A 72,089-nucleotide genomic window follows, 5' to 3' on the forward strand; every position below is an offset into this window, starting at 1 on the left:
TTCCTATATGGGATCCGAACCCGCGGCGGGAGAGTCACCGCGCTCCCAGTGCAGCACTCTACCAAGTGCGCCACGGGCTCGGCCCTATGGGATATTTATTTAATATTTCATTTTACCAACTTCAATCAATGTCCAAATATTTGTTGAATATCAACATTGTGAAATAGTTTGATAGAAATGGTGAGCATAAAAAAACAATAAAGTGGAACACCAGATGCCTGTTTTTTTTTTTTTTTAAATTTTTTAATTTTTTAAATTTATTTTTATTTATTTTTTTAAATTTTATTTTGTCGATATACATTGTAGCTGATTATTGCTCCCCATCACCAAAACCTCCCTCCCTTCTCCCTCCCCCCCCAACAATGTCCTTTCTGTTTGCTTGTCGTATCAACTTCAAATAATTGTGGTTGTTATATCTTCTTCCCCCCACCCCTGGTTTGTGTGTGTGTGTGTGTATGTGTGTGTGTGAATTTATATATTAATTTTTAGCTCCCTCCAATAAGTGAGAACATGTGGTATTTCTCTTTCTGTGCCTGACTTGTTTCACTTAATATAATTCTCTCAAGGTCCATCCATGTTGTTGCAAATGGCAGTATTTCATTCGTTTTTATAGCTGAGTAGTATTCCATTGTGTAGATGTACCACATTTTCCGTATTCACTCATCTGATGATGGGCATTTGGGCTGGTTCCAACTCTTGGCTATTGTAAAGCCTGTTTTAATGAGTCTAAGGCTACTTTCTATGAAGCACTTAGAGATACACGAACATCTAATGATTAGTCCTCTCTCTTTTTTCCATTTCTATTGCTAAATACAAGGCCAGGTTACCACAATCACTCTCCTGGCACAAATCACCTAAATGAAATCATGGACTCTGGTACCTACAGCACATGCATTTTCTTATTTCCAAATACTCTATTTCTTCTCATATTTGAATTTTTACACATATGTACTATTTACTTTGAGGAAGCACTTTTAAATTGAAATTACTTATTATAGTCAACTCTTTTAATCATACACTAGATCATACTAGATCCTATTCTCATGTCAAATAAAATTAGAACTGTAAGGATGGAGTTTATAATCGGTGTGTTTTGTAATCTCCTCAGGGTAATTTACAAGTACAACTGGGGGTGAAAAGGATTGCCACAGAGCTAACATTGATTTAGTTTAAAAAGCTTAAAGTACATCTTAAATATCCTAGTATTTCCAAATCTCTAATCTCCCCAGTAAGTATATATTGAATCACAATATTATATTTGCCACATTTTTATACAATTGCTTATTTAATCATCTTCCTACGTACCCTACCAAGCAAACTCTCCTGACTTGCTGATTATTTGCAGGGTCTCAGGGGCGGCAGGCCCCGAACCTCCCAGTAGCCCCTTTTATCCCCCCACCACGGGATGAGCAAGAGAGGGAACCAGTAGGATGACTCCTGCCACCCTAGTGGCCAGGAGAGCCCGGGAGGAAGGTGAGCCTGCCTCCTGCCTATTCAGCCCACAGAGAGACACTCAGACGCGGCAGGGGTTCCATCAAGCAGTTCCGTTTATTTTCACACAAGCACCTGCTTTTATAAGCATATGGCAAGGGGATTTCCTAACTTCAGCCCATCATCTTAAAGGTCATGTGAGCATGCATCTTGCTCTAATGCTTTGCTATTGCAATCACGCGGTGAGCACGAGTGTGAAAATATCTTTTATCCATTTAAATTATGTCTTTCCTTGGCCACTCCCCGGAGGCTTCCGTCAGGCACCATCTTTATCTCTCCTGTCCAGGCCAATGTTTTCAAATGATTACATATGCATATGTGGGTGTGGTCGTAGCTAGTTCTCTGCCCTTGTGTGGCCTCAATGCCCCAACAAATTATTGTATCCCAATGCTTGGCATAAGGGCTGAATCCAAATTGAGGAGTTCCATAATAAATATTTTTGTACCAATTTAATTAATAGATACTAAGTGTTACAAGCAACATACGCTAAATGGTAAGGCAATATAATGCCATGTGATTTGAATGTCATATTCATCTGTTTCTGTTGCTTATAACAGAAATATCTTCAACAAGGTAATTTGTAATGAAACAATATTTATTGCTTACAGTTTCAGAGGATGGGAAGTCCGAAGTCAAGAGAACACATCTGGTGAGGCCCTTGTTGGTGGTGACTCTACATGTGATGCAGTGTCTCACATAGCAGATGGCTGAGCAGAGAGAGAAAGAAGCTCTCCTTTTAAAGCCAAGAGGACCATGCCCATGACCACCACGAAACCACCAAATGAATTTATCCATTCACTATGGCATGGTCCTCACAATCTAGTCACCTCTTCAAGGCCCTACCTTTCAATGATCATCATAGGATCTCCCACCCTTAACAGTTATAGTAGGTATTAAGCTTCAGTGAGTTTAGGGGGCATTCAATCCACAGCAGATGTAGAGCTATAATTAACAGGGCAAAAGAACCAAATATTTAAACACTATAGTAGGCTTCAAATTCAGTATGAATAATTATCAAAACATCTGGTATTCTTATTTTTAATTTTATGGAGAGAAAACCACAGGCTGGAGTTAACAGAGAAGATTTCTTTTAATAAAAGTAATAAAAGCCTTCATTTTAGTGGCAAGAAATTGTTCAAAATTTTTGAAAGGAAATATATTTTATATGTGAATAATTGCATTTTAAAAATACTACAAAAATAAAATAGTGAAGACTTTTGTCTTGATTTTGATTGAATAAACAACCAGAACATACAAGAGATAATCAACATTATGTTATTGTTGCAGAATATTTAACCCATTGTTTATTTACATTATTAAGATATCCTGTGTGATAATTGTGTGCTGTCCAGCCTACAGTAAATAAAAGATGTTAAATAACTATTACATGACATTTATCTGATTTAAAATAAATAAGAAAACATTAAAGTAGTAAATGTCTACATAAATTCATGTGACTAATGTGTTTTTTTAGTAGTATAATTTATTCACTATTATGAATTGTCCAGTTTGTTAAGCATTTTTTAACTAAATTTTAATTCACTTACTATTTCTTATTAATAGAAAGATTAAAAATATTAATTTTACTTACTTAACATTCCAAGTCTGTAGAAAAATATGACCTTAACTATTAAAAACAATTTGATAGTTTGTATAACTTGTGTACATACAATGCATAATGCATATATACTTTGATTAAATTATTGAGATGTATTAATAAATCTGGCTATAATTTTTTCTAATTTGCTCATTATGAGACCACTATGTAATAACTAGATTGGAATAAACTCATACCTGACAATCTTCCACATGCATCAGTTTGAAGCTGCCAAGGTTTATCAGAAATATTTGTTTTATTTCTTTAAAAGGAAAAAAAACTTTATTTTTCTTGGATAGAATATATATCTTTTGTTAGAACTAAGTATCTAAAACTAATTTACTTAAGAATAAAAAAAAATTGTAATATGTCTTGTCTATTGGACCCTGAAAGTCATGTTTGTGGATAACAAAGGGACAATCAACATATCTTGAGTTAAATCATGATGGATAAATCTTAATGGAAAGACAAATAAAACAAATAAATTATAAAAAAATATAAAAAATTCTAATAAGATTTATGCTAATAGTTATGAAAAGTTAAAGTGTGGAAATGGATTATTTTGAATTGATTACCCATGTTTGTAGACAGATAAAGATATAATCATGGAGAAGACAGAGATGAAGTCAATGAGGTAATGTTTATTTGGGGGAGAAATATATTTTGTAAGAAAGCACAAAACTTTTGTCATGAAGACAAAACTAGGTTGTACTCTATAAATTCTTGGAAGGGCTATATTAGCTAATGAATAGGATGATAGATACTGCCTTTAACTGCATTTAGTCTCTTGAAGTACTGCAAATGGGGACAAATAAGCTCACAGGAAAATCTCCTGAAAGAAGTGGCCACATGCTCTGATCAGTTCTTTGTTTCTAATTATAACATAATGGCAGATGCTTGGAGGGGTAGGTGATTAAATTTTAAAAGTTCAATTTCAGTTCAAAAAGAGGAGAATCATTAAGTGGGGATAAGTGAAATGTTTATAACTCAGCTATTATTATTGTTTAAAATCCATAATTTACTTGAAAATTATGGGCTATCTAGGGCTGACTTTGAGTTTTGTTTTATAGGTATGTTCCTGTGACCTATACTGAAAAAATTAGAAGAGAATTTGGAGCTTTAAAAAAAATTCTCTCAAGATGGATACATACAGATGTTTCAAAAAACAGCCCTCAAATTTCACCTATTAGATTTAAAAATCATTCTATCACACAGTCTACAAGTATTTACGCAAATTCCTTTTAATATATGTGATGTAATCTAGTCTCTAGTACAGTGTGGAAGAAGAGAGATGATATCCTGCTTTTAATTAGATTGTGTGCTGGTGGTGGGGCAGAAAATACACAAGTTAAACATACCTTAATTGTACAATGTCAGATAATTATAAATGTTAGAGAAAATAAAGCTGGGTAGCTGTTTCTAGGAACCAGAAGTCAAATTAGATTGGGTGGTTAGGGAAAACTTTGACGTAGAGATGACGTTAGAGCTAAGATCTCTACTGAGAAGGACTCAGTTGTGGGTATAACTGGACACAGGACATGTCCACAACTGGACATTGAACAGCAAGGACAAGGCCCTAATCCAGGAATAAATTTGGAGTATCACTCAGAATTCTAGCAATGGCTTGAACATACGGAGGGAAGGATGACCCCAACTGACACAAAGAGAAATATGAAATATACCCTGAGAGAGAGTAGTTACATAAGGGCTAGAAGAATACATGTGCCTCTATTGGCTGTTATGAACTGTCACTGCAAGGTAAAGTATATTATCCCCTAATCACGAAAGCCATGGCAGCTCCTATGCAAACTTTTCTAGCAATTTGTTCCATGTAAGTGTTTGTATTTTATATCATGATAATAAATTTTGATTTCATAATTTAAATGAAAACATAAAAACAGCATATGTTTCATAATTTATGTAGCTTGTACTCTACAATTTGACAGTTTATGATATTTAGATATTTAGATAGAGACAAAAAACACTTCACTCCACTGAGAAGTTGTGTGGGGTTGAGGAAGACATGCAAACCTTGACCATGAGCCTACACCCTCATAATATGGATTATTTGGGGACTTGTATTTTGGCAAGCCAGAAAAAATGAACTGAAGATGTAACTGGAGTGGCTCCTCTAAAGTTCTTTTAAACCACATGAAGCCTCTAGGAATCCTACATCCTTAGGCAGGGCAATGGGTTGTACTTTAGCTGATTTCCTCTTGCATAAACTGTGATGTTCCAGATGAGTGATAGAAAACGTCTTTTTGATCTGTAATATTTCACAAGTGATTGAAAATTGGTAACGACCCCATTATACATGCTAAGATCTTCAGCATGAACATGCAATTGGAATACAACCATTCTCAGAAGGTAGCACTGAGCTGATAAGGGAAGCTGGAGAGGTGATGATGGTAACACTGTGTGATGAGTGACTCGAAACCCTGCTTTCTGATTCAGGATTTTTTCAGTTCCTGATTTTGCCAGTGCTGCATACTTCTCCACTCAAAACACACTCCAGTATTTTCTGTAGTGCTTCCCTGTGCCACAGAGACTGGAAAAGAAAGGAAAACAGTTTTCAATGTTTTCTCAAAACTAAGTTCCTCTGACTAGACACACAAGATGTGAGTGGAGAATTGAGCAGTGTGAGATAACATTCCTCTGGGAAAAGGCCATCTCAACATATGTTTCTTCCGAGGATGCTGCAGTGCAATTTCTTGTGCACAATCCCCACCAGCATGGAGGCTGTAAGATGGGCAGTGACACAGTAAAATCACTTTGCCAGACTAGTAGACACAAAGTTTTCTCCTCCATCCCATGAATTCCCAAATCTAATAATCTGTTACAAATTCCTGTGTGATTAAACTGGCTAGAGTAGATTATATGTGTCTACAATAGAATAAAACTGTCTGACAAACCAGATTATATGGTTTAAGCAAATAAAAACATAATTGACACACGAAAATTAAAAAGCAAGTTTAAGCTTTCTTCAGATATGCCTGGATCCAGAGGCTCAAACAGTGTTTCAATTTTCTCCTCTACTTCTATACAGCGCAACTCAAATCCACACACCTCACAATCACAATAGAAACAAATTATTTTACCCAAATTCTATCAAATGTCATGGAAATGATTCTCACTAGATCAACTTCAGTCCTAGACTCATTCCCAAGCAAGCACCAGGGCTAGGTTATAAAATAAAGTCATTAACCAGTATGGGACCATGTGCTCACTTCTGCAGCAAGCATGAGCAGGTCTTCAGTCCCATTTAAATCATGTATGAGTATATGAGAGTAAAGAGCTGTTTCCAAAGAAAACAGTTATTGCCAGATGAGTAAAATGGATGCTGGGCAAGAGAAAAACACTCACAATCTCCTCCATTTCTCTGTCTCTGTCTCTGTCTCCTCCCGCTCCCACTCTTCTCCACCCCCCACCACACTGTCTTAGTTCGTTTGTGCTGCTGTAACAAAATACCTGAGACTGGTAATTTACAAAGAACAAAATTTTTATTTTATGCAGTTCTGGCAACTGGGAAGTCTGAGATCAAGATGTTAGCTTTTGGCCTGGTGAGGGTCTTCTTGCTGCGTGCTCTTTTGGCAGGAAGCAGAAGCTCAAGATAGCTAAATTCTGCATGAAGCCTCTTTTATAATCACCTTGATCCCATTAATGAGGGAGCAGCTCTCATGGCCTACTCACTTCTTAAAGGCCCCACCTCTTAATACTATCACATTATTAGCATTTAAATTTTGGAGGGGATGTATTCAAACCATAGAACATACAACCACACTCACACACAGATTTGATTAAAGATCTTAATTTCAGAAGTGAGGAAGAAATTCAAACATTGTTGATGAAATCTAACAAGTTTAAAAGTTAGAGTTGTTACAATGCTTAAAACACAGCATTTTTTTTTAAAGGGGAATGGTAGATCGCTGGTTCATGGTTTTACCTGTAATATTTCAAAAGCTGCAATTCTAAGCAAGTCTTAATATCTGGAAATGCTCTCTATGGCTTACTGATTATATTTGTGGTTTATGGAATCAACTATCTTTAGGTTTAAATCCTAAATGAGACACTTAAAATGTATGTCTTCCAATACTGTAACCTCAAGAAGATTTGGTTTCTTTAGCTCCAAAATATTGGTAATAGCACGGCAAACTTAGAGCTATTGTAAGAAATAACTAAGAAAAAATGCTTAGGACAGATTAATTGAATAATATATTATCTATTGTCAATTATTTATATATGATTGAGGGAGGAAAATAAATGCATTAGTTGTGGAAATAAGAAGTAAAATCTCAGAAAAACTGGAATTTTACAAAATTGTTTTATATGATATGGCTTATATATTGCTAAAATTTTAAATAATTATTCATTAATTGGACCTACACGACACTAATACCTTAAAATTTGCAATGCATGTAGTTGAAACTCAGCATGTACAGATTATGACTACAAAATTTCACACTGTTTTCCCAGCATTTTTGTGGCCAGAAGAGCATTTATACAAATCAAATAAAATGAACAAATATTAGAATGATTCTAAGTAAGGCAATCCCTATGGCATGAGTAGCTTAGAATACATTATACTGTGTCTGTCCCACCGGTATTGTTTAGCAGTAAAATTAAAGCTAAATTAACTATGTGTGACAAATTTGAGTGCCTAAAAGAGTAACTAAATTAATACAAGAGAACTTATTACAATTGCTATTGTCTTGGTAAATTAGTGGGCACAGTCTTGTTTGGATTTTTTATGAACTGTATGCATCTAAATTCTTCATTGTTATCCTACGTGAATATTATCTCTTTGATAATGAATATATGTGATAGTGACAGACATGACTTTAAATCCAGCAATGAGAACAAAAGGAACAAAAATATCACTGGGCAAGGTATGATAACTTTAATGAAAGAAAATGTCAATCCACACATGCCTACAATAAAAGTTGAGTAAAATAATTTCATGGTTAAATGAGAAACCAATATAAATTGGAAAGGAATTAAATCACAAGTAGAAAATATGTGAATACAGAACAGTAATCAAAAGAGGCCCAACCAGTGTCTTTGCCTTCCACTGTCTTTATACTTTACCTGCTGACAGTACTTTGTGTTAACACACCTCACTCTCAGCTTCTAATCCAGGCACAATAAATGAACAAACAATGGAGAGAAAAGGAGAATCAAAAATGGAGGGAAGTCTGGGATGTAGGTACAAAGAAGAGGAGAAAATATTTGTTAAAAAATGTGATTTTTGATTAAAAATTTTAATGCAAAGCCAAACAGTGATAACAAAGAAGTAATCCCGTGTATAGAATACAAAAGTTAGGAATGAAATTGAGCAGAGCTTTAATCCAGAATCTGAAATTTTCTAGGAAATTATTCAGTATATCCGTTAGTCCTAGTCTGAGGCACTCAATATCTTTTGGAAATATTCCTAATATGTCTCAGGGTTTTTTTTTTTTTTTTAATTTACAACTTGTGTTTAATTATTATATTTAATCCTATTTTATACGAGACACTTTGTACTAAGAATAAAGCCTAAGATGATGAATACAGTTGTGTGATTCTTGTAGAATTGGCTTCAGAGTGCGTGAGGGAAGTCCGATCGCTGCCACGGAGTGCACTGCTGTTAGCAGCCTGTGACGGGCAGAAAGATCCCTCTGGAGATTTCCATGCTTTCATTCCCGGAACATGTGAATATGTTACCTTACATAGAAAGGGGGAAATAAGGTTGCAGATGGAATTAATTTTGCTATTCAGCTGACCTATCAGTAGGAATTTTATCCTCGATTATAATGGTGGGTCTAATGTAATCAGACTGATTCTTATAAATAGAAGAGAGAGGCAGGGGAGTCGGTATGATGCAATGTGAGAAAAAGCTCCATGGTCCACTGCTGGCTTTGAAGATGAAACGGGGCCATGAACTGAGGAATGAAGGTAGCCTCTAGAAGCTGAAAAAGCCAAAGAAATAGATTTTTTCCCCCCCAGCACTATTGATCCCCCTATTTTAGCCAAGTTGAAACTGAATCATACATATGGCCTACAGAACTGTGAGATAATACATTTGTATTGTTTCAGTGCACTAAATTTATGGTAATTTGTTACACAGCAATAGAAAATATAGCCCATGGAGTACACTGGGGAGTCACAGAAGCCATCTGAGAGAAAAAGTGTCGTTTTAGCTCTAAAGGTTTCAGGGGTGAACTGAGTAAGCATGTTACAGGAAGAGATTATGAATAATTTGTGCAGATAAACTGAACAGGACAGACAGCACTACACATTTTGCAAAACAAAGGAGTCCAGTGTGGCTGTGGTATATCTGGAGGATTGGATGGCAGCAGGGAGCATTTGGAAATGATAAATCATGACTCCAGGGATTAATTTACCCTGATAATAATGGAGATTTGAAAGCCATGAAAACATATTTAAAACTATTGCTAACAGCACAGAAAAGACACTAAATGTCTTCAAAGCGGTGTGTGCATCAGGGAGGTGGGTAGTATTGATCCAATTTTCATTTTAGAAATATTGCTGACGCTGCCCATGGAAGGGAGACTGGAATGGGCCAAACTAAAGTTAGGAACCCTTTCACTAACCCAGGGGAAAGCACAATCAGAGCGTTGGCTAGGATCCTTAGCCTTAAGAAAGATTCATTCTGGCATAGAAATAGACTACCTGTCTAGAAATTCCCGGGGTATTTTTTTATGTGCGCAAACTAATAGGTATTCACTCCAGTATATGATTTTATAAGCATGTTTTTATTTGACGTTTTGTGGAGTAAGCAAAAGAGTATTGTAATGGAAGTCAGAAAGGTCTTGCTTCCGTTTCCATTCCTGTTATTGAATTACTGTCAATCCCAGGAAAAATTCAAATCCTCTCTGGGCCACTCTTATCCTTATGGGGAGATTAGACAAATTGGATTTGATAGTATAGGTTAAATTAAATAAAACTACCAATATTTGACCAATTTTAGCTTACAAATCTAGCAAATTTGTGTGGCTCCACCTAATGTATTTTTTTCACTTACAAAATCATGCATGTTATTTTTCAGCATGTTAGACCCTATGTACATACTTTTGAGATCAGCAGAAAATAAAGCAAATGTGCTTTGAAATTTACTTCAAATGACTGATGAGACATACATAAAAAACTATAAACTAAAATTCTGTTTTACAAAGAACTGCTAACACCACTTCTTTACTTCCACCATAATTTCAGATGCCTTAGGCACATCTCTGAAGATAGGTTATTTAATAAATATGTACTATACTAATAATTATGGGGAAAAAAGTTAAAATTAATTTATTGGCCACCTATTATTTTTTTCTTTCTTTTAATCTTAACAGTGTGGAGCCCCATGTTAATTATTTTTTACAATAAAACGACTCCAAAATGCCTTAGGTAATTGACCTATAATGATGATAATTTTCTTTGCCTGAGAAAATTACTTTTACTTTTAACTTTCTTCTTAATCTTATGGGGAATGATTCACCTTGTCAATTCATTTGTTTTTGATTTCCCATTTTAATTAGTCTCAATTTAATTACAATTGATTGAGTTGAAATATGAAGCATGAAACTACTTGCATGGCTAGGAAAATTTCATTTTCTCGGTAAGGATCAACTTACATATCAGAGAAAAATATCTAAGTAACTCCTTCATGTGTGCTTGTGTATATGCGCTTCCAAGATTATTTTCTAGATGTTAAGAAAAAAATTGACTTGTTTATCATAACAATAAAATCATCCCCGGAGTCTAAATCATCTTACCCTTTCGCTAAAAGAGAGAAAAACCTACAGGTGATTCTGATAAATAATCAAGGTTAAGAACCAAGGTTGTGAATTCTATATATTTAGTTTCTGTCATTAACTCTCTCTTTCTCCCTGCATTTCTTAGTCTAATTACAATATATTGATACAGTTAAGCACATTTTAAAGGAAATATAATTGCAATTAGACATTGTTAGAAAAGTAGGTTCAATCTGTTTCTCTTTTCCCAATTGGTTATCAGAATAGCTCTCATTTATCCTCATTCTATGTTCATCCATTTTTCCCTGTTGTACAAAAGAGATTTGAGGAATTAGTGCCAAAAGAGTATTTTTAGGAGAAAGTCTTATTAAATATTACATGTGGGAGACATAAATCCAGGACAATTCTTCTAGGACAGCAACTTCTCTTTATTCCCTATCCTCCCTCAATATCAAGTTATCCATTTAATGTTCATTCCCAATTGTGAACAGAGTATTTTAAATTTTATTATTATAGTTTTTACAAGATTCCCAAATGATAAGTATAAAAATATTTGGCAGAATGCAATATATGAGAAGATAAGCATTGAATATCTGGTTAAAACAAAAGTATAATTGCAAAATTTCTATTACAATAGAGATTAATTTTAACACTAGTGGGCAATGAACATTTTTTATATTCTTTTCTTAATTTTCATAAAATATGACTAGTTTAAAATAATCCAAAAATGTTAGGTATGTCACCTAAAATGAAAGGATCATTTGTAAATCAGACAATATGATAAATTAAGATTTTGGTTGAACATTTATTTTTCTATGAACAATTCACTTTATATGAGTATAAAATGAAGGGCTCATTATAAATATTTGATAGAGTTTGGATGTGTTGTCCCAGCCAAAATTCACGTGGAAATCTTATCCCCAATGTGGCACTGTTGAGAGATGTTTGAGTCACGGGGGCGGATCCCTCATCAATGGATTAATGCTCTCCCTGGGGAAGGGGGCCTGAGTGAGATCTCCCTCTATTAGTTCCTGTGAGAGCTGGTTTATAGGACACGGGTACCTCCTCTCTCTCTCTCTTGCTTGCTCTTGCCATGTGATCTGCATGTGCCCGCTGGCTGCTCTGCCACCTTCCGCCACGAGTAGAAGCAGCCTGAGGCCCATGCCAGATGCAGTTGTCCCAAAATTTTAAGCCAAATAAACCTCTGTTCTTTACACATTACCCAGTTTCAGGTATTCTGTTATAGCAACACAAACACAAAATGGACTAATACAATATTCTTTTCCATTTTTATGTATCTAAATGAATTTACACATTTAATAATGTATTCATTAAAAGTATATGTCCTTAGAAGAACTGTGGCCCAATAGCTTTGGAGAACTCTTCAATTGAATGGTCCTTAAATATTTATTTTTATTACCAAACATAAAATTTGAGAAGAGGTTCATTTCTGGAAAGACACACTTATTTTTACATTTATTTGTTGAAACACTTATTTCTGGCATGAAGGATACAGTAATTAATACAATAGATCAAATCCTACCCTACTGAAGACTAAAATTAAATAAGAGTTAGGTTTACAAAATATTCAGCAATAGGTAATTGTTTAAAAATTAATAATAAGACAGGAAGTAGAATAGTGGTTGCCAGGGGAAAGGGAAAGAGAGAAATGGGGAGTTATTACTTAATGGATATAAGATTTTAGTTTTTCAAGATGAAAAGAGGTCTGGAGATTTGTTATACAACAAAATGAATGTACTTAATACTGCTAAACTGCACACTAAAAAATGGTTAAGGTAGTAAATTTTATGTTATATGTATTTTAACACATTAAAATTATAAGATTAATTATAGTATATCTATAAAATGGGCCAGTATGCAATGTTTACAATGAAGACAAAGATATTATAATCAATACAACATCACAGGTACAACTGCCTAAAGCTAACAAAATTATCAAAAAATAGAAAAAATTATATACCAGTAGAATTGAAATTTTACTAGAACATCAAGTAAATTCAAAGAACTAAATGAAAAAGAAAAAAAAAGTCCATACTACACCAGTGACTTCTTCATCATCATAGAAATCTGAATTAAAGGGATGAAGGTGATTGGATAACCTCCTTAACTTAGTCCTTTGAAGTTGATATGACAAAAATACCATGGACTGGGTGACTTAAAGAACACACATTTGTTTCTTACAGTCTTGAGGCTGAGAAATGCAAGATCAAGGTGCGAGTAGATTTGTTGTCTGGTGAGGGACCACTTTCCAGTCATAAACAGCTGTCTTTTTGTAACCTCACACAGCAGAGGTCACTAATCTCATTTATAAAGTCCCCACCTTCATGACATAGTCACCTCCCAAAAGCTCCACTCCTCATATCATTACACTGTGGGTTAAGATTCCAACATATAAATTTTGAGGTGCTACAAACATTCAGTCTATAATATGTCCCGTCTCTCAGTGAAAACAACAAAATGACAAACTAAAAAAAAAAAAAAAAATTAAACAAAAACTTCCTTGATATCCTCTATAGGAGAATCACAATAATGTACTCTTCTTGCATTAATAATAAATTGTAACCTCCTACAAGGTGAAGGAAGCACCCAAATATTAAAATAAAACACATTTAATTTTTTTCTCTGGGAAGAAATCGGAAGAATGTCAGGATGATAATTTTCTGCAATATATTGTTAATAATTTTCTACACTCTATTATCTCCATTAGCATTATCTTTAAAAAAGGAAAAAGGAAAAACAAGAAAACAACGAATGTAGCTCCTTGTGACTCAGAAAGAAAATGCTCATAAAGTTCTCGGTATAGCCCAATACTTCACTGCAGATAACACATACCACTGCCATAGTTGCAAAAACCCCAAATTCAACTTTCTTTCCAGCTTCTCCATCATTAACTGAGGCTAATTTTCTCCAACAGCAAATAGAAACTAACCTAAGTCAACTTAATGGGATTTTCTGATTCAACAGATCAATCTAAAACCAAGGGTACATCCTGTATGATAAAATATTTTCAAAAGGGATTAGAAAGTATCAGTCTGTTGATGTCATTTAACAACATTTAGACAGATAATTGAAGAAAGTGAAGAAAGTCAAAAGCTACCCAATTCAGTGCCTAAATTCTCCACCTGTCTCATTCCTTCTTTCTGGAATTGACAACAAAATAAGTGATCATAGATGCAAATCATCTACAACAAGCATTGAAGCTGAGACTCCACATGGAGTATGTGCACAAAATTTAGATACAGCAAGATGCTATATAATAAGAATTTGGCCTTCCAATATTTGAACAAATAGAAGGGCTGAATGGAGACATTCCCATTGCATATGAAAAAGGTGAGAGGAAACTGCATGACACTTACATATACTATAGAAATATAAATAAAATAAATGAAAAAAATAAATGTATCTTGGAAAAGGAAGATGAAAAATAATCACTATAAATAAACCTTAGAAGATAACCACAACTTTTAAGCACAAAGATTTCACATCATCAAAGAAACTAAAGAGAATTTGATATCTGTGAAAAACCATAAAAGATACAGGAGTCTACAGAATGCCATTAATTAAGAAATTGAAAAATAAATGAAAAGATATTAAGAGAAATAACAGTACATTTATAAAAAATTATAATTATATTTATACAAAATAAATAAAAATAATCATATTATTTTATAAGTGTCACCAGATATGTAAAATGAAGTACAGAAGTGAAAAAATTACATAAACTATAATGGAAGAATGGCATAAATGAAATTAGCAATTGTGATAGATAAAGAAGCTCGAAATAAAGCTAGAACATACATTCTTATACAAATATGAAAGACAAAGCCCACCCAAAATTAATACATTTAAAATATTATGAGAACAACTCTCCTGGCTTGACAGAATAATTAAAATATTAATATGAGATCTCTGAAAAGGATGCATATAAATCATGATTTTATTATTGTAAACTTAAAGAAAAACAGAAGAATCATATAAACATCCAGGAGAAAAAAGAGAAGAGAGAGAGAGACACTGAGAGTGAGACAGAGAAAGAACTTCGTGTGTAGAGTTGGGAGGAACAGAATGAGAATGGTGAAGCTCAGAAAAAAGGGTGAAAATTCTGGCTGCCTGGCATGATTTCATATAAAAAGAAATAGTACATTGTGCATGAAATTCTGAGGACAAAAACATAAACCAAATATTTTGCAGCAAAATAATTTATATTACATGTTGCAATGGTTTGAATGTTTATCCCCTCCCAAACTCATGTTAAAATTTAATGACCATTGTAGCAGTATTAAGAGGTGGGCCTTTAAGAGATGATCAGTCCATGAAGTCTCTGCCCTTCTGAATGCAGTAATGCTGTTATCTTGGGAGTGGGTTCCTTATAAAAGTATGTGTTTGGCCCACTTTTCTTTCTTTCTCACCCCTTCTTGCCTTTCCACCATGAGATGACACAGTAAGAAGGCCCTTACCAGATCCTGGTACCTGTATCTTAGACTTCTCATTCTCCAGAAGCATAAGCCAATACATTTTTTGTTCATTATAAATTACCCAGTTTGTGGTATTCTGTTATTGCAGCTAAAAACTAAGACATCTATAAGGTGCCATGTACATAGCACCAAACCTTCACAGACTGATATAACTCATATTAATCCTTTAAATACACTTAGATACTAAAAACTGTACTAAATTCTAAAATTCAGTTACTACAGATATCAATATAAACAAAAGACTCAGCAATAGGATGAGTTCTTTTTACTTTTTTTTTTTTTTAAGTGCTGTTTACTATGGGGCTAAGGTATTCAACTGTGATTAAAAGATTAAAACAAAATAAATGAAAACAAATATAAATTTTTGTAAAAATTGTGTAATTAACAAAAAGAACTAAAGCCAAAACCCAAAAATGATAATAAAAGTTGTTTCGGTGATATCAGGAGGAAATTTAATTGAACTGATTTTATCACTCAAGAATAATTGATAGCGAGCATTATTTTACTCCCCATTTCAAAAGCAAAATAAGGGTAAAATATATTCTTTAAATTTATGTTAACAACAGGAAAAGCAATATATTCCTGTTTTACAAATGGCCAGAATTAAAAAAAAGTACATCTTATAAAGGAAAAAATAAAAAAGAACAGGAAAAACAGCAGGACGAATTAAAAAGGTAAAAGAGCACGTCAAAATACAGAAATACGCTACATTTTCTGTATCAGCAATACCGTTCAATAAGATGAATATATCTATGAAAAATAAATCCTTAATGTTGGTTTACAAGTCTGAAATCTTGTGTATATTGGAGACAGCATGACCTAGAAAGTTTTAACATAAAACAATGGAGAAAGATCAACAAAATTAGCATAAATGGAAGTCAAAAAGTGGTCTTTAAAAGAAATCCAAGTAGAAGTGATGTTAAAACACATTTAATAGCTTAAATAGTATTACTTGTAATAGTGAAAGGCATGATAAAAATGAAAATGTAACAATTATGAATGTTTTGGCACCAAGTAATATAGAATTAAAACATTTATAACAGACAGTGGGAAATGCAGATACAGATCAAAAGGAAAACAAAAATATTCAGAGAAATTAACTCCTCTCAGTTTGTGACAGGCAAAGTGGACAAAAGAAGTTTATGCAAGTGTTCATAAAGCTGATGTGATCATTACATACCTAAATCAACTCCATGAAATCACTATTATAATCCTTTGAAAGTTATCAAATGTTCCTACATATTAAGTCAAATAAATCATCAAAAAGTTCACTGATATTAGAAATATCACACTTATTCCTTGAACAAAACAGAATAAATTTGAAAATTAAGATGAAACAGAAAAATCTCTTAGCTATTTTGATATTTTAAAAATTACCTCCATCACACACACAGACGTACACACAAAACAATTTGAACATTTTTGTTAAATAAGAATTAAAGGCTAAAATTTAAGATTTAAAAACACAACTTTTTAAAATCATTAGATCTACATTCATGTACTAAGGTTATATCCGCATTCAGAAAAAAAAAATATATATAGCCATAAGATATTAAATGAAAAAAAATAAAAATATGTATGTTGAATTCTTCACCAAATAGTCAATAATAATGAATAATTACACTGTAAAGATGAATAAAGCTGAAGTTTGAAATTAATATAATAGGGGAATAAACAGTATAACTTCTAAATAAATGCAAAAACTAATCATTTGGAAAACAAAATTTCTCTCCCACCCACAAAAAACTCACAATTAATAATAAGGTAATAAAATGAAAACACAAAGAGTTAATTATGAAAGGAAACAGAGGAAAATCATGAACACCTTAGAAAATAAAATAAAATAGCTGTTTGCACACATTTTTTCAATGTAGTTTCCCAAATAAATGCAAGTAATATCTTCTAAGAAAAATATAGAGTAAGAAAATATACTGAAGGGCAATAAGAATGCTATGTATATTGATACAAGACACTAAAAAACATGTGTGAGAATTTTATTGTATTCACTTTCACCACTCAGCACTCCACAAAATGAGAAATTTTTGTATTATTTTTTCCAAAGCAAGAACTATGGTATAAAACTAGAAAAGTAGCAAAAATCAAGAAAATTCTGATGCCTGTTACAAAATAATATTAATAATGAAATTATTTCAAAAATATTTCCAAAATGAAACTATTATAGACTCAAAAACAATGCATGATACTCAAGCTATCTTAATTTTCATAAGTTAAATGTATTTTATTATTAGAAATTGTGGGAATTTAATGCATCATAGCTTTAGTGTAAAGGAGGAATGTATGTAGTTAGTTGTACAGATAGTTTTGAAGAAGTATTTTGATCAAATTCAAAATAAGAATCAAAAACTAAAATTTAAAAAATTACATATTTTTGTAAGTGAGAGATAGATGAATAACTAATTGCCTACTAGATTGCAATTGCTATGAGAAAAGGATATCTTTCATGTTGCATATCTCTAAGACCACATCTGTTACCAGCCACACCTATGCTGGACAATGCCCTGTGAGCTAGAGTCATTTTGACACTGCTTCACCTGCTTGTGATCACCAACCTCTTGCTTTCTTATCTCATGGTCTTTTCCAAAATCCAGAGAGCTTGCTTGATCAACACAGAAGTACAGCTTGAAAGCACAGCAAAGTTGAGGTTTCCAGGGCAATACTAAACCAGCGGAGGATGGGAGCCAGTGGTTGAAGGTCCAGGTCTGTCCTGAGGTTCGACAATACTCAGGGGCGTTCTTCACGTTTCCAAATAGTTCTACTAGAATTGAGCTACTCTTTCCAAAGCATAAATCTCAAAAACACATGCTTATATTGGCTTTCTATTGTGCCTTTTCTTTGTCTTCCTGTTTCCTCATTTCTATCTGGAATTACTTCCTGAATTCAAACACATAAATGATGCAGGACTTGGATATGCACACAAATCTTTGGCTCATAACTTACTTTTAGAGAACCCAAAGTAAGACTGTTGGTATTAGAGTGTTCTGAGGAAAGAGACCCTCGTTATGAAATTCTGGAAGTGGATCTCTGGCTGGCCAGATGGCAATAGTCTCTCATTATTGTTGGTAAGTGGGTGGCAATACTTCTATTATGCTATAGTTTGGGAACTGTTACTTTAACTTTTAGTTGGCTAAATAAGTCATACATGGAAGAAAAAGTTTGGAGCTGTCTAGAACTTCTAGAAGTCTGTTTTAGAGCAACCCTAATTACAAATACCATAGAATTGGCTAACTTTTGTCAACTTGCCCTGAGAGCCTTGAAGAAAGCAAATGGCAGATTCACATAAGCCAACTATTAACTCAGGTTTGCAATGAAACTCAGAATACCTCCATAACAGTGTTTACAGAGTCCCTCATCTCTTACAATCAGAAGAAATATTACTAAAAATCAGGCATGCAATTTAATTTTAGGGCTTGCAGAGTTGCAAAAGAAAATGTAATCTAAGCCTCAACATTACTCCTATGTTAAAATCTGAGGCCTGCTAGGAATGAATAGGACTTGTAGACACTGAATGGGGATGTTTGAAAGAATTCACTAAACACTCCTAATCCCCAGGTTTTCCTAAAAACTCCAGGTCAACATAAACAAAATCTTTTCTCAGCAGAGAACAGCAGCTTCTTATTGTCTGGAAACATCAGAAACACTAACCAGAGGCGGTGGATTCTCAAGATGATGCTTGTCCTTCTCAATACTTCCAGACCCAAAACTAAGTCAGATTTCTCCTTGAAGAGTTCTAAGGCCTGGTTAAGATGTATTAGCTGCACCTCAGGAAATGTGTGTAGGAGTGAATGTGCAGTTTTGAGCAGAAGTGGAAGATACTGCACAGGGAAATACTTCCTTGTGAATCTAAACATGCAAGCAGTCTTTATAAAGTTCATGGACAGATTCATATTACCCCCCATTTTTACTTTTCCATGAACTTTTTGAAGTACCCTCATGCTACATTCTTCGCACAACCTAGCACTAAGAAAGAAGTGCAACATTTTGTAAACATCTTTGGCTGTTAGAAACAACCTTTACAGTTTTCATGAAAGCTGCTCAGGTTCTTATATTAGACTTAGAAGGCCAATTTTTAAGTGGGTTTCATGGTAAAAAAGAGAGCTTTGCACTGTACAGGCTACGGTGCAAACTGCCCAGTCCCTTAGGCCATATTATGTTGGTAGAAGTACTCATGGTAGACAAGGAGGTACCTGTGGTAGACAAAGCCCTGTGTGAAATACCCCATTGAAGAGGTGCAGCACAAGCCTCTATGGTTCTAAAGCAAGGCCCTGACTTCTGCTGCAGAAAATTACTTGCAACTTGAAATGATGCTTCAGATGGTCTACAAGACTCCAGGAGAGACTGAGTGCTGGATCTTGGAATATCAAGAGAATAAAAAATGAGAACTTCTCTCATGCATCCAGAAGCACTCTATCTCATAATAAAAATAGTGCATTTAGGATGTGGCCAAATTATATCCAGAGACACAAATGCTCCAGTCCTTCATGTCACCTACTTTGGTTGCTTTACCATCTGTTCCTCTGCTCACACGACTCCACGGAGGATTCCCTGTGATCAACTGATGAGAAGAAAAAGTATCATACCTGGTTCGTGCATTGGTTGATTGAATATGTTACTGCTAGATGATAAACGGACCACCGGCACACAGAACCTTTATGACAGTTGGCTTTTAAGGATTTTGTTGAAAGTAAAATCCTTGACTTTCCATTTGTATAGAGGGAGAAGTTTCTTGAGATAACAGTATGTTTAAACTTTTGGGTAGGGAGGAGTGCCTGAGCTGATTTCACAGAGGCCTGTGAAAAGTAAGATTGAAATATCAGATCGTTGAAGAAGAGACATGTGAAATGGATCTAGAAAGGTAGAAATAAATTGTGTAGATCTTTGTTTTTCTTTTACTTTAATGTTTGCCTGAGATTGTGCCTCACATTGGCCATCAGGAAGCATTTACCACTATGAGAGTAGCCTGATTTGCCCATGGGATATCAGCCAGCCTCTGCCCTCAGCCACTTCAATGCCTGCATAAGGGGCACACAGGATAGATCAGCCATTATGGCGCCATCTTGGAGGATTTACTGAAAGCCTAAATATCTGCATAATATGCCATGTGACATCATTTGAGGCCAAGGGATGCATTTTATGAGGTGTGACAACAAGCATATGATGATAAGACCATCTGTTCCAACCTTATACCGTAATTCAGAGGCAGGCAGACTAAAAGAATGATGGAATGGTCTTTTAAAGATTCAGCCAAGATGCCACCTCAGGGAAGGTACACTTTAGTGTTTGGGTCCTAGTTTCTAAGACAAAATGTATATCCTAGACACTATGTAGTCAGCGTACACAGTTTGAAAAACAAAGAGGTGGAAGTTGGAATTGCCAATCTTAATACTAGGTTCCTTAATACTAGGTTCCTTAATACTAGGTTCCCCATGCTAGTAGACTTTCTTGAATTGAAGAAAAGGAATTACTATACTGGAAGAGAAAATTAAACATCACTATTTTGAAGAGCTAAGATAATCAATTTTTTCTAGCAATAATTTTATAGAATCAAAGCACGTGAGTATGTGTAGAACTTAGAAGATCAACGGCTGTGTTTCTGGTACTAAGATCAAGTAAGTAATTATAGCATCAACAATTGACAAGAAAAAGACTATGCCTGGTTTATTTCACCAGATGGGGAGTCCAGTATAGCTGCTATGCTGGTCAGATTTGTGAAATAGTTGGAAACATGCTAGAGAAAGGAGATGAAAAGAATATCAATTTCTGCCTCAAGACGAGTTATATCAGCAGGTTCTGTGGTTTATCCTTCGAACATTTTGGTATTTCCAGATCTTAGAACCAGCCACAAGTTTAAATATCAGAAACAGTAGAATTTAATGTGTGTAAGAGCATAGTTAATCAATGAGAGCTTTCACACTTGACACTCAATATCACATCCCAGTGCCCCCACTTTTAATTTCAGCTACAATGGCAGTGAACAGTATCGGGGAGCTTAAACTCATATATGTCACCTGAAGATCAAAACAAATGTTTCCCTGCTTTTTGAACTCAGGACCTTCCTCAAAGCTTAGAATAACCTGCAACAAAATACAATTTATAAGTGTAGAATGATTAATGCCCCCACCACAGACAATGGAAGACAGAAGTCAGTGGATAAAAGCTCCAGCCTTGTCCTTGGTTTCCTGGTAGAACAAGGCTCCCATTGCAGATAATCAGTGACCTTCACAGCCCTGTATCAGTTTTTCGCCCTTACTTATTGCTATGGTTTGAATATGGTCTGTCCCCCCAAAAACTCATGCTGAGGCTTGGTTCCCAATGTGGTAGTGTTGAGAAGTGGAACCTTTAAAAGGTGGGACCTATTGGGAAGTGTTAGGATCATAGAGATGAATCTCTGAGGAACAGATTAATGCCTTCCCCGGGGGGTGTGAGTGACTTCTTGCTATCCTGGGAATGGATTTGTTCCTGAGAGCAGGTTGTTAAAAGTTTGACTCCCTGGGTTTTCTCTGTTGCTTCCTCTTTTGCCATGTGGTTTCTATGAACATGCTCTTTCCCCTTCCACGTTCCACCATGAGTGGAAGCAGCCTGAGGCCCTTGCCATATGTAGCTGTCCAATTGTGGACTTTCTGACTACTAGAATTGTGAGCCAAAGCTTAGTCTCAGACATTCTGTCATAGCAACACAAAATGAACTAAGATATTTCATCTAAATCTTTCTACTCCTTCACTCTTCCTTCTTGAAAGTATTCACCAAATACCTGCATCCAAATCTTTATCTCAGGTTTTGCTTTTGGAGGAATGTAAACTAACATATTTGTGTTGTATACTAAAATATTTTCTAGGCACAGAAAAGTATCTGACATGTCTCAGATTTCACAAAATCTTGGCTGAATATGTAAGTTAAGTTATATAATCTAATACAAAAGCTAGAGTAGCACTTAATGGCCAAATACCAGGAGCATATTAATTTATTTCAGAAATGAGACTGATATGTTCTCATCACTATTTTTCATTATTATTCTGGAATTAATAGTAAAAGCTAGTTAGGAAAAATAAGTTCTATTGATGTGCAGTCAAACTAGGCATCTATAATTAACATTAATTTAATGCATGTTATCAAAGGACTAGAAGAGAGGAGATCAAAAGCTCTGAACATATAATGATGAATATGCTAATTACCCTGACTTGATCATCGCACACTGTAAAAGCAATTTTAGAAGAAATAATCTAGTTGTTCAGTTATCTAATGCTATGTAACAAAGCCCCCCAATGTATAGTCTCTCTAATTAACAAAAATATATTATCTCTTAGGTTCTGCAATCTATATTGTACTTTGGATCCACATAACTAATGCTGAGTTTGGAATATCCAAGACAGCTTCTCCACTCACCAGTCTAGTGCTTCAGATCCAATGGCAGGAAGAGCTGGAGATTAGTCAGGTTTTTCTCTATCCTCTGTCAGTGGGTGACTTCTCCATGTGGTTGCTAGATTGGCTTAACTCACAGCATGATAGTCTCAAAGGTTTTAAAATTTCTTAAATGGCAGTTGATTTCCAAACTAGAGAAAGCAAATGCTTCTTAAGGTGAGGAAGAGCATGTATATAAAGGAAAAAAAAAAAAAAAAGACATTTATGGCAGGTATCTTTCAAGACAATCGGTGACAACTGTTATTGAAAATAGACATTTCACCACTGCTTTTTAAGAAAAACATTGAGAAAGTGGAAAATTGAAAAGGCAAACTTGAAAAGAAGAAAGAAACTTTTGTATGGTAGTTAGGTAAACAATTTATACATAGACCATGCCTATGCTTAATAAAAATAAAATTAGATGGAAGCATTATTGAATTAGACTTTGGGTTAAACATGGTAGATTAAGCATAACTCTTTCATGCCATTTCTCTTGCAATGAAAATGATAGATCTTAAAAGTTTCATAGAAATTATGTTTCGAAAACCTTTGGAAAAAATAAGAGACACTAGTGGAGCAAAGATGTTCACAAATTTCTGAGTAAAGTTGAATTGCACTGATGAATAAACCACTGTAAGAGATCCCATGTGAGGCACCTTCACAGTTTTGAGAGCTCTATATCAGCAAAACTCAAATTTTGAGTCTACGGAGAATATGAAGAGAAGAAAGTCTGGAATTCAAGATGACTGATTGAAAGAGCAGCCCAAATCAAAGTTATCCTTAGTATAAAACACACAAAATTCTCCCAAAAGAAATTTAGTTAACTGTCTTGCAGGATCTACTGCTTTTTGAGTGGATATTGCCATCCCAGAGAAACACCTTTAAATAGTTTTTATTTTAACATTTATTTGTTCATATTTGTGGGGTACAGTATGTTGTTTAAATACATGCATATACTGCACAATGATTCTCTTAGAGCAGACAGCATTGTTTTATACCCAGTAGTCCACCACATTTCTTCTGCTCTCTCCCCTGGCTCTGATAACCATCATTCTACTCTCTACTTCTATGTGAACCACTCTTGATTGATTGATTAAGATTCCGCATATGAATGATACCACACAGTATTTGTCTTTTTGTGCTTGTGTTACTTCACTCAACATGATGGTTTCTGGTTAGCCAGTACGACCCTTTATATTTAACCTCAGATCAGATCTCTCTAAAATATACGACCACTGTGTGTTCAAACCAGGGTTCTAGGGAATATCACATGTTGTACTTGGTTGATAGGTTTCTTAGATCTCACGTGTCATTTATTTGTTAAAGAACTGTATATGTTTGTAAATGCAGGCAATTTTTCACCATCTGGAATTTTCTTTTTATATTTTCATGTAATCTAGCATGCTCCGAAGTCATTTCTATTTTCCTTAACTGATAGTTACATAGAGACTTTATTAGATCCAAGTTTATGCTTTTATTTGTTTGTTTTGATCAGAGAACTTTATAGTTGATCCTATGTTCTATTGCAGCACATCGACACACACTTATTGTTTAGCCCTCCTTTAGTGATGTGAAGATTGATTAGTGGTTTCATGTAGTGCCAGTATACTAATCTTTCAAGGAATGTTTAGACAAACATGGATAATTATTGTCTAGATCTACTATCTTACTAATGTTGACATGTGTTAATTTTATAATTCTGACATTCATTCTGCATTTATTATTTGTGTTTCCTCTAAAAATAAAAAAAAAGAAAAACTCCCATGAACTATCTTGATACCCTGAAAGAAAGCAAAGACAGGAAGATGCTTCTTTCTTACCCACGTTTCAGAATAATGAGTCGGTGATTTAGAAACCTCCTAGAGGTAATATTTTTAAATTTATTTTTTATTTTAATCTATCAATACACAATGTAGTTGATTTTATCCTTTACCAATTCCTCCTTTACCCCTCTCCCTCCCATCAATGTCACATCACTTCACTTAACAAGTTCAAGGAATTATTGTGATTGTTGTGTCTTTTTTCTCCCCCCATTTATTGTTTGTGAATTTATTTTTATTAGCTCCCACATATAAGTGAGCACATGCAGTATTTCTCTTCCTGTGCCTAGCTTATTTCACTTAATATAATTTTCTAAGGTAATACTTTTGAATGTGTTATTATGAAGTTACGAATAATTATATATTTAATTACATTAAATTTATTATAGTTATTTTTCTTCTTTATGGTTAAATTATCCCATTTTTGTCAAGCAATGCCTGTTTTACATAAGCTTATATATGTATGAAAAAACACTCACATTGTTGATAATCTTTTTCTTTCAAGCATGACAGGATATCACAAGGCATGAGAATGGATCAGCAAAAAAAAGTGAAACAGTGATTATTTTGTCAGGTTACTCCTTGTTTCTAGACATTACAATGAATAAAGCTAAGGAATAATATTCTTCTTCAGAATTAGAGAAAAAAAAGCATGAACTTAAACTCATACTTCCAATGTAAATTAAAATTTGGGGACCATTATTTAACTTTTTAAATTTTATATGAAAATTTCAACTCATATCAAAAATATTTGTTTCTAATGATAATAACTATATATATATGAGGGGTACTCAAACAGTTCATGGAAAGATTTGTATTATCTTTTAGTCCCATTTTTCATGAACTTTTTAAAGTACACTTGCATATGTGCATGTATGTGCGTGTGTGTGTATATATCATACTGAAGGAAATAATATTTTGAGAAAAGGTTATTAATCTCTGGTTTCTCCTACCTATTTTCTTTTTGTTGTTGTTATTGTCTTTTTCTTGTATTTTTGCTATATATATTTAAGGAATACAACGTGATGTTTTGATAAATGTATACATAGTTCAATGTTTATTATAGTCAAACAATTAACATATCCATCGCATCACATAGTTGCCCTTTTTGCACTCATGTGATAAAAACATCTAAACCTTCTTTTAGCAAAAATTGCTAGTCTAATACAATAGTATTAACTATAGACCTCATAATATCTCTAGACTCATTCATACTACATATTTGCAACTCTATTTCTTGATTTACATCTCCCCATTCCTTCCCCTCCCCCCACTCCAGGTAACTACCATTCATTCTATTTTCTATCGCTATGTGTTTTTTTTGGTTTTTTTAGATTCTACATATAAGTAAGATCATGCAGTGTTTTTCATTCTGAGACTGGCCTATCTCACTTTACATAATGTTCTCCAACTTAATTTATGTTGTGGTAAATGACAAGATATTCTTTTAAAGGCTGAATAATATTTTTCTGTGTGTGTGTGTGTGTATGTGTATGTTAAGATATATATATATATAAATAAAATAAAAATGGTTTCTTTATCTATTTAATCTGTCAAAAACCACTCCAGTTGTTTCTGTATCTTGGCTATTATGAATAATGCTACAATGAAGATGGAAATTAAAGATATATTTAAGAGGTAGTAATTTTATTTCCTCTGGGTATATATACAAAGAGAGATTGCTGGACCATATGGTAGTTCTATTTTTAATTTTTGAAGAGCCTCCATACTGTTTTCCATTATGTCTGCACCATCAGTATAATTTCCAACCATCAGTATATAACGTTCCCTTTTCTCCACACAGTCACAACACTTATTGTCTTCTGTATTTTTCTATTTTAAGTTAATTGATTTTTTAATCGACAATTTTAAATTGTGTATATTTATTGTGGTATTTGTTGTAATGTTTCTTCTTTCAATTCTAACTTTATTTATTTGAATCTTCTCTTTTTTGTTTAGTCTAGCTAAATTTTTGTCAATTTTGTTTATTTTTTCAAAAAAAATTCCCTTTTATAAATCTTTTTTATTATATGTTTTATTGTTTTATAATCTCTAATTTATTTCTGCTCTGCTATTTATTATTTACTCCCCTCTACTAACTTTGGGCTTAACTTTTTTTCTTTTTCTAGTTCCTTGAGGTGTAACATTACATTGTTTATTTGAGAGACTTCTTTTTTATGTAGACATTTATGCTATAATTACTTTTTTCTGAATCCTATGTTTTTGTATGATGTGTGCTCATTTTAATTTTTTTCGAGTTTTTAAAAAAATTATTGATTTGTTAATATTTATTATTATTATTTTTTACATTCTAAGATGTTGTTGCAGAGAAGTTGGGGGGTAAATTGTGAGGGGAAGAGAGAAGGAAATAGGGTTGGAAAAGGAGGATAATTAAACTTTAATATGCTTTTGCTTTTTCCATGTTAACTATAGTTTAAACATTGTGTGACAAATTTTCAATTTTAGTACAAATCTGCTGAGTTTATTGAATCTTATTTAGGATCATTTTTGGTAACTATTGATTTGTTTTGTATTTCTTTGGTGTACATTTCTGGAAATTAAGGGAAGAAAAACCTAAAACTTTTATCTAGAAGTTCACATTTCATAGCACATAATATGATAAACAAATTTGCAATTGATAACTGATTTAGTTTATAGTAGTGTAAGTGTAAATAACATTAGTAAAAATAATGCTACAGATAATTTCCAGTTAAAGTTAAACATTTTCTGTTAAAATTTTTCTTTATACAAAGTTAGGTTTTGGTGTCCCTAATATTATTTTTTGAAATATCTAAATTCAAAGTATACTGTAAGGACTAGGGTTGTATTTTACCATTTTTCTCACTTGCTTCTCTCAAAACTATTATTTTATGTTTACCTAACGAATATTCACATAGATTCTATACCTTTCTACTGAGTAATTCATACAGCTAACACTATTTATTTATTTATACTCTGTTTTCACCATCTGATGCACTTTCAAACCTCCTTGACATTGGCGTTCTGACGGTTGACCTCTATCTACTGTGTCAACAGAGCTACCTTACCCTCTGGACATGGTTATGATCTGCCAGTAGGAGACAGCAGAGGAGAAAGCTCAGGATACACGGCACTTTGGTTCCTTTCTTCACTGGGCCAACATTTGCTAGTGTGTCTTTCCTTTGTCTTACGCCACAGTGACTATTTTGTATCCTCTACTTAGCTTCAGCTCTATCAGAACGTGAACAACTTCATTCTATCTTTGTCCAGCAGACCCAAGTGATAAAAACGTCCTTCTCATTATTCTTAAGCCTATATTTTCTTAACCTTCCCATACTTGGTATAGAACGCTTTCATTAATATTTTCAGTCACCTCCTTTTTCAATGTGCCATCTGTGTTCTTGCTGGAATGCTGAGATTTTAAACATCCATTTCTGGAAACATTTAAGTTGGAGATATATAGTAATATTGTGGCATCTAAAGCTATCTTGGGTCAACTAAAAAATGAATATTCTTAAAGTATATAGGGCTTTGAAAATAATAATTAATGTCTTACATACATTGAATCTTTTTTAAAAAATAAAAGAACTAAATAAATTTTGAACATGTTAATGATACTATACACAAATGATTAATTATATTCATTAAAAATGAAGACAAAATAACTAAGAGAGGATTTAAATTATATGTTTATTGGTTTTAGACCACAGGTAAATGACTACCAATAGATTGGTCAAAAGAAAAAAAAAAAAAAAACGACCCATGGGTTTTTATTTTCTTATCTGATTCCATTTTCTAGTCAATGTAACATGGTTCCATGTTTTAAAATTTTTCTTCTATTGTGGTAATAACACTTATGAAATTTACCCTCAATACTTTTAGGTGTACAATACTATATTGTTGACTACAGGTGCAGTGTTGTACAGCAGATCTCTAGAACTCATTCATCTTGCTTAACTGAAACTTATACCCCTTAATTGCAGCTCCCCATCTCCCCATCTTCCGAGACTCTGGCAATTCCATTCCACTCTGATTTTATGGATTTGACTATTTTGAATATTTCACTTAAGTGAAATAGTGAAGGATTTATTTTTCTGTGACTGGTTTATTTCACATTATTTCATAATGTCGTCGAGGTTCATTCATATTACCACATATTGTAGAATTTTAACTTTTTAAGGCTGAATATTATTCCATTTATACTGTTCCATAAATGGATAAAGTAAAAGTAGTGTGTGTGTGTGTGTGTGTGTGTGTGTGTGTATTTATGTGTGTTAACATTTAGGTTATTTCCATATCTTGGCTATTGTGAATAGTGCTGTGTTTTTTTTCATATATGGCCTTTACTTTGTTGAGGTATATTACTTCTCTACCTAATGTGCTGAGAGTTTTTAATCATAAAAGGATGTTGAGTTTTGTCAAATGCTTTTTATCTGCCTCTATTGAGATGATTATATAGTTTCTGTTAATGTGGTGCATCACATTTATAGATTTTTGTATGTTGAACCATCCTTGCATCCCAGGAGTAAATCTCACTTGTTCATGGTATATGATCCTTTTAACACACTGTTAAATTTGGTTTGCTAATATTTATTGAGAAGTTTTACATTTATGCTCATACAGGATATTGGCCTGTAATTTTCTTTTCATGTAATGTCCTGGTCTTGCTTTGATATCAGGGTAATGCAGACCTCATAAAATGAGTTTGGAAGAATTCCTTCTTCTATAAACTGTTTTGGAAGAGTTTTAAAATTCATATTAGTTATTATTTAAATGTTTGGTAGAACTCAGTTGTGAAGTCCTCGGGTCCTGGGATTTGCTTTGATGGGGGATTTTTTATTATTTATTCCATCTCCCTATTCATTTTTGATATGTTTAGATTTTCTACTTTTTCATGGTTCAGTTTTGGTTGTATGTGTCAAGCAACTTATCTATTTATTCTAGGTTATCCAATGGCATATAACTGTTCACAGAAGTTTCTAATAGTCCCTTGAAATTCTGTGGTATCAGTCAGTCATAGTGTCTTCTCTTTCATTTCCAATTTTATTTATTTGAGCCTTCTCTCTTTTTCTCCTATCCTAGCTTAAATTTTCTCAAATTTATTTTTTCTAAAAACCATCTTTCAGTTTCTTTGATCTTTTGTATTGTTTTTCTAGTTTCTACATCTTTTATTTCTGCTCGATCTTTGTTATTTCATTCCTTCCATTGACTTTGAGCTTAGTTTGTGTTGATTTTTCTAGTTGCTTAAAGTATAATGTTAGATTATTTGAGATGTTTTATCTTTTCTAATCTCCATATTTATAAACTTTTCATAGACCAATGGAACAGAGAGCCCAGAAAGAAATCCATTCATGTAAGTTCAACTAATTTTTCACAAAGGCACCCAAAATACACAAACAATAGACTCTTCAATAAATGGTGCTGGTAAAACTAGTTATCTACAGGCAAAAAAATAAAATTGGAGTCTTCTCTTACACTGTACACAAAAATCAATTCAAAATGGTTTGAAGATTTAAATTTAAAACCTGCTAACATAAATTTTCTAGAAAAAAATGTAAGGAAAAAATCTCCTAGACATTTGTCTTGGAATTGATTTTTTTGGATTTGATCTCAAAAGCACAGGCAACAAAAGCAAAATTTAAATAAATAGACTACATCAAACTAAGAAAAAAAATTGCACAGAAAAGTCAATAATCAACAAAATTAAAAGGCAACTGCTCAACTGCTGTGGATTGATTGAATTGTATCCCCCAATGTTTATATATTAGAAACTTAGTCCCTACTGTGACAGTGTAGTGGGAAATCTTATTATGGTTATTGAATTTTGGGGCAGTGAAGAGGTGATTAGATTCTGAGGACCTGCCTAGTGAATGGGTTAATAATAGTGATCAGGTGTGTGGTTTGGAAGTCTTTAAAAAGAGAGCACATGAAGAGTCTCTCTCTCTGCTACACCATTTTCTACCCTGTGAGACCCCTATGTTGCTGAAAAGTCAACACCAAAGAAATTCCTCACCATAAGTGTTCCTTGGACTTTGGACTTCCCAGCCTCTGTAACTGTAAGCAATGAATTTCATTTTTTTATAGATTACCCAGTTCCAGGTATTTTGTTATAAGCAACAGAAACAGACTAACACAACAACTATGAAATGAGGGAAAATATTTGTCAACCTTGTGCTATGATTTGAATGTTTGTGCCATTCAAAATTCATGTTGACACTTAATCCCCAATGTGGCAGTATTGAGAGACAGGGCCTTTAAGAAGTGATTAGATCAAGAGGGTTCTACCCTCATGAGTAGATTAGTCTATTCATGGACTAATGGATTAATTTGTTATCACAGGAATGGGACTGGTGGCTTTATAAGAGGAAGAGGGGCCTGGCCACTTAGCTCAGTTGGTTAGTGCATGGTGTTATAACACCAAGGTCAAGGGCCGGGATCTCCATTCTGGCCAGCTACCAAATAAAGACCTGAGTTAGCACTCTTAGACCTCTTGCCATGTGACACCTCGCTCCTCCTCAGGACTCACCACCAGCAAGAAGGCCCTTATGAGATATGTCTCCTCAACCTTGGACTTCCCAGCCTCTACAACTATGAAAAATCAATTTTGTTTCTTTTTAAATTACCCAGGATCAGGTATTCTGTAAAGCAACAGAAAATTAACCAAGACACCGTATGTCTGATAAGGGCTTAATATCTAGAATAATAAGAAACTCATATAACTCAATAGCAAAAAAAAAAAAAAAAAAAAAAAAAGTAAGTAGCCCTATTAAACAGTGAACAAAGGATCTGAATAGATATTTTTCTGAAGACATACAGATGGCCAACAGGCATGTAAAATGATGCTCAACTTTATTAATCATCAGACAAATGTGAATTAAAGTCAAAATGAGATATCCACCTCACAGCTGTTAGTATGGCTATTATCAAAAACCCAAAAGATGTGTTGTTGAGGAGGCAGAGAAAAGAAAAACCTTGTAGAGTGTTGATGGGAACATAAATCAGTGAAGTCATTATGAAAAATAGTATGCATGTTCCTAAGAAAATTCATTATAAATCTGCAATGTAATTCAGCAGTTCTACTTGTGGGTATATATCCAAAGGTAATAACATCTTATTTTGTAGAGATATCTGCATCTCATGTTTATGGGAGCATTATTCACAATAATTTAAGAGATGGAAACAACCTAAGTGTCTGTCAACAAATGAATAGATAAAGAAAATGATACATGTACAAAACTGGATATTATTGAGTCATAAAACAGAAGGAAATTCTGCTATTTGCCACAACATGTCTAATGCTAAGTGAAATAAACCAGACACAGAAAGACAAATACTGCATGATCTAACTTATATGTGTAATATAAAAAAAATTGGACCCATAGTATTAGAGAATAAAATAGTGGTTACCAGCAGATGGGGGCATGGTGAGGGAAAAGGGAAAATATTGGTAAAAGGGTACAAATCTTCAGCTGTAAGATGAATGACTGAACACCCAGTGTACAGCCTGATGACTGTAATTGATATAATAGACTGTATACTTGCAATTTGATAGGAGAGTAGATCTCTGAAGTGTTTTTACCAGACATATAAAAAAGTGTAACTATGTGAGGTGATGTTAATTAGATTATGGTAATCATTTCACAATGTATACATATATCAAAGCATCATGTTGTACACCCTAAATAAATATATGCAATTCTCATCCTATTTCCAAAACTATATGGTAATGGTAAAAAAATATATATATATAGCTATGCTTGCTAGTTCCTTTCCTGAAGGTTTTAAAGTATGTCTTTCTGAGATGATTTCAGGTTTTCAGGTTTTTTTTTTTTTTTCCTAGTTAATGAGAAAAGAGAGGAAGTAGATGACTTCACAAGTAAATTTCAAGAAAAATAATCTTTTGATGCAGGAGAGTGCTATATTTTTGATTAGCTAACTTGTAAACACATTTCAAAAATATATTTACTTGTGCAAAGTAAAAGTAAAATATGCCTCTAGTCAATGGTCTAATTTTAAGTTAAAATTTAGTAAGAATAGTTTTGATTTTTTTTTTTTTTTAAGTACACGAATTAATAGTATATGAGAATGGTGCAAAGAAAAAAAAAAAGCTACGTAAGCATGCCGGGCAATTTCAGACACACGGAGAGCAGGAAACCTAACCATGCATTTAAAATATTCAGAATTATTTGCAGTGTTCATTCATCTGAGCAGCCATAGCTCTTGAAATCTAATGATGAAGCAGGTGACCAACTCCCAAGAACACTAATCTTTAATCAACCCTTAGGTGAAGCATGAAATTCTCACCCCAGGAAGGTGATTAGTTAATTTAATGGGAATAGAATTGTCAAATGGGAAATGTGTATACAAGAATAAGTTAGAATATTGCTAGCTATTATTCCTCTTATAATTCGAAGAGTAAAATGTCGCTTTATCTGTAGCTTACATGATGATCTTTCCAACAAAATAATTTTGGACATCACATAAGAAATGTCTCTTGGTATATATTTAAAAAGCAAAACTCTCATGCCTCAACTGTATTCATGATTTTTATATATTTAAACTATGATTTAGGACATTTGACAAATATCCTTGTATAACTAATGGAAATGAAACAAAGCTAAGTAGAGACCCGGTAAGCAAATGATCTAATTTTTAATGTGTAGTAAATAGAATAATCAACCTATCAGTAAAAGACTACTACTTTTACTAGGACCACTGTAATACTGGTCCTAGTAAAAGTGCTTTATAATGTTTATTCAAAACTTGTTTTATTTAGATAAATTAAATAATTATATTTGTAAATTAACAACTGGGAGCAATCAGTTGCTTTCTGTCTTCAAAGATTTAAAGGTCTGGGAAATCTATACTGGATGATTTGGTCCCACTAAAAGCGTAAGGTTTCCACACATTTTGTATCCTACTATATTCCAGGGAATTTATTTTAATTGCTTAAATGAAAGAAAATGAAATTAATGTTCATGTTAAAGGTTATTGTAAGAAGGGAAGTGATATATGTTAGAAACTAGAGTCTACAAAAAGATGAGTATAAGAAAGTAAACAAAGAGCAGTAAAGTATTTTTTTTTATAGTTATTATAAAGGACCCAAGTTGCAAGCAATTATCCCTGAGACGAGGTCATTTTCTCTTCCAGAATAAAATGTGAGACATAGTTCGTTACTAATTTTGTGAGTTTATATTTTGGCCTTTAAATACGGAGAAATGTTTAAACTGGTGGAAAGTATGCAATAAATATGATCAAGCTAAACTACAAAAATTTTAAAATAAATTACACTACTAATATTCTTACAAATCTTTTATTTCTTGAAAGTGGTATTTTTTTCTTTGTTACAGAAAATGGTGCATTTATAAAGAGTTCACTTCTCATGATTTTGATTATTTGATTTTTTGCTAATTAATAAAATTTAAAGTGTTATTTCTTTGTAATTTTATTCCTGTTTCTTAAGATGATTTAGTAATTTATTTATGTAAGTGTAAAAAATTATGTGACAGAACTATATTTAGATGAGAAGACATATTAAAATATAAAAGTGATATTACTCTCTGTTTCTTCAAAACTTTCAAACCTATTGTCATTAATTATATTTTTTGTACATCCAAATACTGATATTTCTAACTTATATTTTCAAGGTAATTGATTGTCTAATACAATTATCAGAGGATTTTGATGCTGTTAGAAAAAAAAAAGAGGCCCTGAACAACAATTTTCAAGTTAAAATTAACACCATACACTGCTGTGAAACAAATGAAAAGTCATCAACAAAGAAAGAATATTAGTGAATTGAAAGAAGAAATGAGTCGTGTTCTTGTAACCATGTTCAAGAGGCAATTGACTAACATATTTTACTTTAGAAATCACCTTCAACTAATCAAAGTATGTAGCTTTATAATAGTAAAACACAAATTATGTTGCTGAAGTCCAGCATGTTAGTAATATTAGAAAAATTGAGTTGCTTGTACTGTGTGTATCTGATTAAAACAAGCAAAAGTAATTTTACTTGATTGTGTAGACATACATGTATACATATATATATATATATATATATATATATACACACTATATATTTACTTTAATATTCTTTCTACTGTTGAGTGGAATACTGAAAGATTTCTATTACCTTTACATGAGTGTGTGTGTGTGTGTCAGAGAGAGAGAGAGAGAGAGAGAGAGTGTCGGTGGGTCTTTTTCTAACAATTTTGCCTCATCTTATAATAAATAGAGAATTGAATAATATAATGAAACTGAAAAGAAATTAGAGTTTTAGGAAGTGGGTAGGTGATTGAAATGAGGTATAGGAAGTAAACAAGGGTCCTATAAATAATCGAGGAGAATCTGCTATGGAACATGTACATTATGCTCTATTTTCTTCCCAGCGGGAGCTAAAGAAATTTATAAATTCTCTCCCAGCGTTACGAAAAAGAAAAAAGAGAGCATTATGTATCAAGCTTTTAAAGATTTGGGAATCAATGAAGACGACTTTTTCTGAAGTTTCTGTGATTTTCCAAACCTGTTGTTGAAATAATAGATACAGAAACAAAGACTAAAGTTTCAATAAAAATTTACTGAAAATTTCAACTTGTGAGAGTTGTCAATCTCAGGAAAGAAGGCATCATCAGCTGACTTCTGCGGCCCGCTGTGACTCTGGGGATGCAGTAAAGGTGGCCTTTGCTCGGTACTAATACAAAAAACGTTAGAGAGATTTAAGAAGCCAGAAGGTGGTTGTGTCCCAACGTGGAGGAAATGATCACAAAGAAAGACAGAGATGGAGAGTGGGATCACTTTATGGCTGTGCTCATCTGCGTTGCTCACTTTGGCCGAGCCCGTGGCGCACTCGGGAGAGTGCGGCGCTGGGAGCACGGCGACGCTCCTGCCGTGGGTTCGGATCCTATATAGGACTGGCTGGTGCACTCACTGGCTGAGTGCCGGTCACAAAAAAGACAAAAAAAAAAAAACACTTTGTCCTTGGAAGATCACCAACTCAAGGCAAGAAAGAAACCGAGAGAAAACTGAGTCATAACAATGGAGCGCTGTTTGAGAAGAGGCAGGAAAAGACACTGATAGCAACAGGTACAGCTTAGCCTTGCAGCTCCTGAAAATTATTCATTGTGAAAGATGCTAAAGGACTAAAAATTTCTCACTGTGACCCTCGCAAGACCGTAGCCCCTAATTGTTCTTTTCACCCCTCGTGCTAAACCTAAATGGGCTCTAGTGACTTCTGTCTTGCTGTCTCTACATCCTGTTCCATAACTAACACAACAAAAATTCTTCATACCTTCCAAATAATTGAACAATGAACAATTCTTGGAACAAACCACAGTAGACCAACTATTCCCAATCCATCATTTGAAATCTTTAATTTTCTTGGTTTTATCTGGCTACATTACCCACTCATTTATCCCAAATATTGTACGACTTCCTGAAGTGTAATTTTTATGTCTAAGGTATTTAGAGTTCACTAAGAGTCTGGGGACACTCCGTGTATTGGGAAGAAATAGAGTGCTTGAAGGCAGATTGTGAAAACAGAGGCTCTCTCCCTGAATTGTACCCCAAAGACCCCTGTGGGAGTATCACATATGACCTAGACTTTTCCACACTCCCCATGGAGACACAACCAGTTTACATATAAGTTCACAAAGAACAAGGATAGGATTTCTAAGAACACAAATGTTATGAGATAAAGAGAAGCTGAAGCTGTAATTGGTAAACAGGCAGCAGCAACTCACATTAGAGGAGACAGGGGGATGTTTGGTGATGGTGTGGTTTTCACCATGACTTGGTTTTTTCTGTACTTAGAAAAGATTAAGAATTGGTCTTGTTTTTCAGCTCCCGCCTTCATAGTCCCAGAGTGATCTTGTCTTATGTTGGTGTCCTCTGAGGTTATTTGTGCTCCACAGGAGAACACACGGTGTAGCTGTGTGTGCCAAGCCCACTGCTCATGTCCCCGGTCCTGTTAATGTCAGGCAAGTTTCTGCCTGTCAAGGGCTGCTATTCTCTTGCACAAAATCTATCTTCCTATCATCAGATAGACCACATTATAGCTTGATGTATTTTTCCCAACTATCTTAAAAAACAATAATTTTCTTTTTTCCAAACAAACCAAGTGACTTATCTGTTGACTGGAAAGCAACATATGGGTAAAAGTGATAAAAGGATATGTGATTTTGTGTGGGTTCACACTTATGTAATTGCTTCAGTTAATATTCTGAATTAAGTAGGAATAGTCTTATTTTCTTTTACTCATAGTTGTCAAACCTCCATAACCCAGCTCTTAACAATAATTGGACAGATTTTAACACTTTAGGACATAGAGATGTCCAATAGAAGGTAATTCTTTTAGAGACCTAAAAGAAACATTTAATTACACTCAGTAGAATTTTGAGTAATGTCCCTAGTTTGTTTGTGGTGATGTGTGTGTGTGTGTGTGTGTGTGTGTGTGTGAGAGAGAGAGAGAGAGAGAGAGAGAGAGAGAGAGAGAGAGAGAGAATTGGTGGGTCTTTTTCTAACAATTTTGCCTCATCTTTCAGGTCTCCCCTTCTCCACTGGGGTTTTGGGCCCTAAGAAGAGCAATAGGATAAATGTACAGATGCTACCTTTTTTTTTTTTTTTTTTAATACATCCAGTCATAGGTTTCTTTTTTCATTATTTATTTATTTATTTTATTTTATCAATATACAATATAGTTGATTTTTGATGCCTGTTTTTAAATTTGAGTCACTGTGTTTCTTTTTATGAGTGAATTCTGCAGGAGTCCTAAAAGAGCTTTTGTACTTCCTAGTTCCCTGGTATGAGAGATACCTTCTGCTGCAAACTTTTCCAAACTGCTTCTCAGCTGCCACTTCAGGTTGTACAGCTCTACTGATTCTTGCTTCTGGGAACCCTTCACCAGCAGTCAAGTTTTTTGGGAAACATTGCACAAGCCCATGTGTATTTAAGGTTCGTGGAGGACTCACGCATCCTTGCCCCAAATATTTACAGTACCTGCTTCTGCTCTGCTTCAACCCCTCATTATCCTTTTTCTGTTGCAATGTTGCAATGCTTGTCCATCCACTCCTGTTTGTTATTTTATCAAAAAGGCACACACTGGTTATGCTGGCATCCAGCATTCATCCTAGGTGTGGTTGCCATGGAAATCAATCCACTTGGCTTTTACAAATTGCCAAAGGCACCACATGGCAGGAGGGACAGGTAAAAATACCACATTCTCCTCTTGGGCATGCTAACAATTTTCTCCATGTTTTTCAGCTATTCTCTCTCTCTCTCTCTGTCATATACAAGGAGTCTTCAAAAATTTCATAGAAAGATTTGTATTATCTTTTTAATTATATGTTTCCATGAACTTTTTGAAGTACCCTCATATATACATTTATGTGAACCTATATCTATGTCTCTATATAGCTCTCTTTATAAACTTATATATCTCTATATATGGATATAAATATTTTATAGACTATCATATATCATATCTATATAAATATGTATTATATATCTATATATCATATATTATATAGATATAGATAGATATATTGATATCTATGTCTATATATAATACTTATCTATATATCAAATAGATATATTTGTATACCATCTATATGGATGGTATATAGATATATGTGATATATGTATCCATATACAAAATGTATACATATTTTCTGTATACATTACATATGTATTTCATGTGTGTGTGTGTGCATATGTATTTTTAAAAAGACACAGAGAGTGAGAGAAGGTGGATATGCTATTTCATGTTAACCACTCTTATGGCACTTAGTAAGTCTCCCGCAGGGATGGGTCTCATACTCTTTCTCCTCTCATATCTTTGGAGGGTGAACCTATTTAAAATTTATGAGCCTTAGGTTTGGTACTTCATTCACAGTCTGGAAAAACAGGTATAATTCTACTCAATATTTTGTAAACGGTAAACAGGATTCTCCTGGTCAAGGAACTTCAAGTGTTTCTATGTACCCTCCTTTGATGGGATTGTCTAAACTATAATTCAGCCCTTTTATTTTTTCCCTGTAATATAAACTTCCATCTATGATCTCCTAATGCTATTTCTTAAATTGATTGCCTCTTCCCTAAATTACTGTAATTTTTATTTTCCCTACCTCTAGTATGACTTGGTTTGTGAACACTGGTCATTATGATTTCCAAACCTACAACTCTGATCATCTTATATTTATCTCTATAATTATAAAACACTTGTTTTTCACACTCTGAAAATAGCTAGTTGGTACTCCCTACCACTATCTGAATTCAAACTACCCCTCCTCCTAGAATACAAACATGAAATCTGTTCCTGAACATGCTCCTGCTGTTTAGTCATTGCACTTTTGCTATTTTTATTCTCTCCTCTGCCCATACCTACTCAATTATTTTTTGTTTTGCCTGTCAATATATTTACCCATCATTCCAAATCCGTTACAAATTTCACATCCTACAGCTTTGAAATGATCTCACATTTTGCTGTGAAACTGATAAAGCAGTGAGCCCCCCCAAATAGGATATCACGTTAGGTCATGCAGTATGATCACCTTTGTCCCTGCCTTATTTCTCAACTAGTTCATATGTTTATTTTAAGCAGAAATAGGTCATCATTATAACGTTCAGTATCAAGCCTCTAGACTTGTCTAGACACAAGTCTCCATTTTCAAAAATTTTCAGATAAATTTTAAATAAGTGGAAATTTGAAGTCTATTTTGTTTTAATATGTAATATGCTAAAGACTACACATTTCTATTTTGAAACATAGTTCTCTTCTAATTTAAGACAGCTTCTACAAAATTATTTTTATTATTTATAAGTATCTTAATGCATATTGATGTGTTACATCTAAGGTAACAATGTTTGAAAGTTGCTGTCAGCAGAAGCTTATTTAGCTTTTAATTACTGTCTCCCAGTGACTGATAGAAATGCTGAACAGTTAACAATTTGTGAAAAAGACTATATGAGCAGCAATGTTAGTTTCTCATATCATTCCCTAAGAAAGTTTTCAATTTTAGAAAACTAAAGAGTAAAATAATTTAACAAATAAACAAAATTACTGTCCAGAAACTAGAAGAAGTTAAGTGAATTAACAAACACTTTGGGGATAACATACCATTCAAATGCATTTTACACACCAGTGTAAGGATATGATACGATGTGATGGCTATACCCATCAAATAAGATACAATACCTAGTTTTTGTGTTTGTGCAAGGGAATATGATGATCACATATGTTTTCCAGAAAAAATAAATATACAAATCTTAATAATGTTGAAGGTGTGGGACCTGAGAGATAAGGGAGACTGGAGGAGCATAAGTAGATATAAATGGTTTAGATGAAACTTTTTAAGTCCCTTTTTATTTATTTTATTAATTAATATTTTTTAATTTTATCTGACAAATACAAATTGAATATATTTATCATGTACAACATGATGTTTTGAAATACGTATGCATTGTGGAATGGCCAGATAGAACTAATTAACATAGGCATTATCTCACATACTAATCTTTTTTTGTGGTGAAAACACTTAAAATCTACTCAGATTTTTAAGAACACAATACACTGTTTTTGACTATAATCACTGTATTAGTCCATTTCTGTTGCTATAACAGAATACTTGGAACTGGATAATTTATAAAGAAAGAGGTTTATTTGGCTCACGATTCTGGGACGGCTGCATCTGACACAGGCCTCAAGCTGCTTCTACTCATGGTATTTAGCAGCAGGCAGCTGGTGGGTACAAGCAGATCCATGGCTGGAGGAAACAAGAGAGCAGGAGGGAGGTGCCAGGGTCCTTTAAACAATCAACTATCATGGGAACTAATAGAGCAAACACTCACTCACTACCCCCCTCCTCCAAGGCATTAAACTATTCATAAAGGATCTGCTCTCCATGACCCAAACCACTGCCAACATTGCCAAGTTGGGGATCAGATTTTGACATGAGCTTTAGGAGGGACAACATATCCAAACTACGTCATTCTGCCCCTGAACCCCCAAACTCATGTCCTTCTCACATACAAAATACATTCATTCCATCCCAATAGTCCCAAGAGTCTTAGCTTGTTCTAGCACCAACTTAAAAGTCCAAAGTCCAAAGTCTCATCTGAGACTAAAAGCAAAATTCCTTCCAGCTGTGAACCTGTAAAAATCAAAACCAAATTTTTCTACTTCCAAGATACAATGGTGGAATGGACATTGGGTATACATTCCCATTCCAAAAGGGAAGAATAGGCCAGTAAAAAGGTGTAACAGGTCCCAAACAATTCTGAGACCCAGCCGGGCAGGCATTAAATCTCAAAGCTGGTAATTCACGTACCCTGACTCCAAGTTTGACGGCCTCTGCATAGTGATGTGGAGATTGGGTCCCCAAGTCCTTAGGCAGCTCTGCTTCTATGGCTTTCCTGGTCTCAGGCCACACTTCAATCCTCACAGGCTGGTGTTTAACTCTGGTAGCTCCATGATTCTGGGCTCTCCATGGTGGTCCTGCTCCCACAGTTCCACTAGTCTTGGCCTTGGTGGGATTTTTTTGCTGCAACTCTGACCCCACATTCCTTCTTGGCACTGGTCTAGCAAAGGCTGTATGTGGTGAATCTGCCCCTTCAATAGATCTCTTCCTGGACCCCTAGGCTTTTCCATACATTCTTTGTATTCAGAGTGGAGATACCCAAGCCAACACAGCTCTGGAATTCTTTGAGCCTGCAGACCAGCTGGACACTGCCAAGGCTTCCAGCTTGTATCTTCCAAAGCTGTGGGTCCCCCCTCATCTGGGGCCCATTTAGCCATGGCTGGAACAGACAAAGCAGCTGGAGTGCTGGTGTGGGGTGCAGCATCACAAGGTGGCCCTAAATCTACCTCCAGTGATTTTTAAGAATACAATACATTGTTTTTAACTATAGTCACCATGTTGTACAATAGATCTCTTGAACTCATTTCTCCTATCTAACTGAAATTTTGTATCCATATTCTTGTTTTCTTTGTCTTTTTGATAATGGTCATTCTAACAGGTGTAAAGTGATATCTCATTGGGGTTTTAACTAGCATTTCCTTAATTATTAGTGGTATTGAGCATTTTATATACCTGTTGACCATTTGTAGGGTCTTTGAATTAACCTGATTAATAGGGAGTAGGGAAAATAGCCGTGGAGAAGACTGAAAACTTGTCATGTTCTAGTTGGACAGGAATTTCAATGTGAGAGGAACACAGACAACAAAAGCTCCAAAGAGGGAACTCGATGTCCATATATTTAATTTTAATAGTGTAAATTGTAAACAATCAGTCAAATGCATAGTTTATGATCAAGGAAGCATGAATTAATTTAAAAATAACTATAGCTTTTGGGGGAAAAAATACAGGTGGGAAGTTCATCAGTGCACCTAAGCTATCTATAAATAAAAATAATTAATTTCTTTCCCAAATCATGATTCCATTGGGAAGTGCAGAGGATTCAATTGCATTCTTTTTTACTCTGGGCACAGTTCCAGTACTGTTACAGGGGATCCAGTCTTTTCCTGTTTCCATCCATTTTCCCTGGGCCCAAAGATCTCATACTCTTTTGACATCTTCACATCTTCTGATTTTTTTTTTTTTTTTTTAACCAGTTCTATTCTTACCACAGTTGATTTCCTTAGCTGATATGGCAGCTTTCTTCTATCTTACAAAAAAATATTGCTGCATATGCATAGGTTTCTACAGGTTATGGAAAAAGATCCGCCATAAATAGTTAAAGCACAATGAAGTGGCCTCTTTTTATTTATATAATAATCCCTTTGTTTCACGGGGTTCTGTAACATGTCTCTATGTGTTATGTTTGAAATTATTTGTGTAACATTATACTGTGATTCCTTCCATTTCCCTTAACTAGAGATTAAAAAACAAACAAACAAAAGGGACTCATGAAGGGATTCAGCTTCCAGACTATTTCTTAAATTTGAGTTCCCTACATACATGGTCTATGACATTCTGAGATTAGTACACACAAATCTGTATTATAACTGTTTTCCTGTCCATCTCCCCCGTGCAAATACTTCTAAATGTAAATTGCTTGATGACCTGGTCTGCATATTTTTAATCCTTTGATAGCTCGTTTTAGAATTTCTGTTATGATTATTTACCTCTAAATTTTTAACCATTGTTAAAACTATATATACACAGTAACACATTATCTTATTTTATCATAAATATTTACTCACTCAATGGAAGATTTTTCTTATTACCTGAGTACATCAGATAATATTTATTTAAAATACATAGCAAGATCACACAAAAACAACATGCACACTAATACATGCACAATTATTGTTCTATCTGGCAACAACCCATAACTGTTGTTGCTTTAATGCACAGGCAAATGCAGGAAATATTCATGCAATTTAATGCCCACATAAGACAATAAATATCTCAGAATTTTTTTCTGTGAAATCCATTAGTTCATATGATTTTGCTTAAGAGCTTATTGCTAAATTGTTAGCACTTTTCATCTGTAACTGCTAATTCATTTAGATCATTATAGGTTTGAAGGCTGCCTAGGTTGCTGAAGTCAACCCAAGGATATAGCTGTATCCTAACTGAGATTATTCAGTTCAATCTCATATTTAACCTTTGACTTCAAGCTTATCTTTGTCCAAAATGCTTTGCAGACACTTTGAAACAACATATCATTTACATATCATTGCCCCAGTGCTATCCAAAACCAAAGCTATCAGAAAGCAGCAGAAGCAGCATGATTTCTGCTTCAAGGACTTTGGGTGACATTCCTTACAAGCAAGTTACAAGAGTTTTCTAATGGACCAAAAGGGTTTTAAGACTCCAGAATAAATACAATAAAATCTTTATTAATAAGTTGCTATTTTAGTAAGAAGAAAAGAGGTAATAAGAACATTGAATTGTAATATCTTAATATTCATTATCAGTACATTATATGAAACAGCATAGTAATGTTTTCATTTTTAAAAATCAATAGTTATTTTCTCTCTCTTTAAACATTAATATTCTATGCAAGTTTTAATGTTTTGGGTGTCCAACACAGAAGACAATATTATTTGCTGATGGATAGTGGAGAAGCAATTTAACACATTAAAAGAGTTACTAATTGTTGCAAAATGATAAGAATGACTTAATGGGCTGAAAATATCTTTATACTGTTACTAATGGACTCATTCTTAAGATAGTGCTAATTTTACTATAAGCATTATGATCTATATTAGAGATGGATAATTAGAAGGATGATCTCAATTAACCATAACCTGCTTATGTGGAATTACTGAATCAAAACTAATAAGAAATTTATGTTGGATTCAATAGGCAAAAATATAAATGGTACTTACTGGTCCTTTCCTCTACTTTATCCCCCCAATTTATATCTGTTCCCAAAGAGAAATATAATACAGATTTAAATGGTACTTACTATAAAAATTTCCTACACTGAATTTTAGTTTATTCATCTATTAAAATGCTAGAGATAATACAAATTCATTTATTCTTCCACTAATTTATTGCAGCCAACACTTAAAGAACACAAACTTAATCCTTCCTGAAACAGTAAATGGGTATCTGCTGAGGTTCTTGTCAGAACAGGACTGTAGAAATAACTTTGTCTTTAGAGAAAAATAACAATGTAAAAATAAATGAATTTATGCCAAGAATAGTAGATACAGTGTAGATACAAAGTTTATATATATCTTTTTTCTACTACATGTACTATATTTAAATTATGTGTGTAATATACATATACTATGTACAGGTATAAATCCCATAACACCAGTTCCTTATAATCAGGGTATTATTATTTCATTGCCATATGCACATTTAAGAAGTGAGAAAGACTTAACTATGTGTTAATTTCATAAATGCTTTAATTTGCTTACAAATAAAACATTTATTAATTTTATTTTATTTATTTTTTTTTGGAAAATAACTATTTATTTAAATTATTGTTAAAAAATGTTTATAAAGAAAAATTATTTTGTACTTTTTTCTTCACTAACCTGTCTTCCCCCTTCCCCATCTCTAGTAACCACAGTTGTGTTCTGTCCTGAAAATTCAACATTCAACTTATCATTGTGATTGTTCTTTCTTTTCTTTCTCTCCTTCCTTCCTTCCTTCCTCCCTCCCTCCCTCTCTCCCTCCCTCCTTCCTTCCTTCCTTCTATCTTAACTCCCACTTATGAGTAAGGACATGCAGTATTTCTCTTCCTGTGCCTTGCTTATTTCCCTTAACATAATTTTCTCCAAGTTCATCCATGTTGCTGCAAATGGCATAATTTAATTATTTTTATGGCAGAGTAGTATTCCATTATGTATATATACCACATTTTCCTTCTCCAGTCATCTGTTGATGGACATTTATGTTGTTTCCAATTCTTAGCTATTTTAAATAGAGCTTCAATAAACGTGAGAGTACAGGTATTGCTTAAACATGATGATTTCCATTCCTTTGGGTATGCACCCAGGAGTGGAATTGCTGGATTCCATGGTAATTCTATCTGTAGTTGTTTGAGGAATCTCTGTACTGTTTTCCATAATGGCCGCACTAAGTTACTGTCCCACCAACAGTGTACTAGGATTACCCTTTCTCTGCATTCTCATCAGTATTTGTTATTCTATGTCTTTCTGATAATGACCAGTCTAACTGGTGTGAGGTAATATCTTAGTGTGGTTTTGATTTGCATTTCCAGAATGCTGAGTTCTGTTGAGCATTTTTTCATGTGTCTATTGGCCATTTGTAGATCTTCCTTTGAGAACTGCCTATTTAGCTCCTTTGCCAATTTTTAAAATCAGGTTACTTGTTTTGTTTACTCTTAAGTTGTTTGAGTACCTTGTATACTCTGCATGTTAATCCCTTCTTGGATGCATAGTTTGCAAATATTTTCTCCCACTGTACAGATTGTCTTTTTGCTGTGTTAATTGCTTCTTTCGGTGTGCAGAAGCTTTTTAGTATGTTATAATCCCATTTGTTTATTTTTCCTTTAGTTGCCTGTGCCTTAGGGATCTTATTCATAAAGTCTTTGTCTAGTCCTACTCCCTGAAGTGTTTCCTCTATGTTTTCTTTTTGGTGATCTCTTCAATGAGAACTACAAATCACTGCTGAAAGAAATTAAGGAGGACACAAAAAGATGGAAAAGCATTCATGCTCTTATATTGGGTGAATAAACATTGTGAATATGTCTATGCTACCTAAAGTTATCTACAGATTCCATGCAATTCCCATCAAAATACCAATGACATTCTTTACAAAAATAGAAAAACAATCCTAACATTTGTGTGGAACAACAAAAGACCTTGAATTGCTAAAGCAATCTTGAGCAAAAAAAAATAAAAATAAAAAAATAAATAATAATAATAATAATAATAATAATAGTAATACCAGAGTCATAACACTAGTGGGCTTCAAATTATACCACAAAGCTTTTAGTAAACAAAACAGCATAGTACTTACATAAAAACAGATACTCGGACCAATGAACAGAATAGTGAACCCAGAAATCAATCCACATACGTACAGCCAACTGGTCTTTGACAAAGACACCAGAAACATAAATTGGGGAAAAGACTGTCTCTTCAATAAACTGTGCTGGGAAAACTGGGCATCCATCCAGCTTTGTAGAAAAATGAAACAAGGTGCGTACCTCTAGCCATGTACCATAATCAACTCAAAATGGATTAAAAACCTAAATATAAAATGTGAATCTATAAATTTTATTTTTTAGAACTGTTTTTGACTTCCAGAATATTGTGGAAAGAGTACAGAGAGTTCCAATATACACCAACTTATTTGTCCTATTATTAACATCTTAATTAGTATGGTACATTTATTTCAATTAATGAACAAAATTTGATACATTATTATTGACTACCCCAGTTTAGCTTTCTTTAGTTTTTACCTAATGTACTTTTCTGTGCCAAGATTGCATCCAGGATATGATATTATGTTTAGTTGTCTTATCTCCTTGGGCTCCTCTGCTCTGTGACAGCTTCTCAGATTTTTCTTGTTTTGTTGGCTTTGACAGTTTTGAAAAATACAGGTCAGGTATTTTGTACAATGTTGAGATTTTCTGGTATTTTTCTCATGATTACACTGCAGTTATGCATTTTGGGGAAGGAAGATAACAGAGGAAATGTGTCATTCTCATCACATCATAGCAAGGTTACATACTATCAACATGATTTTTCACTGTTGTTGATCTAATTCACTTGGTAGTGTTTGCCAGCTTTCTCCACTGTAAAGTTATTCTTTCTATACTGTATTCTTTGGAAGAAAGTCATCATGCACAGCCCACACCTAAGGAATGAGGAGTTAGGTTCCCCCTCCTTGAGGGTAGAATGTCTCCATAAATTATTTGTCATTCTTCTGCATGAAAAATGTGCCTATGCTCCCCCATTTGTTTATTTATCCAATTGTTTTATGTGAGTATGGATTAACTTTGTTTTGTACTTTGGGTTCTAATCCAGTACTTCTCTATTTATTTTGTTGTTTAAATTGTTCCAGTTTTGGCCATTGGATGCTCTTTCAGTTAGCCCTCATGTCCCTCTGACATAACCTCGACATTGTGAGTGTGTTGATTATTCGTTTGCTTTGAGGATTTTCTTACTTTCTGGCACTGCAAGATGTTCCAGGGCCATCTTGCACATTTCCTGCTCCAGTTCTGGAATCAGCCATTTCCCCAAGGACCCCTGGTTTCTCTTATTGGAAAATAAATATTATTAGAAACCATGATCTGTGTATTCATTTTGACTGGACCATCATGGGAATTGGAGGCAACCTGGGAGTCCACAGCCCAAGATGGGAACTTAGAGACAATCAGGTAAATGTAGAAGGATGAATTGATCTTAACAACCAAGGACTCACATCGTCTAGAACTAAAAAGAAGATAATGAGACATACAAAGAGTCTTCAAAAAGTTCATGGAAGTATTTGTATTGTCTTTTAATTCTATTTTTCTATGAACTTTTTGAAGTAACATTGTATACCCAATTAAATTCAAGTGAAATGAAAAATGAAGAATTAAGTTTTTAAATAAATTACTTATTAAATGCTCAGTGTGACATTTCTGACTATATTCTATTAAGTTATTTTCATAACTTCTTTATCCATTTGGACAATATATATAGAATATATATATTATACATTATAGGAACATGTAGAAATATTAAATATATTATGATATACCATATTTTATACAGTATATACTACATAATTTATATATTAGTACAATATCACATTACAATTAACTTCAAATGAATTCATACAGATTTGTATAGAACACCTTCTAATTTTTTTCCTTATATCTCTCTACCATTAAAATATCTTGAGTAGTATTCATGTTTCTATTTGCTTTTTTATCCAAAAAAATAAAAACTTTCAATTATCAGTCATGCTATCCTTTATACTATGTTTCTTATTTTCCTATGTTTTTAGTTTCTTATTGATTGATTAATAGCAATTAGTTTCATTTGATTATTATTGTGTTAAATTAATTCATCAGTACAATTAGAAATCACTTGAGTGTGAATTTAACTCTAAATGCAACTCTAATTACATTCCAGAGATTGATGTACGTTATTGTATTTTTACACATTAATAATACGTTATAGCTGCTGATCTAATCTTATTTGTGGAAAAAACTTTAAAAGTTATTTTATATATTAGATGTATGTTGTTAGATTTTAATGTTCTCACATTGTTTTCAAAATAGTATGATATACAATTACTTCTTTACTGAAATATTCATGTTTCCTTATTGTCTTAGGCCTCATAATTTTAATATATGAGAGTTTGGAAATAGAATTTTTCTATAGGAGTGATATAAAAAATATACACCATTAGTTGTGTTTGTGTGTGTACAATTACACATATATACAAACTCAGTAAATCAATATAATTAATTCTATTTTTTAAATCATATAGCTGAATGTTAATTTGTCAACTTGATTTTTCAAACACAGAAAACTATTAATTTTAACTCACTCTTGCCTTCTGGAATCATTCGGTTGTCTTTTGAATATGTATACACACATATATAAGCACATACACATTTATATACATATATAAATGCATATAAATATATAGATTAGAAATTACTTTAAATAGCACATTAATATTTCAAATTTATGCTTTCAAGGAAGACTGCACATTTTATGAATACAGCATAACTCAATTTATGTCTTTTGTGATTTTCACTTTAATTCCACTTTTATATTATTATTATTATTATTATTATTAATTATAATGCAGCCATGGATGGTAGACCCTGTGAAAGATGAGAGTACGGTTTCAGCTTTGCTTTTAAGTTCTTGTTGAGGTGGATTATACAAAAAAGAGAGTTAAATTTAAATATTAATGATTTATTTCAACAGTAGCAGACTTAAAAAAACTAGGATGCAGAAAATATTTAGATGTTTTTCCAGGCAAAAATAGTGATAATTTATTCTATTAATAGTCACTCTTAAAAGCATCAAGAATTATAAATAGATAAATAAATACATAAATATATAAAGAAAAAAATAGATAATTGTGATACACAAACACAGACACATACTATTTATTTACTTTTTTTGCCTTAACCTTAGTACACAACTATTCCAATTTATATTTTTCATATTTTCTTAAATATATAACTTAAGCTTTTAGAAAGTGAAAAATGAAATCTGCTTTACTTTTCATTACCATTTACTTTAATTATACCTTAAATATTATTTATTTGATTTGTTGTATAATTATTAAAAAAATGTGTTGCAACAATTGAACAACTTAAAACCACAAAAAGAAAATGCCAGTTTATCTTGGCTTCCACCAGATACTACAGATTTCTCATAAAATGATAGATAAAGGAAGATATATATTAGGTATGTCTGCATTTTTACTTCTGAAATGAAATCACTATATACATACACAATTAAATATCTATAAAACATTCAAAGAATACGGTGAATACCTACTTACTTAGAGCCCAGGTAAGGAGGTAAACCATTATCTCTGTTATTGAAACCTGCTGGATAACTCTCTCTGGTTGCACAGTGTCCCTGCTTTCAGAGTTAATCACTGTCTCTTGAAGTCGTTTTTGAATTCAATACACTTTTTTATATATTTACTATATATTGGTATTGCTAAATATTCTATGCATGGTTTGAATTTTTTATTCTATATGTAAGTCATGTTATATATATATTCTTTAAAAAATGCTTTCTAAATTCCACATTATGTTTTAGCTGCATATCTTTGCATAATGGACCTGTAAGAGCCTCCCCTAAGCTTGTTGACTTGTAAGGAGGCAATGCTGACTGTCATCAATAACCACCCCTCAGTTGCACGGCCACTAGACATATAACCAGACTCTGATCACAGCCTGACCCATATCGGAAGTTAGAAATTGTGACTCATGAGAGCATATGCCAACAGTTCCAAAATTATAAACAGAAATCTGGGGAATATTCTTGGAAAACAATCTTATGGGTGTCCAACTTAGGGTAAAAAAAATGTAATGTTGGATGAGGCTGAAATTATTGACATGAAAACACAAAACAAAACAAAAAAAAATGTATATTCAATGTATTAACCTTAGCAGCTGGAACCAGCTCTAATAATCAGCTTTATTAGTTGACTAAAATATGGGCCCAACAGCAACCTACATTGATAGTCAGATATTAGAAATAATTTCTTTTTTAAAAAAAATTTGCTGAGGCTTGATTTGTGACCTAACATGCGGTCAATCCTGGAGAATTTTCCACATGCTGATGAAAAGAATGTATATTCTGTGGTTGTTGGATGACAGACCACAATGGATTAAAACTAGAAAATCAATAACAACTGAAACTCTGGAAACTGTAAAAGCAGGTGGAAATTAAGCAACATGCTCCTGAATGACACATGGGCCCAAGAAGAAATTAAACAGGAAATCAAAAAATTTATTGAAACTAATGAAAATAAAGACACATCCCACCAAAACTTGGATACTGCAAAAGCATGCTATGAGTGAAGTTAATCACAATAAATGCTTACATCAAAAGTATAGAAAGACTTAAAATAAACAACCTGACCCCACACCTCAAAGAACTAGAAAAACAAGAAAAATCCAATCCCAAAATTAGTAGACAGAAAGAAATAATTAAGATCAGAGCAGAACTAAATGAAATAGAAACCCCCCAAAAGATACAAAAGATCAATGAAACAAAAAATTGTTTTTCCAAGAAGATAAACAAAATACCCAAACCATTAGCTAGGCGAACTGAAAAAAGAGGGAAGACACAAATAACAAAAATTAGAAACAGGAGCTGCTGGGACCTTCAAACCTTGACCTTTTGTCTTCCACCTTTCTCTTAGTGCCCTGCTCCCAGGCTTTCCTCTCTTCTGGTTCCTCTCCCAGTGTTCTCTTCACAGGCCTTTCTGGCCACCACTTTGTATCCGTGTTTTTCATGCTTTTGTAGAACAGAGGTTTCAATAAACTGTTTCAGTTGAAAACAAAATTAGAAACAAGAAAGGAAATGTTACAACTGATACCACAGAAATACAAAAAATAGTTGGAGCCCATTCTGAACAACTGTAGGCTAACAAATTTGAAAACCTGGAGGAAATGGATAAATTTCTGAATGCCTACAAACTACCAATATTGAAGCAAGAAGTCAGAAAACCTGAACAGACCAATAACAAGTAATGAGATTGAAGCAGTTATCAGCAGTCTTTCAACAAAGAAAAGGCTAGGACCAAATGGCTTTACTGCTGAATTCTACCAAGCCTTTAAAGAGGAATTAATACCAATTCTTTTCAAACTATTTCAAAAAAATTGAAACAGGCCATTTTCTCAAACTCATTCCATGACAACAGCATCACCCTGATACCAAAACCAGAACAAAGATACAACAAAGAAAGAAAACTATGTCTCTGATGAATATAGATGAAAAAATCCTCCACAAAATATTAACAAATGTAATATAGCAAAATATTAAAAAAAATTATACACCATTATCAAGTGGGACTCCTCTTGGGGATGCAAGGATGGTTCAATATACACAGGTCAATAAAAGTGATCCTCCACATCAACAAAACCAAGGACAAAAAACATATGATTATCTCAATAGATGCAGAAAAACATTTAACAAAATTCACCATCCCTTCATGATAAAGACTCTTAGCAAAATAGGAACAAAAGTTAAATATCTCAACACAATAAAAGCCATACATGACAAACCCACTGCCAATATCATACTGAATGGGGAAAATCTGAAAGCCTTTCACTTAAGAACAGGAATAGGACAAGAACACCCACTCTTACTTTTGCTATTTAATATACTAATGGTAGTACTAGCCAGAGCAACAAGACAAGAGAAAGAAATAAAGGGTATCCACATTGGAAAAGACAAATCAAATTGTCCCTGTTTGCAGATGACATGATCCTATTTCTAGAAAAGCCTAAAGATTCCAAAAGAAAAAAAAAAAACTTCATAGAGTTGATAAACAATTTCAGTAAAGTTGCAGGATACAAAGTCAACATGCAAAAATCTTCAGCATTTTCATACTCCAACAATGAACTAGCAGAAAAGGAATTCAAGAAAGATAGCCATTTACAATAGTCACCCCCAAAATAAATAAGTAAAAATTAAAATTTAAAAAAAAAAAACCCTAGGAATAAAGTTTACCAAGGAGGTGAAATATCTTTACAATGAGAACTACAATCTACTGTCAAAAATAATTAAAGTGGACACAAAAAGATGGAAAGACATTCCACGCTCTTGGATGGGAAGAATTAGTATTTTGAAGATGTCCATACTATTCAAAATGATCTATAGATTCAATGCAATTCCCATCAAAATACAAATGACATTCTTCACAGAAAGATTAAAAAAAATCATAACAATCATATGGAACAACAGAAGACCCTGAAGAACCAAAGCAATCCTGAGCAAATAAATAAATAAATAGAGCCAGACCCATTACACTATCTGATTTCAAATTACACTACAATTACCATGCAGTAATTGAAACAGCATGATACTGGCATGAAAGCATACACTTGGACCAATCGTACAGAATAGAGAACCCAGAAATCAACCCACATATTTACAGCCAACTGATCTTTGACTAAGCTACCATGAATACACATTGGGGTAAAGACTGCCTCTTCAATAAATGGTGTTGGGAAAACTGGAAATCCATATGTAGAAGAACGAATCTAGACCCATAGCTCTCGCCATGTACTAAAATCAACTCAGAATGGATTAAAGACTTAAATAAATGTCCTGAAATTATAAAGCTCCTAATAGAAAACATATGGGAAACACTTCAGGAAGTAGGACTGGGCAAAGTCTTTATGAATACAACACCAAAAGCACAAGCAACTAAAGGAAAAATAAATAAATGAGATTATATCAAACTAAAAGCTTCTACACAGAAAAAGAAACAGTTAACAAAGCAAAATGACAATCTACAAAGTGGGAGAAAATATTTACAAACTATGCATCTGACAAAGGATTAATATCCAGAATATAAAGCAACTTAATAGTAAAAAAAAAAAAAAAAAAACACAAGTACCCAATTAAAAAATGCTCAAAGGAGATGAATAGGCATTTCTCAAAGGAAGATATACAACCAGAAAAATGCTCAACACTGCTCAGCATCAGGGAAATTCAAATCAAAACCACACTGAGATTTCATCTCACCCCAGTTAGACTGGCTTTTATAAAAAAGACGGAGAATAACAAATGCTGATAAGGATACAGAGAAAGGGGAACCATCCTACACTGTTGGTGGGACTGTAAATTTTTGCAGCCATTATGGAAAACAGTATGGAGAGTCCTTAAACAACTACAAATAGAACTGCCATGTGATCCAGCAATGCTAGCATTGGGCATATACCCAAAGGGATGGGAATCATCATGTCAAAGGGATACCCACACTCCCATGTTTATTGTAGCTCTATTTACAATAGCCAAGAGTTGGAACCAGCCTAAATGTCTACTGCTGGATGACTGGATAAGGAAAATATGGTATATTTACACAATGGAATACTGTTCTACCATAAAAAAGAATGAAATTCTGCCATTTGCAGCAACATGGATGAACTTAGAGAAAATCATGTTAAGTGAAATAGCCAGGCACAGAAAGAGAAATTCTCCTTGTCTTCATTTATAATTGAGAGCCAAAAAGAAAAAGTAAACAAATAAATAAAAAAGAAAGATGCAACAATCATAATAATATGTTGAAGTTTCAAAAGAAGTAAATAGAACTGAGATTACCAGAGGTGGCAGAGGGGGAGAGGGAGTGGGCATTAGTGAGAAACTGGTAAAGGTTCAGGAAAATCAATTATATTGTATAATGTTGAATATGTAATTACCCTGATTTGAACATCACATATTGCATACAGGTATTGATATTTAATGCTGTACTCCACAGATATGTATAATCAACTATGTTCAAATAACAAAAATAAAAATTAAAAATAAATTTCAGATATTAGAACTTTCTTGGTGTACTTGTACTATACAAGGAAGAATCATAAGGTTTAAAAACTTGAGAATTCTCAAGTGGATTTAGTATTTTGTATCTCCTCGCTTACTACTAATTATGTGCCAGAAGGTTCATGATATATTTTGTGTGTAGTGGATTGAATTATGTCCTCCCAAAACTCCCTGAAGCTTAAATTGTGTCCCCCGAGTTTTACGTATTAGAAACTTACCCCCCACTGTGACTGTTAGACGGTAGGAAATCCTGTTATTGTAATTGAATAGTGGAACCTTGAAGAGGTGATTGGATTGTAGGACCATGCAGTAGTGAATGGATTAAAAATGGTGGTCAGAGGTGTGGTTCTGAGGGCTGTAAAAGAAGAGGAGAGTCTGTCTCTCTCTCTCTGCTCTCTCTGCTTCCACCATCTCGCAATGTGAGACCCCTGGTTCACTGTTACCACCACCAGATGGACTTTGGACTTCCCAGCCTCAGAAATTATAAGCAATAAATTTCATTTTCTTTATAAATCACCCAGTTGCAGGTATTTTGTTATAAGTAACAAAGACTGATTAATACACCGTCTACACAGGCTTTGAGAAATGCATTGGTGAAGCAAGAACCAGCATCTTTCTAAGGCTTTGTATTGGCTGTTGTCTTCAGTTTAAAAATGATCTTGATGGTGCTATCGTGGCAATGGCCTTTCTAAATTTATTGGAGGTGGTGGGATCCCAGAAAGTCAGAAGCCAAGTGTCAAAATGTTCCTTTCAGAAACAAGGTGATTGGGGTCGCTATAATGAGTCAGGGGAGTGATGAGAGTTGAATGCACAGAGATCTTTGTTTTGACTAATTGATCACAGTAGTCTTAGGACTGAAATAATGGGTAGGTTACTAAAGTCACTTGCTTTGTGTAAGCATACATATTTCATATTTCTCAATAATGCTGTATAATAAGCCCCCTTTAAACCCAGTAACTTGAACTGTCATGTGTTTTCATAAATCTGAGGTTGAGGCTGACTAAGGGCCTACTGATTTTTCCCCAAACTTTGTTGGATGGCTCTGCTGAAATTGTCTGAGGGTGCTTTAGCAGAGACTTATCACGACCGAATGATCTAGGCCAAGCTGAACAGAAACACTTGGCTGGGGCAGCTCTACTCCATCAGTATTTAGTTCTTTTTGGAAAACTGGCAATTTATCTGGAGAAGTTTATCTTTTGCCAATGGCAGAGGAGCAAGAGAAGGCACACTAATGCAAGCACTTCTCAATGTTGTACTTATCTCTTGTCTGCAGTTACCTCACTGGTCAAAGCAAGACAAGTGGGCAATCTCAGAGTAAAAGAGCAGTGAAATATGCCTCACTAATAGTGGTTATGCATACATAATCCAGTTACTGGGGAGGGAGTGAAGAGTTTTATCGATATTCTACTTTACTAAAAGTTCAAGACACTTGATCAAAAGATTCTAATGTTAAAAATACATAGTTAGTCATTATTTTTAACTAAATATTTTATCTGGAAAGATAATTTTCTCTTTAGCCACTCAGAATAAGCATCACTGCTTTTCCACCTTGTAGAGTGAGTTTTTGCCATCTGTTGCCCACCTGTCTCCACTAAACTAATGTTTTCATTTTTATGGTAAATACTCTATCACTTGCAAAACCACCTTTAGGTGTATCAATTGCTGTTGTCAGTTAAGATCATGTTCAGATTAATGTGATGCTCCCTCACATTGTCAGTCATGTGAGTTAAATTTTTTTTTCACTTACATAAGTCAGTCCAGAAGTAATCAGTTTGGTGCTGGTCCCCTTGTTATCAGGGACCAGTCTCCTTCAGCTCTCTGTGCATATATTTATGCTTTATGCACAACATGTGCTTCTCCTTGGTGTCCAACATAGCTGCTGGAGCTCCAGCCATCACATTGGAATTCTAAAGAAGATGGATAAAGGAAAAGTCAAGATGACATATATTGTTTTTTAAGGACTGTTCCTGGAAGTCTCTATAATGCTTCTTACATCCATCAGACAGAAGTTAGTCATAATGCCACACAACTACAAGTAAGACTGAAAAATCTAATTTTTCTTTTTTCCTTGGACATATTGTCTTCAAAAGTAAAATTGGATTCTGTTACTAAAAAGGAAATGGTTGACAATGAGCAGATATGCCAGAAAAATATTATACATATAAATATTATTTATATATAGTATTATATATATAATATTAAATATATGAGAATGTATATATTTAAATTTCCACTGTACCATTAGATTAGCAAAATACCTAATATCGTCAGTCTCTGTGTTGTGGTCTTCAGATCTGTTTTATTTGATATTTGATCAGGTCCCTATTCTGCTGAGCATAATTTTCTGTTAAACAAATCCCTGATTTTTTAATTTCATTTATTATATTATACATTTAATTTTTTTAGTGATTGTCTTCAGTTCTTTTCAAATTAGCTTTGTTGTTTTTGATGGTATTTTGTTTTTTCTTTTATTTAACTTTAGAATTTTATTTACCTACCTTATTTTAAAAATCTGATTATTTGTTCATTTTTTGTGACATTTATTGTAGTCTTTTTTCTTTGATATCATGTTCATACAAATTACAAGCTTATACTTGACTGCTTTCAATGTACTAGTATTTATGTTCTAAACTGTATTTTTAATGTCTGCATTCTTCAATGATTCCTGTTATATTTGAGAATTCAGTCTTCATACTTAGTTATATATGGGAACTCAGCTCCAACTTATGTAGGCCCAAGACCTATTTCTTGTTCCCTACATGGTTATTAAAACCTCAAGGTATTGGAAAATTCCAAGATTTTCTGATTTGTTTAGCACCTTTCACCTTTCTCTTTGTTTCTGGCTCTTTGTTTACAGAAACAAATGTGCATTTAATAACATGCTATCTTAACTTATTCACTATCATTGTTTTTTGAAGTAAAAACTTTTTTCTTATTTGCATTTAATAATATCATGATTATGCTCAGAGATCATTGACTGTAGATCCTATTGACTTTAATATACAGATGCTCCTTAACTTATGATGGAGTTATGTCTCTATAAACCCATCCTAAGTTGAAAATACTGTACATCAAAAATGCTTTTAATATACCTAACCTACCAAACATCATAGCTTAGCCTAGCCCACTTTAAACATGCTCAGAACACTTACATTAACCTAGAGTTGGGGCAAAATAATTTAACACAAACCCTAAAGTGTTGAATATTTTATGTGAGAGTATCACAGTGCATATTACTAGCCCAGAAAGAAATCAAATTTCAAAATTTGAAGTATGGTTTCTACTGAATGTGTATCACTTTTGCACCATCTAGAAGTCAGAAAATTATAGGTTGAAACATGTAAGTCAGGACCATCTGTACATTTCTATATCTATATCTATCTGTCTACCACATATACACACAATTTAGTATAAATGGATCATGTGTTTCATTATTTTGTTCTCATTTTTTCCCCCCTCTGTAGTATCTGTATGCGTTTTCACCAAATATTTCCGAGCCCGTTGCAATATTTTCCATCAGGGATTATTTGGAAAAGTCTAAAGACATTTTTGATTATTATGACTAGGGGAATGGCATGGGGATCTAGGGAGTAGAGATCAGGGATGCTGGGGAATATTCCATAGCGTGCAGGGCATATCCCCAGCAACAAGAATTATGTGGCCCACATATCAATAGTGCTTAGGTAGAGAATTCCTGCTCTAGGAACATGGCAACATGGGTCTTCTCTGTCCTCTTACTTTGGCAGATGGAATATGAGAGCAAATGACGTGTCACTATATGGTGAAGACTTAAATGACAGCCCATAATTTAATAAGATGTCATACCCTTGCCATAGAGTATCGCTGACCCATATTAGGGGTGCTCCTTTAGCTTGCATATTTGAGTGAAAAAGATGTGGAGCAGAGGTTTACTTCTCTAACGTGAGACAGACAAAGATTTTAAGTGAGAAAAACATGTCATTTTAAGCCAATATGGATGATCTAATTTTTTCCTACAGCATAATCTAAGCATTACCACATGTGGCTATTTAAAATTTAATTAAAATTAACTTAAATTAAAAATTAGTGTCATCCACAAAACCCACATTTCTAGTGCCTTAAAAATCACCTGTGGCTAAAGGTGACTGTATTGGACACTGCAGAAATAGATCATTTCCATCACTGCTGAAAGATTTTTTTTGGACAACACTGATAGGCCATTCTCATTCCCTTCACTGCGCTAAACTCAAGTACACATAAAAAATGTATGTTAATACAATCCATGTGTTTGTGTGTTTAAATATGATTATATCTTATAAATTTACCTGCATTTTGTTTTTCTCAATCAAAAGTACCTTATAAACTTAATTGCTTTATTTTCATGTTGCATAATGTCCATGGTGAGATACCATTTCGATTTTCAATCCTTTCTCCCTACTGCTATTTTTGTTTTAAGAATGGCACTTTGTTCCCCGGGGGAAGTTTGGCCATCTCAGACATCAATGAATAAAACATCCTTCTACGTAGAATTTTATGTTTTGGTACTTCCATTCCTATGTGATATAGTCCCTGGAGTAGACTCTTGAGGAATGAGTTATATCTCATTGTTCGTGTTTGTTTTTATTTTAATAGAATTTCAAGACTTTTTCCCCCCAAAATGATTGCAGCAATTTACACTTCTACCATTAACACAAAAGACTGTTCTTCAACTAGATGCTACATTTCTGGCACCAGTCTGATTTGTGTTTGATGACACTTTATTTTTTCTTTGCTTCTCCGTAATTTCTAATGAATTTTGCTGTTTCAGTTCTTTTTGGCATTTTGATATGCTGGAGAAACTGACAGTTCATATTCTTTTTGTTCTACTTGAGTATTTTTAAGTGAATTTGTAGGGACTTCACTTACATTCCTCTTTGTTTTACATCTTCATTTCTCTTTTATTCTCCCAACTGTGCTATGTCTAACCATCAATTATGGTAACTTTTTTCCACATGAAAATTTTGTCTTTACATTATCAAATATATTTGCTTTTTATCTTATAACTCATAGAATTATCATCATCTTTATTAAATCATATACCTCTCATTTCAATTTTATATGTGTTCTGTTTGATTTTTGTCCAAGGGTTATATTTTTTCAGTTTGCACAACATTTAATCTACTAGGAATTTATTTCTTTTGATTAGTTTTTCACTAACACTTAATTTTAGATTTGCATAAATTACTCGTTTCACATACATTTTATTTTTAAGACATTGTGTTTTAAGGTATATAAAATGTTTGGGGCTATCCACACAATAGTTTTGTAATATTACTTCACTGACTACCTGTGCTTTGCATGAAGATTATGACTTCATGACTTATTGTAAAATTCTTGTTTCGCCTTTTCAGTGACTATTATGCTTTGTCTCTCAAACACACCTGAGTAGACCCCTCCTGACTTCAATGCCAGGACGCTGAAGACATTAGAGATACTACTAGTGAAGACAGGATTGATCAGACTTGCTCTCAACATTTTGTCATTACTTATAATATTTCATCTTTGACAAATACAAAAAAAGTTATATTTTCATGCACAATTAAACTGTTAATTATAAAATATTTACGCAAATAGGTGATAAGAAAGGAAATAAAAAATCTCTGCTTTTATGACATCTCCCGTGTGTGGATTTTTTGATGTAATCATATCATCTTTTGTGATGTATTTTTAACGCTTCTAGTATCTAATCAAATATTCCCGAATCAAGTAGAATTTTTATATTTACATAATATCCTGCCCCTTTTTGCCAACACTATTTATCCAGTAATTTTTATTAAATACTTATGACATTTTGAATGATAAAGATGCAAATTCTTGTTCATATACTTAATTATCTTAAGAGTAATCTCAAGATGCTGATTCCACAAACATTTTTGAGATTTTGGATAGGTATTGTTAATTTCCTTCTAAAAATAATTGCATTATAGTGGCAACCTATGATGGAAATAATTACATGTGTTATCTACTTTATTTGGAACACCAGATTGGATAGGTTAATAATAGTTCTTAAAAAGCATGTGCTATTGAAAGATTGTGAAAAGTAAATTTTCATATAGTCATTGTTGTTCTAATCCTTTACATTTCATTCTCCCTCCAAATATGAAGTTTCTTGATATCTGTGAATACAACCAAGCAACTTTGAATTGCCTGGCACAGAGTATATGCTCAATACATTTTGAATAAATAAATACTTAATTTCTATGATTTTGGTCCTCACAAATTTGGACTAAAAAGTAGTGCCATCTTCCTTTTAATACTGAAACTGTATTTCTTAACTAGAAATTAAATCTTTTCTTGAATTTCTCTTTTAAAAATATTCAACACTGCTTACACAAGTTCACAGCTGCATGTGGGAAATTCAAAATGAGAGAGATTTTTCATGTCATACAGAAGCAACTCTTAATTTTTTTGGCCTGCCGGACGCTTGCTGCTGCCTTCAGGATCAGCTCACTGATTTTGCTAAAGCAGCAGCCTGGTGTATGCCTCTGGTATGAGACGTTTTGAAGAAATGACTGCATTAACGACTGCAGCTGAAACCTGCTCTCAGGTCTCATCAGTCTCTGGCATTTGAGGCTCAAGATCTAGTGCTATTCTCTGTTTGCTTATGGCTTGATTAGACATAATGGCTCTCAAAACATAGAGCAGGTCACTCACTCCCAAGTCACACATGGTGAAGGTTGCCTTATATCAAAAACTGCTTGGCCTACAATCTTACTATCAGTATTTCTAATTCACAGATGAACACACAAACCACAGACTCATATTTTTCTCCCAACATGTGGTTGACTGCTCTGTGAGTTATGCCTGGCCATTCTGTGACCAAATAATCACTCTTCAGTGTTCACCTAACCGTGGTGAGGCACTCAGATGACCCAATTCTCTCTCACCTTTATGGCAAATTATTTCTCAGTGACTACATTGCCCCTTTCCTTTATTTTCCTTGGTCAGGGTGACCCAATAAATCCAAAGAATTTCTTTTTTGTGTGTGTGTCTTTTTCGTGACTGGTAAGGGGATCGCAACCCCTTGGCTTGGTGTCGCCCACACCGCGCTCAGCCAGTGAGCGCACAGGCCATACCTACATAGGATCCGAACCCGCGGCGGGAGCGTCACGGTGCTCCCAGTGTCGCACTCTCCCGAGTGCGCCACGGGGTCGGCCCCAAAGAATTTCTTTTTTAATAAAATTTAATTCCAACAAGATGGATCTGTGAAACCCTTGCCCTTCTATGCAAATTTTGATTATTGCAATCCTGAAAAAGCTAGGTAAAGGGCAACGTGGTAGTACACATTTACAGAATTTTCCCTGTGCCATCAGCATGGCCTTATATACACACACATGAAAATGGATGCATTCTTGCTTTGCAGAGGGTATTTACATGGTTGCTCCCAGGCCAAAGAGAGACTTTTCCAAGATGAGTTAATGTTTTCATTTATGGACAGAAATAATGATGATGATGATGATGATAATAATAATAATAATAATAATAATAATAATAATAATAATAATAATAATAATAATAATAATAATAATAAACTTTTAAATGATAATATCCAGTATTAAAATAAAAAAAACACTTCTTTGCCATGAGATACTTTTTTTTAGCTAATAAGTGAATAAACAGAAATACATTTTAAAAAACAAAATAAAAAATGATAAAAGTTTTATTGCTATTTGACAAATTTTTGTACTTACTTGGGCGGAAGAAAAAAGAATCAGAGAGTAGCTCAGAGAAATAGAATGACTGCATTTCTAGACCATTTCTAGCTCTAGGTGACCAACTGCTGATGGAACACTCTGTAGGTCTGTGCCCACATTGCCTTTATGACTGTTTTTGTCCTTCAGTATGAAAAAGGAGAGGGAAATATTTCATCATCACCCTATGAGCAAGGAGCTCATTCGTTAATGTCAATGGCAAGTTTATTAATATAGAAGTTATATAGCCTACATCCACACATATGTCATATGATGGGACAAGGTACCATTCGTTATAGAACTTCCCATGCTCAGACACATGTCGATTCATATCACAGAACACAAATACATCAAAAATGAATTCTGTGTAAGGTTATTTTCTGAGAAAAGTAAATTATTAAATTATATAAGAAAATACATAAAGTGGGTGGGTTTAAAGACCTATTTGCCTCTAACAGTAAATACTGGGATATTAGCTTGGTTATCATAAGTAAGAATTGTACACCATGTTAAATTAAATATTATCCTTGGTTAAATTAATGTTCTAAAAAGTGGAAGAATAAACTTGATTTATAACTTCTGCAGCTGAGTAACCTAGTAAGCAAGATCGGAAAAAATAATATATTTTTATGCTCCTGAATGAAAACCTTTGTTCTTTATATACCATGTAAAGGTGGTCAATTGAAACTAGTAAACTGCATGCATAAAAGTTTGAGGACATATTCTTGGCATATGAATATTATTCAGGTGGATATCAGAATTCAGTAAAAACATGTTAATTAGGAATTTGAGGAGCATTAGGGTATTTCCCTCCCTTAGAAAATAACAGCATTTCATTAGCACCTTTCAAGTATGCACACCTGCTTTTTAAGTAAATCATTAAAAAAGTAAATAAAGAAAAATTATATGTTGTTGTAAAATTGGGAAAAATTCTTAAAATATTTAAGCAGTACTTTTTACAGAAAATCTTAACATTAGCAATTCTAAATTAGCATAAGTATGTAACGAATGCTATTAGGACTTTATTAATTTCTTTTTTCTTTCTTTTTTTTTTTTGCCCAATTCTTACAACTTCCATACGTCTATAAAGCATTTAATAGCAAATTACTCAAATATAATTGAATGAATACAATGAGTTAAACATAGGAAGCAAAATAAAGTACCGAAGTAGAAAAAGCACAACGATAACCCATTTCTGAGAAAATGCCTACAGTTCAATTTTTCATTTTTAATGGCTACAATATTAGTAATTTTTGAAGGCTACATTACCAGTCATAGTAAGATTCACATTTTAAAATTTTAGATTTAATTTATTTTCTACATCAGAGTAACAGTATTTTACTTAAATATAATTTTTATGTTAAACAGAAAATATTACTGAAAATAAAATTTTGGTCAAATGATAAGCATTTATTACTTTGTTATAGCCAAAACATATACATGTTCATTAAAGGCTCATAAGAAAATTAAATACATACTTCAGAATAGTGGGAATTACTTGAGTTTAATTCAATTATTTCTGGTAACACTGAAAGAGGAAAATAGGCAATAATTGGATAGTAGTTCATACTGATATTTGGATGAATATATTTCCTTTAATAGTTTAATGAATCAAGTAATTTTTTATCTATTTTTTACCATATTTTAAATGTTTCCATTTGGGTACCGTCTTTTTTTATTTCTTTCATTTCTGATATTATTACTATTATTATTTTTTTTTTTTGAGAGTCCTGTGCTAATTTAAGGGATTTTTTTTTTAAATTTTACTTTGTCGATATACATTGTAGCTGATTATTGCTCCCCAACACCAAAACCTCCCTCCCTTCTCCCTCCCCTCTCCCCCCCCCAAAAATGTCCTTTCTGTTTGCTTGTTGTATCAACTTCAAATAATTGTGGTTGTTATATCTTCTTCCCCCCCCCCCGGTTTGTGTGTGTGTATGTGTGTGTGTGAATTTATATATTAATTTTTAGCTCCCTCCAATAAGTGAGAACATGTGGTATTTCTCTTTCTGTGCCTGACTTGTTTCACTTAATATAATTCTCTCAAGGTCCATCCACGTTGTTGCAAATGGCAGTATTTCATTCGTTTTTATAGCTGAGTAGTATTCCATTGTGTAGATGTACCACATTTTCCGTATCCACTCATCTGATGATGGGCATTTGGGCTGGTTCCAACTCTTGGCTATTGTAAAGAGTGCTGCGATGAACATTGGGGAACAGGTATACCTTCGACTTGAGGATTTCCATTCCTCTGGGTATATTCCCAACAGTGGGATGGCTGGGTCGTATGGTAGATCTATTTGCAATTGTTTAAGGAACCTCCATACCATTTTCCATAGAGGCTGCACCATTTTGCAGTCCCACCAACAATGTATGAGAGTTCCTTTTTCTCCGCAGCCTCGCCAGCATTTATCGTTCATAGTCTTTTGGATTTTAGCCATCCTAACTGGGGTTAGATGGTATCTCAATGTGGTTTTGATTTGCATTTCCCGGATGCTGAGTGATGTTGAGCATTTTTTCATATGTCTGTTGGCCATTTGGATATCTTCCTTAGAGAAATGCCTACTTAGCTCTTTTGCCCATTTTTTAATTGGGTTGCTTGTTTTCTTCTTGTAAAGTTGTTTGAGTTCCTTATATATTCTGGATATTAATCCTTTGTCAGATGTATATTTTGCAAATATTTTCTCCCACTCTGTTGGTTGTCTTTTAACTCTTTTAATTGTTTCTTTTGCTGTGCAGAAGATTTTTAGTTTGATATAATCCCATTTGTTTATTTTTCCTTTGGTTGCCCGTGCTTTTGGGGTCGTATTCATGAAGTCTGTGCCCAGTCCTATTTCCTGAAGTGTTTCTCCTATGTTTTCTTTAAGAAGTTTTATTGTCTCAGGGTGTATATTTAAATCCTTAATCCATTTTGAGTTGATTTTAGTATACGGTGAGAGGTATGGATCTAGTTTCATTCTCCTGCATATCGATATCCAGTTATCCCAGCACCACTTGCTGAAGAGGCAGTCCCTTCCCCACTGAATAGGCTTGGTGCCTTTGTCAAAGATCAGATGGCAGTAAGTGTGTGGGTTGATTTCTGGATTCTCTATTCTATTCCATTGGTCAGTGTGTCTATTTTTATGCCAGTACCATACTGTTTTGGTTATTATAGCTTTGTAGTATAGCTTAAAGTCAGGTAGTGTTATGCCTCCAGCTTTATTTTTTTTGCTGAGCATTGCTTTGGCTATTCGTGGTCTTTTATTGTTCCATATAAATGACTGGATAGTTTTTTCCATTTCTGAGAAAAATGTCTTTGGAATTTTGATGGGGATTGCATTGAATTTGTATATCACTTTGGGTAGTATGGACATTTTCACTATGTTGATTCTTCCAATCCAAGAGCATGGGATATCTTTCCATCTTCTTGTATCCTCTCTAATTTCTCTCAGCAGTGGTTTGTAGTTCTCATTATAGAGATTTTTCACCTCCTTGGTTAACTCAATTCCTAAGTATTTTATTTTTTTGGTGGCTATTGTAAATGGGCAGGCTTTCTTGATTTCTCCTTCTGCATGTTCACTATTGGAGAAAAGAAATGCTACTGATTTTTGTGTGTTGATTTTGTATCCTGCTACTGTGCTGAAATCATTTATCAATTCCAACAGTTTTTTTGTAGAGGTTTTAGGCTGTTCGATATATAGGATCATGTCATCTGCAAACAGGGACAGTTTGACTTCATCTTTTCCAATCTGGATGCCCTTTATTTCCTTCTCTTTTCTGATTGCTCTGGCTACTACTTCCAACACTATGTTGAATAGGAGTGGTGAGAATGGGCATCCTTGTCTAGTGCCTGTTCTTAAAGGAAAAGCTTTCAGCTTTTCCCCATTCAGGATGATATTGGCAGTGGGTTTGTCATATATGGCTTTAATTATGTTGAGATACTTTCCCTCTATACCTAACTTATAGAGGGTCTTTGTCATGAATGAGTGCTGAACTTTATCAAATGCTTTTTCAGCATCTATAGAGATGATCATATGGTCCTTGTGTTTGAGTTTATTAATATGGTGTATCACATTTATTGATTTGCGTATGTTGAACCAACCTTGCATCCCTGGGATGAATCCCACTTGATCGTGATGAATAATTTTTCGTATGTGTTGCTGTATTCTGTTTGCTAGTATTTTAGTGAGGATTTTTGCATCTATATTCATCAAGGATATCGGCCTGTAGTTTTCTTTTTTGGTTATATCTTTACCTGGTTTTGGTATCAGGATGATGTTTGCTTCATAGAATGAATTTGGGAGATTTGCGTCCGTTTCAATCTTTTGGAATAGTTTGTAAAGAATCGTTGTCAATTCCTCTTTGAATGTTTGGTAAAATTCTGCTGTGAATCCATCTGGTCCTGGGCTTTTCTTTGTTGGGAGGCTTCTGATAACAGCTTCAATCTCCTTTATTGTTATTGGTCTGTTCAAATTTTCTACGTCTTCACGGTTCAGTTTTGGGAGCTTGTGTGTGTCCAGAAATTTATCCATTTCCTCCAGATTTTCAAATTTGTTGGCGGATAGTTGTTTATAGTAGTCTCGAATGATTCCTTGTATTTCAGATGAATCAGTTGTAATATCGCCTTTTTCATTTCTAATTTTTGTTATTTGAGTCTTCTCTCTTCTTTTTTTTGTTAGCCATGCTAATGGTTTGTCAATTTTATTTATCTTTTCAAAAAACCAACTTTTTGATTCGTTGATCTTTTGAATTGATTTTTGGTTTTCAATTTCATTCAGTTCTGCTCTGATCTTAATGATTTCTTTCCGTCTGCTAACTTTAGGATTGGATTGTTCTTGTTTTTCTAGTTCTTTAAGGTGAAGTGTTAGGTTGTTCACTTGCCATCTTTCCATTCTTCTGAAGTGGGCATTTAATGCAATAAATTTTCCCCTCAATACTGCTTTTGCAGTATCCCACAGGTTTTGGTATGATGTATCATTGTTTTCATTAGTTTCAATAAACTTTTTGATTCCCTGCTTGATTTCTTCTTGGACCCATATGTCATTAAGTAGAATGCTGTTTAATTTCCATGTGTTTGTATAGTTTCCAGAGTTTTGTTTGTTATTAATTTCTAGTTTTAATCCATTGTGGTCTGAGAAGATACATGGGATAATTCCAATTTTTTTGAATTTATTGAGACTTGATTTGTGACCTAATATGTGATCTATCCTGGAGAATGATCCATGTGCTGCTGAGAAGAATGAATATTCTGAGGTTGTTGGGTGGAATGTTCTGTAGATATCTGCCAATTCCAATTGGTCTAGAGTCTTGTTTAGATCTTGTGTTTCTCTACTGATTCTTTGCCTAGATGATCTGTCTAATATTGACAGTGGAGTGTTCAGATCCCCTGCTATTATGGTATTAGTGTCTATTTCCTTCTTTAGGTCTAAAAGAGTTTGTTTTATAAATCTGGCTGCTCCAACATTGGGTGCGTACATATTTATGATTGTTATGTCTTCTTGATGGATCAGTCCTTTTATCATTAAGTAGTGTCCCTCATTGTCTCTTTTTATGGTTTTTAGTTTAAAGTCTATTTTGTCAGATATAAGAATAGCCACTCCAGCTCGTTTTTCTTTTCTGTTTGCATGGTAAATCTTTTTCCATCCTTTCACTCTTAGTCTGTGTGAATCTTTATGGGTGAGGTGGGTCTCTTGTAGGCAGCATATAGTTGGGTCCTGCTTTTTGATCCAGTCAGCCAGTCTGTGTCTTTTAATTGGGGAATTTAAGCCTTTAACATTAAGAGTTGTTATTGAAAGGTGTTGATTTATTCCTAGCATTTTATTGGTTGTTTGGTTGTCTTAGGTGTCTTTTGTTCCTTGCTTTCTGATTTACTGTTTGGTTTCTTTGTTTGTTGGTTCCTTAGGTTGTAGATAGTGTTTTTGTTAGCTTGTTTTCTCTTCATGAATGCCATTTTTAATGTACTAGCGGGTTTAGATTTTTCTTAGGTTTTTATGGCAGTGGTAGTTATTTTTCAGGAACCAAACCCAGTACTCCCTTGAGGATTTCTTGTAAGGGTGGTCTTGTGGTAGTGAACTCCCGCAGTTTTTGTTTGTCTGAGAAATATACTATTTGCCCCTCATTTCGGAAGGATAGCCTTGCAGGGTAGAGTATTCTTGGCTGGCAATCTTTGTCTTTTAGTATTTTGAAAATATCATCCCATTCCTTTCTAGCTTTTAGGGTTTGTGATGAAAAGTCTGATGTTAACCTGATTGGGGCTCCCTTATAGGTGATTTGACGCTTCTCTCTTGCAGCTTTTAAGATTCTCTCTTTGTCTCTGAGTTTTGCCAATTTGACTATGACATGTCTTGGAGAAGGCCTTTTTGGGTTGAATACGTTTGGAGATCGTTGAGCTTCCTGGATCTGAAGATCTGTGATTTTTCCTATACCTGGGAAGTTTTCTGCCACTATTTTGTTGAATATGTTTTCAATGGAATCTCCATTTTCCTCCCCTTCTGGAATACCCATGACTCGGATATTTGAGCGCTTGAGGTTGTCTGATATCTCTCTCAGATTTTCTTCCATGTCCTTGATTCTTTTTTCTTTCTTTTTGTCTGCTTGTGTTATTTCAAACAGCCCATCTTCAAGTTCAGAGGTTCTCTCTTCAACTTCGACAAGCCTGCTGGTTAAACTCTCCGTTGTGTTTTTTATTTCGCTGAATAACTTCTTCAGTTCAGCAAGTTCTGCTACATTTTTTTTCAGGACATTGATTTCCTTGTATATTTCCTCTTTCAGATCCTGTATACTTTTCCTCATTTCATCATGATGTCTAGCTGAGTTTTCTTGTATCTCATTCAGTTTCCTTAGAATTATCACTCGAAATTCCTTGTCAGTTATTTCAAGGGCTTCTTGTTCTATAGGATCTAGAGTATGAGATTTATTAACTTTTGGTGGTGTACTTTCTTGATTTTTTGTATTTCTGGTGTCTTTTTTTTGGTGTTTATTCATTGTGGCAGGGGGTTTCACAGTCCACCGGTTTGAGACTAATGACTAACTAGGATGTTGCTGTGGTTGCCAATTTGGTATGGCTCCCGCCGTGACTGCTCAGTTGGCCTCTAGTGTCTTGTGTGTGTGGTTGCCTCGGGTCTTGGGCTTCTCCGGGGAGCCACCTTTCTGGTCAGCTTGTACTCTGCTGGGCTGGTGGATCACGTACCACAGGGTGTGTGATCTCTGTTGAGCTTTCACTTTCTGTACAGGACTTCTCCCCGTTCCGTGTGCTCTGGCCCAGGCTGGTAGATCGTGCAGTGGCGACCCCACCGAGTGTGTGGTTTCTGTCAAGTCTCCGCCTCCCTGGCCGCACGTCTCCCCGCTCTGTGCACACTGTGCTGGGCTGGGGTGTGTCTTCTGCACCCCTCGTCTATCAGCTGGGCCTTCAAGACCCTGCTCAGCACCGCCTCGCCCAGGAAGTCGACCAGGTTTCTGCTAGGCACAGACGACCGGTCTCTCTGGGTGCCTTTGTAGCACTGTGTAGATCTTTCTCGGGTCTTGTTCACCTTTGTATCCCCCTGGTATAAACCGAGTCTAGTGCCCGCCTGCAGCCTGCTCTCCGGCAGGTTCAAGCGGACCTGGGAACTCTCCTACCACACTATTCCCAACCAGAAATTCGTTAGGCTTTTTTCCAAACTGGTGGTCGCAGAGATGGTATCTGCCTCCCAGTAACAGGAAGTTTACCGGGGCCAGAGTCCAGGGTGTGGTGGAGTGACAGTCGGCCCGCCCGTACTTCCTAGCCCTCCCAACACTGGTCGGGACGCCCCACACCCCCAGCCCCACCAGAGAACCGCGGAGGGAGTGGGAGAGGAGGCCAGCTCGCAGGGTCCAGAAAGCCCTGCGCCAGGCCAAGCAAATGGGTTCAGTGATGGCCGAGCAGGGCGGAGCTGCCCGCACCTGGGAAAATGGAGGCAGCACCGGGGCAGTGAGTGGCCTGGTGGTGCAGGCGGGAGCCGCGTGGGCATCCACCCCCCGAACAGAGCTGTGCCAGGGATCACTCACAGTGCTGTGCCAGGTCGGGCGCTCGCTCTGTCTCTGGTTTGTTGCCTTCCGTGTTCTCGGCGCTGCCGCCTCAGGCTGTTCAGTCGCGGCGCCGCTCGGGCGCTCCCAGGAATCTTCTTTAATGCCGGCCTGAAACCTCGAATCCTGAATAGGGCAGCTGGCCGCCTTCAGTGCGGCCCCAGCCTCCGGGATCCTGGCTGCATCCACAGCAGCCCTGGCGCCGTGTTCCCTGTTTGAAGACTCGCTTTTGCAGCTAAGAATCAGTTCTTTTCCTGCTCCACACTTCAAAGCTGTTGCCTGTAAATGAGGCAGCCTCTCCTGCCGGGGGCAAAGTGGCGTTGAGCCCCCACGACCGGCCAGCAGCAGCAGTCCTCCCTTAAGAGATGGCCAGAGGAAGGTCCACAAGTTTCCCGGCTGCCTGAGGCCCAGTGGCCACCTTTTCCACCTCAGCTACTCCGCGCTAGCCGCCGCAGCCGCCGCCATCTTGAAACTCTCCTCTCATTTCTGATATTATAAATCACAAATTGTCTCAGAGAAATAAACAATTATTAAGCCGTATTTTTATTTTTTATTTTATTTTAACTTCTCAATATACAATGTAGTTGATTTTCATGTCCCTTTACCCATTCCGATTTCATCCCTCCTTCTCCTCCCTCCCCTCCCCATCTACATCAAATCTGTTCACTTATCTTAACAAGTTCAAGAAATTGTGATTGTTGTGTCTTCTTCCCTCCCCTCTGTACCATTTGAATATTTATTTATTTATTTACTTATTTTTAGCACCCATAAATAAGTGAGAGTATGTGCTATTTCTCTTTCTGTGCCTGACTTGTTTTACTTAATGTAATTTTCTCTAAGTCCATCCATGTTGCTGCAAATGGCAGTATTTCATTCTTTTTTATAGCAGAGTAGTATTCCATTGTGTAGATATACCACAGTTTCTTTATCCACTCATTTGATGATGGACATCTGGACTGGTTCCAACTCGGCTTAGATGTCCCCTAGGTAGTATATATTTAAATTATTCACAAAAACCATTTTGCGTCTTACTGTATTTTGCCTATATGTCACGCAGGAGAGTTAAGTTCTTCTTAACGAATTCTGTAACTTTCCCTCTCCCTTACCTATAGGTTCACTCTTCTTCCTGTGCTTAAGTCACAGAGGGAAAACCCTGTTGCTTACTTTCAGAGTGAATCTCATCAAATGTAATCATGAGTCTATCATTTTCTATCTCCTTCTAGACTAAGTTCATTAATTACTGCATAAATGCATTAATTACTATAAGATCAGTTTAGACATATTTATGAATAGACAATGTATGTGTCTTACATTTGTCTAGTTTTCTATACTTACATATGTGACCAAATTTCCACTCTGTATATTCAGCTGAAAGGCAGGTTGGTACAATTTGTTCTTAATCAAATGTCCTAGATAGTATTTACTGAAAAAGCAGTTGTGATCATTTTAGTTTACCACCACATCTGTCCCTCACAGCCAGATCTCCAATATTCTGAACTACTGAAGTATATGGAATCTGCTTTTCACCATGCATTGCTACTGAAGTTTTTATTTTTCCAACTCTGTATACAACATAGCATAGATACTACTTCTACTGTACTATATGATTTTCAGTACCCCCACTCCCACCCCATTCCTTTAATTGCTTCATTCTCCAATTAATGTAACCAGTACTCTTCAGAGATGAGTAGGCTGTTGGTCTTGATATAGAGAAAGCCAACAAGTCTGTAAAACCTAATGATTTTTGGAAAGAAAGAATAATTTTTAAAATACTTGGACTTCTGTAAAACTCTACAAAGAGACCAGCCTAAGGTGAACTCACATATATAATGTTTGCCAAGTTGTGATACTATAAAATTATACACACAGATACACACATATACAAACAAACACAGTTAACAAATGAGCAAGCATGGAGTTCATGAAGATAAGAAAAAGAAATACTGAACACAGTGTATTAAAATTTTTGTGATGCATACTACATAGCATTCAAATTACTTGTCATAAATACTACATAATAATAAGTCTAAATTATGTTATCTCCATTTGGTTGACTTCTATTTTACCAGTGCTTTATTATAAATTTTAAATGACAAAGGGCATTATTTAAATAGGAATAGTATTTGCAAATATTGTTTTGTATGAGATAATGTAAACATTAAATTATAGAACATTTTATTAAGATGTTGTGGTAAAATGTAAAAACAAAAATATAATGTGTAATGTTAATTTTTAATTATTTTTTAAGCGGTTTGGGATCATGGACCTATATACATGTACTTTGCTACAATTTATGAGATAGATACATCTATATTTGTGTAAGTAGGAACAGATGGATATAGAGTAAATTGTGTATAGTGCA

This window comes from Cynocephalus volans, chromosome 2 (genome assembly GCF_027409185.1).
Source record: "Cynocephalus volans isolate mCynVol1 chromosome 2, mCynVol1.pri, whole genome shotgun sequence".
Taxonomy (NCBI): Eukaryota; Metazoa; Chordata; class Mammalia; order Dermoptera; family Cynocephalidae; genus Cynocephalus; species Cynocephalus volans.